Source organism: Salvelinus namaycush, chromosome 27, assembly GCF_016432855.1.
Source record: "Salvelinus namaycush isolate Seneca chromosome 27, SaNama_1.0, whole genome shotgun sequence".
Classification (NCBI taxonomy): Eukaryota; Metazoa; Chordata; class Actinopteri; order Salmoniformes; family Salmonidae; genus Salvelinus; species Salvelinus namaycush.
In genome coordinates this window covers 35,407,281-35,479,369 of record NC_052333.1, presented here as the reverse complement: position 1 = coordinate 35,479,369, position 72,089 = coordinate 35,407,281, and the positions used below count along the sequence as shown (strand labels likewise).

At 41.7% G+C, this 72,089-nt stretch overlaps 2 protein-coding genes across 5 annotated transcripts in view; one reads left to right on the top strand and one right to left on the bottom strand.

Annotated features, from left to right (window-relative positions):
- The window catches only part of olah (oleoyl-ACP hydrolase), a 6,848-nt gene extending 4,131 nt beyond the window's left edge, over window positions 1–2,717 (top strand). For all 4 annotated transcript variants that reach the window (XM_038966721.1, XM_038966722.1, XM_038966724.1 and 1 more), the window contains exons 4-7: window positions 198–297; window positions 473–642; window positions 1,586–1,668; window positions 2,014–2,717. In XM_038966721.1, coding sequence (XP_038822649.1) covers window positions 198–297; window positions 473–642; window positions 1,586–1,668; window positions 2,014–2,156 — 496 coding nt within the window. In that variant the 3' untranslated portion in view covers window positions 2,157–2,717. The remainder of the gene's footprint in view (window positions 1–197; window positions 298–472; window positions 643–1,585; window positions 1,669–2,013) is intronic.
- An 11,938-nt stretch (window positions 2,718–14,655) lies between these two features.
- Window positions 14,656–60,755, bottom strand: LOC120022386 (sodium/hydrogen exchanger 3-like). The gene is made up of 16 exons (XM_038966277.1): window positions 60,506–60,755; window positions 54,514–54,816; window positions 54,145–54,305; window positions 49,119–49,197; window positions 48,372–48,549; window positions 47,669–47,889; window positions 34,328–34,530; window positions 34,093–34,182; window positions 26,598–26,668; window positions 26,318–26,447; window positions 25,873–26,024; window positions 18,205–18,325; window positions 17,922–18,095; window positions 17,768–17,822; window positions 14,977–15,057; window positions 14,656–14,834 (listed from the first exon to the last, which is right to left on the bottom strand). Exons 1-16 carry the CDS (start codon window positions 60,753–60,755, stop codon window positions 14,656–14,658), a joined length of 2,448 nt encoding a protein of 815 aa, XP_038822205.1.
- Window positions 60,756–72,089: the final 11,334 nt, after the last annotated feature.

Sequence of the window (72,089 nt, the reverse complement as noted above, 5' to 3'; positions counted from 1 at the left end):
TGTCACTTAGGTATGAATCTCGTCACCCAGAACCAAATCAAGTTGTCACGAGTACAGTTTGTTTTTGATGGCACACTTAATTACTGAGGGCACTGTTTGATCTATAGTCATCATGGTCCTTATCTGAAGCTACATTTTATTGATCCAAAGTTGTCAGAATTGTGATGACCTTTTATAGCTCATCTGCACTGTCACAGCTTTGGCGCCATGACCAGCTTTGCTGTAGCAGATACTTTGAAAAGAGTCCACAAGCTGGAACCAATTCACATCTTCCTGTCTGGTGCCTCTGCACCCTACGTGAGTACTATAATAGCGATCATGTAAAAAACGGAACAGCATTTATACAATATAACTTTACTACGACATTTGTATGACATGTAACCATGTGGGCATTTCTGATAACTTTTGAAATGCTATCACTTAATGTACTGACCTAAAGCAGTCATCCTTTTAGTTTTTCCTTCCTTTCTAGTCTGAGATGCGTATCCAAGCCCCAAAGAGAAGTGATTTATCAGACGAGGAGTTCCTCCAGTGGATGACCAGGATTGGTGGGACTCCCCCCGAGTTACTGGCCAATCCTGAGGTTGTAAAGCTCTTCCTGCCTGCGCTGAAAGCTGACCTCCACGTGGTGGAGAACTACAGGTGGGCATCTCTAACTTTGTCACAATTCTCTCTTTCCTCCCAAAGTGTGCACTTTCACTAATTTGAAAGGAAATTGCTGGTATAAGAAATATGGTGGACAATTCCCCTAGTAGTGAACAAGTGCACACTTCAGAAGATAGGAGATATTATTGGGACGCACATTCTGTTAGCATCTCTGGCCTGAAAATGTTAATTTGCAACACATTTATTACCCCTTATACCATGGCATTGTTGAATACTCAATTCTGATTTGTCTAGAAGGGCGTGCATTATTTCCCTATAATGCACTGTATAATTCAATGGCTATGGAGTTAAAGAGCATCTGAACACGCCGATTGGCACGTGTGTTTTTCTGTTTCTCATTAGAAAAACAAGATTTCAGTCTTGGAGGTGTGTTTCCTGACCGGTTCCGCGGTTGGTTAATGTTTGTCCCCCATGAGACACTGTAGCCTATTTCACTTCCTCAAAATCTTCAGAATGAATCTAAGATAACTCACGAGATCTGTAATAAATGTTGATGTTTTTTGTCGGATGTTTTATTTGAGTAATTGTTTGGAGTATTTCTCAAGTAAAAAAAAAAAAAAAAAGTGCAAGATGTCTTAATCAGTCGGAGTTGCTGGGCAGGTCTGTTTCACTGTCTATGCTATTGGATAGAGTGCAATCACCGCAGCTGTTCACCCCATGTTAGTGGGAAAATACAGTCACATGAATTTACCCATTGTGGCGCCTGGATGTTCCAAACTCCATTTTAGATGAGACTGACTTTGTAACAAAAATAACTGTTTTTGACTTTAATCGATGCTACATAGCCCGTTTTCAAAGGGATTCGTTGCTTTTTAAAGGCAGCCGCTCTTTAATTCTAACATGGTCTATGTTTGAGCTGCTTTTGTATAAATTATTACACATGTATAAATATGTAATAAAGATTGTTCTTGTGTTCCAGGTGTGACCGGCCAGAGAGTCCTCTCCTCTCATGCCCAGTCACATGCTTCGATGGAAAGCAGGACATGCCTCATGACTTACAAGGTCAGAGCTCTGCTGTCTCGTGCATGTCTGCTTTCCATGTGATGTCTAGCGATTCTCTCCATAAGTTACACTGCTGTAACACCCTGTGATTAACACAAATTGCATGACTGTATGAGTACTGCACATGTGTAAAAAAAGAAAACATGGCCATTAAGAGTCCTAAGTGATGAGCACAGTTCAGCTGTAGGTTCCTGGCTGTTTGTGTAAGGTCTTGAGAGAAGTCTTCATCAATCCTGTGATCCTTTTGAAGTTGCTTTAGAAGTGTAGTTGCTGAAACCGAATGGTGATCTGTTTCCATCGCAACTGTAAATGTGGTATGTGTCTTTCCCTTTTCTCATTTAACAGCATGGAAAGACATATCATCTGGAGATTTTACAGTGCAAATGCTACCCGGAGCTCACTTTTATTTAAAAGATGCAGCCAATGAGACGGTCATATTGGACTACATCACGAAGTATCTGGAGATGGCGGAAATGGACTACTTGTAGCTATGAAGGGCACAGTGGCAGTAAAGGAAATGTATCATGTTATGTTTTCATTGTAGTGACACAACCAGTTTTACTTAATTTTTTTGAAGAATAGGGAGTCCAAGAAGCATTTCAACAGTAGTATCTGTGCCTTTGCGCAATAATGCAAATGATGGAAGTAGGGTTTGTTGACCATGTGAATCTAGCCAATGTGTTTAGGATTTTACGAGTGATGTAAGATGTATTTCAGCCTAAAATGGAATCCAGAGATTGCCTGACTAGTCCTCAAATCAAATCTAATTTTATTGGTCATGTACACATGATTAGCAGATGTTATCGCGAGTGTAGCAAAATGCTTGTGCTTCTAGTTCCGACATTGCAGCAATATCTAACAAGTAATATCTAACAATTCCACAACAAATACCTAATACACACAAATCTAAGTAAGGAATGGAATAACAATATATAAATATATGGATGAACAATGACAGAGTGGCATAGACTAAGATGCAATAGATAGTATAAAATACAGTATATACAAATGAGATGAGTAATGCAAGATATGTAAACATTATTAAAGTGACTAGTGTTCCATTATTAAAGTGGCCAGTGATTTCTAGTCTATATGTAGGCAGCAGCTAGTGATGGCTGTTTTAACAGTCTGATGGCCTTGAGATAGAAGCTGTTTTTCAGTCTCTCGGTCCCAGCTTTGATGCACCTGTACTGACCTCGCCTTCTGGATGATAGCGGGGTGAACAGGCAGTGGCTCAGGTGGTTGTTGTCCTTGATGATCTTTTTGGCCTTCCTGTGACATCGGGTGCTGTAGGTGTATAGGAGGGCAGGTAGTTTGCCCCCGGACGCGTTGTCTAGACCACACCACCCTCTGGAGAGCCCTGCGGTTTTGGGAGGTGCAGGCCGACAGGATGCTCTCAATTGTGCATCTGTTAAAGTTTGTGAGGGTTTTGGAAAGACAAGCCAAATTTCTTTAGCCTCCTGAGGTTGAAAAGGCGCTGTTGCGCCGCCTTCACCACACTGTGTGGGTTTGTCAGTGATTTGTACGCCGAGGAACATAACTTTCCACCTTCTCCACTGCTGTTCCGTTGATGTGGCTGGGGGGTGCTCCCTCCTGCTGTTTCCTGAAGTCCACAATCTCCTTTGTTTTGTTGATGTTGAGTGAGAGGTTATTTTCCTGACAGCACACACCCGTGTGGGCCCCCAGTGTTGAGGATCAGTGAAATGGAGATGTTGTTTCCTGCCTTCACCACCTGGGGGGCGGCCCGTCAGGATGTCCAGGACCCAATTCCACAGGGTGGGTTTGAGACCCAGGGCCTCAAGCTTAATGATAAGTGATACGCTTGGAGGGTACTATGGTGTTGAATGCTGAGCTATAGTCAATATAGTCCTCTGTATACCAATGTTTGCCTCCCAAATTACACCTTATTCACTTTTATAGTGCACTGCTTTTGACCAGTGCTATGTAGGGAGTAGGGTGCCATTTGGGACATAGTCTGTTACCATTACTGTACCAATGACGTTCTGCTGCGTCTGATGTCCGTGAGGAGGTTGGAGAATATCTGTGCCAGTTTTGGCACCATCTGTGCATCTGTCACTTTTGTGTTCTGATCAAGTGTTAGCATGCTAGCTGTTCCTGTAGACTTCTAGTCTTTGTGCTAAGCTAGTTAGAATTTTCACACAAAACGACCTCTAACTTCCATCATACTGGATGCAGATACATAAAAATGGCATTCATGAATTCATCAGACTCTGGAAACTGTGGGAGGCGCACAGTACTACGTAGAGCCATGACTACGTGGAACTTTATTCCACATCAAATAACTGATGCAAGCAGTAAAATTTGATTTCAAAAACAAATTAAAGAAAAAAGCACCTTATGGAACGGCGGGGACGGTGAAGCAACACAAACATAGGCGCATACACACATGGATTTAGTACTGTAGATATGTGGTAGGGGCCTGAGGGCACACAGTGTGTTGTGATTGTATTGTAATGTTTTTAAAACTGTATAAACTGCCTTAATTTTGCTGGACCCCAGGAAGGCAGCAGCTAATGGGGATCCATAATAAATACAAATACAAACCAACTATGGAAGTGTATTGTAGCGCATTCGGAGGTAGCCTCGACTGTGATTCTAACCTCGACCGGGGGTCAAACTTCTTGACAAACTTGCAAAAACGGATGGTTAGGGTAGTGAATGGGAATCTCAACACAATAAATGATGCAGTGGTGAACTTACCATTAGACAGAAGAGGCAATTGCCACAGGCCTCACATCAACAATTGGCCTCATGAGCTGGACATAAATAATAGTAATCATTAGCGATATGATTGTAGTTAACATCCTATCGTGCTTAGGGTCATGTATAAAAATGAAATGAATAATATATTGTGAAAGGAAACTTAAAAAATGCCAGAAAAGCTAACACGCTGACCACACCACTCGTGTTGCTTCTATTTGTGGCTGCAAGTCCTGCCTCTCCCATCTCCTCATTGGTTTATAGAAGCAGATACCCACGTGCCATCTCCTCATTGGTTTTACCCATGTGGGTGATTGAAAGATGAACTGAACTGATGTCGGTCAACCGTTTTGTGTGTGGATTAATGTACACATACACTAAGTTGACTGTGCCTTTAAACAGCTTGGAAAATTGGCTTTAGAAGCTTCTGCTATTTTGAGTCAATTGGAGGTGTACCTGTGGATGTATTTCAAGGCCTACCTTCAAACTCAGTACCTCTTTGCTTGGCATCATGGGTAAATCAAAAGAAATCAGCCCAGACCTCAGGAAAAAAATTGTAGACCTCCACAAGTCTGGTTCATCCTTGGGAGCAATTTCCAAATGCCTGAAGGTACCACGTTCATCCTTACAAAACAATAGTATGCAAGTATAAACACCATGGGACCATGCAGCTATCATACCGCTCAGGAAGGAGACGCATTCTGTCTCCTAGAGATGAACGTACTTTGGTGCGAAAAGTGCAAATCAATCCCAGAACAACAGCAAAGGACATTGTGAAGATGCTGGAGGAAACGGGTACAAAAGTATCTATATCCACAGTAAAACGAGTCCTATATTGACATAACCTGAAAGGCCGCTCGGCAAGGAAGAAGCCACTGCTCCAAATCCGGCATGAAAAAGCCAGACTACGGTTTGCAACTGTACATGGGGACAAAGTTCGCACTAATTGAAGAAATGTCCTCTGGTCTGATGAAACAAAAATAGAACTGTTCGACCATAATGACCATCGTTATGTTTGGAGGAAAAAGGGGGGCGCTTGCAAGCCAAAGAACAACATCCCAACTGTGAAGCACGGGGGTGGCAGCATATTGTGGGGGTGCTTTGCTGCAGGAGGGACTGGTGCACTTCACAAAATAGATGGCATCATGAGGAGGGAAAATTATGTGGATATATTGAAGCAACATCTCAAGACATCAGTCAGGATGTTAAAGCTTGGTCGCAAATGGGTCTTCCAAATGGACAATGTAAATGTATTTGGTTAAGGTGTATGTAAACTTCCGACTTCAACTGCATATACTGTATGTAAAGAGTTTACAATGTTTAGTGAATATTGAGACCTAATAACAGTTGAGTTTACAAGTTTTTCAAATGTTATAATACAAATATACTGAACAAAAATATAAATGCAGCAATTTCAAAGATTTTACACAGCCATAGGTGGGCCTGGGAGGGCATAGTCCCACCCACTTTTGAGCAAGGCCCACCCACTGGGGAGCCAAGCCCAGCCAATCAGAATGAGTTTTTTCCTGACGAAAGGGCTTTATTACATACAGAAATACTCCACAGTTTTATCAGCTATCCGGATGGCTAGTCTCAGACGATCCCGCAGATGAAGAAGCCAGATGTGGAGGTCCTGGGCTGTTCTGCGGTTGCGAGGCTGGTTGGACGTACTGCCAAATTCTTTAAAACAATTTTGAAGGCAGCTTATGGTAGAGAAATTAACATTTAAATTCTCTGGCAACAGCTCTGGTGGACATTCCTGCTGTCGTCATGCCAATTGCACACTCCTTCAAATCTGGAGACTGGAATTGTGTGACAAAATTGCACATTTTAGAGTGGCCTTTTATTGTCCCTGGCACAAGGTGCACCTGTGTAATGATCACGCTGTTTAATCAGATTCTTGATATGCCACACCTGCCAGGTGGATTTAAAAAAAAAAGTGTTTTACCTTTATTTAATTAGGCAAGTCAGTTAAGAACAAATTCTGATTTTCAATGATGGCCTAGTGCCTTGTTTAGGGGCAAAACGATGGATTTTTACCTTGTCAATTCGGGGATTTGATTTTGCAACCTTTCGGCTGCTAGTCCAACGCTCTAACCACTAGGCTACCTGCCGCCCCAGGTGAATTATCTTGGCAAAGGAGAAATGCTCATTAACAGGGGTGTAAACAAATGTTTGCACCAAATTTGAGAGAAATAAGCTTTTTATACATATGGAACATTTCTGGGATAATTTATTTCAGCTCATGAAACATGGGACTGACACTTTACATGTTTCTATTTTGGTTCAGTGTACATAAGTTCACATTTTTATTATCAAACTAATAAACATATATAAACCTTTTAAATAACTATCCTCTAGGTTCTAAAGTTTAATTTGTGCTATGATAATGATTTACAACCGTGATCCACTTGCTTTTGGGTTGATAGGTATGCTCAGTCCTAAATACAGACAAAATCCAGACACGTGATTGTAAAAATCTCGTGTGTTGTAAAAGAAAGAATGTTTGTGTTCCTGGCAATATGAGCTTTCAGGAATGGGGTCACAATAGATGTACCAGCCGCTAATTGTGGATATCAACGGTTACTCAATGGTTACTCATCTTATCAAGGTTCTATAAGCTAAAACTCATTCTGCTGACTGAGATTGAGAACAATTTGCACTACACATACATTTAGATTATTGTCGTGATTAGAGTAGCAATCTACCAGTGTTTTAACAAAGTTACTGTAATTTTATGTAATTTTATTTAACAATTCGTCTATCAAAAATAAGGTAATTTAATAATTGAATAACTTAAGAAATATATCATGTTAAAGATATAAAATAAGATTAATTGAATGTTAAAATAGAATGACAACTCAATGAAACATTATCCTAAATAATACAACCATCAACTAACTGAATACCTTTTGTGTTTAATATGAATGTTTCAGCATGGAAGGTCCTGTATATTTTTTTTACACGCTTTTATTTATTTTAAAGGTGCTACACAGGATTTTTTTAAACATTTTTGCGGTGATAGTGGAATGATAGTGTTTCACAGTATTACCCACTGTTAGGTTCTAATTTAGAGTAAATGACTCCACGGACACTAGAGAAGCTTAACCAAGTTTAATTCTTCCCAAAGGGTCGATACAGCTGTAATTCAGACAAACGACATTTCACACAAGCAATGATATGTAACCCTTTCTCCTAGGCTGATTCTCTTCTTCCACAAATTAACAGCCAATGCATCTCTGTTGCTAGACAGAACCTTAGTGATATCTGTTCTTCCTCACTTCATCTGACCTGACCTCTACCCCAAAGTGCTCACTCCTCCCCAACTCAAGGCTGTCATGGTGATTGGTACCAGACTGTGTCTCTTCTCCTCCCAGAGGATCCCTCCCATAAGATCCCTGATGGCTAACAGTAACATATCCTGACATAATGTAAACATTATACATTACCCTCTCTCCCTCAGTGACATTGTTAGTTTCTAAGATCTTCACCCGTCTCCCCTACACACTCTAAAGCCATCTGACTCCTACAGATAACCATTAACTTCTGATGTAAAAACCAGTCTCGTTCACTGTTAGACATTATCCTTCTGAGCATAACAATGTTCCAAGTTCAACCCAGAATCTAACGCCACCAATCACAACACTGGCGGGTAAGTAATACACTGATCACGCCGGCATCTGTTGTCAAAATGGGAAAGCTGTTTTGATTTCGTGGCTGTGGATATCGGGTCAAGCGGCCAATGTAGAAAACGCTTTGTCATTTCCTGGTTGCTAAAATTCTACACTCAATTTCAGTTTATGTGAGAAATCAAGCACTGAATAGTGTAGGGAATCATTGTACCATCTAAATCGTTCTGAAATACATTTTCAATTACAGCCGTTCTAAGCTGGTGGACCATAACCGAAAGTAAAAGGTTCGAGCGCAAGTCTCCGGCATGTTATGGGGAAATGGGATGCCAGGAGGGGGAGACTTGTTATGAATGCAACCTTGTGCTGTTACAATTCACATAACTTCCACAAGTGTTTTGGCACCAAACTGTTGGCAGTTGCAAAACAAAGTCAATAGTTGGATGAGTTGTAGAGTTAATTGCCGATGTCATTGTTGACTCGATTATTTAGACTTTTCTCTTGAACCATATGGTATACCCACTAGAAACTCGTAGATCATATAGACACGGCTAGAAAGATTAAGAAACAAATATTTTATATGAATACGAGTTATTCAAGTAAAAATTACTTTTCTATAGATCAACTGTACCAAAATGACTGAAAATGTCAGTAAATTTGTTAAAATACTGGTACATGTCGCACGTCACTACTTCACAGGAGCTCCATTTGAATGCAAACCTTTTCCTTTTTTTATCAAAATGTGTTTTTTTTGGCGGAAATGCCTTCTGGTACATGTGCCTTGATAACAAACTTGTATGCCATCTGTAAATACGAATACAATTGTTAAATTACGACCATAGTTGGTTTAGCTATGGAAAAAGTCAGCAACCTTCCCGCTAGCCATGATTGGCTGAGATAATGAGTGGGCTGGACATACCAAGAGATGAGCTCGGATTGGTCTGCCATGTAGCACGCCTCTGTCTATAATATGAGCTGGTCAGTATGTGTAGGTAATCCTTTCTAATACAGATTTTTTTAGATATCACATAGTAGAACTGAATAAGTGTTGCTCTCCACTTTCTGGAGGACCGCGTTTTGAAATCAGTGGAATTAGAGTATGATAGCTAAAGAGATGGAGAAAATACTGGCGTTTTGATTGCAAATATGCAGACGGAGTCGAAAAGAACACACAGAAGGCTCCAAATTACATCTTCAAACCATGGCATCCATAACAGAGCGGGAGAAACGTCCATCTATGTATACGGGTAAGAGAGTCTAGCTAGCTACATTTTCAGATATTACACATTTCTAATTTTGTCAGAAAGTCGTTTTCTTTTCAAGTTAGTGTACCATTGGCTGGCTAGCTAGCTAATGTTATGTGTATGATCTGTGTAGTTATATTATTCGTATCTCAGAGCCATTTGCATTGCTAGTTATAGCCTAATGTTAGCTAGCTAACATTGAACCTGATTGGTTAGCTACCTGCAGATTCATGCAGGGTAGTAACGTTATGAGTTGGGATTATGGTTAATTGTTTAGCTAACTAGCTACATGTCTAAACAAAAGACTCCGCTATGCAAGTAACTACACTGCTCAAAAAAATAAAGGGAACACTTAAACAACACAATGTAACTCCAAGTCAATCACACTTCTGTGAAATCAAACTGTCCACTTAGGAAGCAACACTGATTGACAATACATTTCACATGCTGTTGTGCAAATGGAATAGACAAAAGGTGGAAATTATAGGCAATTAGTAAGACACCCCCAATAAAGGAATGGTTCTGCAGGTGGTGACCACAGACCACTTCTCAGTTCCTATGCTTCCTGGCTGATGTTTTGGTCACTTTTGAATGATGGCGGTGCTTTCACTCTAGTGGTAGCATGAGACGGAGTCTACAACCCACACAAGTGGCTCAGGTAGTGCAGTTCATCCAGGATGGCACATCAATGCGAGCTGTGGCAAAAAGGTTTGCTGTGTCTGTCAGCGTAGTGTCCAGAGCATGGAGGTGCTACCAGGAGATAGGCCAGTACATCAGGAGACGTAGAGGAGGCCGTAGGAGGGCAACAACCCAGCAGCAGGACCGCTACCTCCGCCTTTGTGCAAGCAGGTGCACTGCCAGAGCCCTGCAAAATGACCTCCAGCAGGCCACAAATGTGCATGTGTCTACTCAAACGGTCAGAAACAGACTCCATGAGGGTGGTATGAGGGCCCGACGTCCACAGGTGGGGGTTGTGCTTACAGCCCAACACCGTGCAGGACGTTTGGCATTTGCCAGAGAACACCAAGATTGGCAAATTCGCCACTGGTGCCCTGTGCTCTTCACAGATGAAAGCAGGTTCACACTGAGCACATGAGCACATGTGATAGACGTGACAGAGTCTGGAGACGCCGTGGAGAACGTTCTGCTGCCTGCAACATCCTCCAGCATGACCGGTTTGGCGGTGGGTCAGTCATGGTGTGGGGTGGCATTTCTTTGTGGGGCCGCACAGCCCTCCATGTGCTCGCCAGAGGTAGCCTGACTGCCATTAGGTACCGAGATGAGATCCTCAGACCCCTTGTGAGACCATATGCTGACACATGCACATTTGTGGCCTGCTGGAGGTCATTTTGCAGGGCTCTGGCAGTGCACCTCCTTGCACAAAGGCGGAGGTAGCGGTCCTGCTGCTGGGTTGTTGCCCTCCTACGGCCTCCTCCACGTCTCCTGATGTACTGGCCTATCTCCTGGTAGCGCCTCCATGCTCTGGACACTACGCTGACAGACACAGCAAACCTTTTTGCCACAGCTCGCATTGATGTGCCATCCTGGATGAACTGCACTACCTGAGCCACTTGTGTGGGTTGTAGACTCCGTCTCATGCTACCACTAGAGTGAAAGCACCGCCATCATTCAAAAGTGACCAAAACATCAGCCAGGAAGCATAGGAACTGAGAAGTGGTCTGTGGTCACCACCTGCAGAACCATTCCTTTATTGGGGGTGTCTTACTAATTGCCTATAATTTCCACCTTTTGTCTATTCCATTTACACAACAGCATGTGAAATTTATTGTCAATCAGTGTTGCTTCCTAAGTGGACAGTTTGATTTCACAGAAGTGTGATTGACTTGGAGTTACATTGTGTTGTTTAAGTGTTCCCTTTATTTTTTTGAGCAGTGTATTTCAATAGAATGTTTATGTCACTGCGACAACTGTCGAAAGATGTAGCTGGTAAATTTGCTCGGGCTATCTACTCCGATTTCATAGCACTCTCGGAGTGTTTACGAATGCTCAACAGCCGTTGAATTTGGCCAGTGTCGGTAAACGTTGGCAAAAAAAACGTAATTAAATTGTTGCCAGCAGCACAGTTGCAGTCACCAACGCTCTGGATAACATAAAAACAGCCTAACCAGCTCTGCTAGTGTGAGTAAAATGGTCAGAGTGAGCTGTTCTCTCATTTGTCTGTAAGTAGCTAGCAAGCTAGCCTACGTTAGCCAGCTAGGGTGCTTGACTGCTGTTGTTAGGTCAGAACACTCGGATTAACCCTCCTTTTCGGCCAGAGTGTCCAGTGTGCCCTCTGAGAGCGAAACGCTCTGAATTTACGAATGGCCAATCTGACAAAGCTCTGAGTTTACGAACGCCCAGAGCACACCCATAGTATAAACCAGCCTTTAGTATTGAAAGCTTTGGTTGTTTAGGATATAGCCTCAAATGTGAATCCTTAGAGATAGGTGAGACTAAAGCTTAAAAGGGTGTGAACGATGCTGAATGGGTGTAGACAAAGAGCTCTCCAGTAGGTACCAAAAAATTCAAGGGCAATTTTCTCAAAAGTGAGGTTACAAGTTTATCAACTTTCAAGGCAGAATTACTTTCCCATTGTTCCTCTCTACTTTTATCCAATGTATAAAAAAAACACTTTCAAATTTTTCTACAATGTCTGCTTTTTTACCCATCTACCAATAAGTAGTTCTTCAATCTTTGCGAACCATTGGAAAACCTCCCTGGTGTTTGTGGTTGAATCTGTGCTTGAAATTCACTGCTGGACTGAGGACCTTACAGATAATTGTATATGTGGGGTACAGAGATGTTGTAGTCATTTAAAAAAATCATGTTAAACACTTTTATTGAACACATGCAACTTATGTGACTTAAGTACATTTGTACTCCTGAATTTATTTAAGCTTGCCATAACTAAAGGGTTGAATTCCTATTGACTCAAGACATTTCAGCTTTACACTTTTTTATTAATTTCTAAAAACATAATTTCACTTTGACATTATGGGTATTGTGTGAAGGTCAGTGACACATTCCCAATTTGAATACATTTTAAAGTCAGGCTGTAACACCACAAAAATATGGGAAAATTCAAGAGGTGTGAATACTTTCTGATGGTACTGTATGTGTTGTGTCATTTGTGTTCACTCGGTCAGCAGAATGTACCTTAGCTCACAGAACCTTAATAACATGAGTAACCGTCAATATCCACTATTAGTGGTTGGGACATGCATACAAGTTTATATCGCTTCTCCTTGCCCCAACCTGGGCTTGAACCAGGGACCATCTGCAAACAGACAGCAGTCACCCACAAAGCATCGTTACCTATCGCTCCACAAAAGCCTCGGCCCTTGCAGGGCAAGGGAAACAATTTTAAGGTCTCAAAGTGAGTGGTCAACAATTGAAATGTCTCACAAATTGTCTACAAACCAAGTAGTAGGCTACTGGGTAGGCAGGCAGCACTTAAAGTAGATGGCCCTAGCTAGCAAAAGGACAGTACTAGACAACGTATAGAAAAATGATACTTATCACTCCTGGAGATATCAGGAGTCCTCTAGCTACAGAATGAAGCACCAAGCTAGTCAGTGTGGTAAAACTCCTGGCTATTATGAATGACACCATCGTAAGTGAATGAGTTTTGCAGCCTCACCATCTGTGAATATGTCTCCCCTGATAAATATTCTGCTTCGATTATGTGATGGAGTGAGAGGGTGGGTGTGTGAAGGCCTGTATATTCCTGCTTGTTGGCTACATTTGTGGGCCAGGAAAGAGGATGGCCCGGAAGGGTAAGTGCCTAATTACACACACCTGAATCTAATTAGTGTGGGCGGTGGCTGTTTTAACCTGGCTTTGGCCAGATTTTTTTGTTGGTCTGGAGCAGCAAGAGCTGACATGCAGGGCCCTCCAACCCTGGGATGAATATCAAACTTTTTGTCAACGCTTGTGTTACTTCACACTCAGTCAGTTAATGCAAAGGAAAACAGGCTGATACAAGTCTCTCAAAAATAGAAAAAAAACAAAGCAATTAAGACTTTCTATTGATAAAATTGCAATATCTAAAATTGCTATATCTACAATATAAATGTAGGGTCTTTGAGGGGTGAGGTCATCCACAAAAAGGACAGTGAATACATGCATAAACTTGCTTGTTTGGTGTCATTCTATGGACTTATGGTGGTTGTGGTTTAACTTTTACTGTCAGGCAGAATGGGATCTAAGCGAGCCAGTCAAAGCCTGGGTTGTTAAAGGGATTGGTTTTGTCAGAATTGACCATGGATTTGGACTGCGAGGTCACATGTCCAATCATTCTTATTTGGTGTTGGTCTCATGATTATCTCCCTGTGTTACGATGGAGTTGCATACAGTACTGTCCTCTTTCCTTTGAAAAAACCTAACCTACAACTAAACACAGTAAGAAATGGTATATGGTGTATATATAAATGGTATATAATAAGGAAATAGTTCAGTAAATTGTGCAAAACCCAAAGCCTTATTTGGAGAGCACAAGGTTGACAGGACCTGGGATGATTTGTCTGGAATACAAGTCTATCATTACACAACTGAACAGCACAAAAACATGTCTGATGTTTGCCAACTGGGGTCAGGACCTGGACCCAGGGTTAGGGGTCAAAGGAGGTCAGTTTGTGGAACGGTTACATGTGGGTTCCCTGACCCCCGTCCATCTTGTGTGGAAGGTGGCGGTGGGGGCTCAGAAGTGTCCTCCTGTGTGGCAGGGGAGTCAGCCAGCAGGAAGGAGTAGGTGATAAGGTGCAGCGATGCCAGGCGGTGGAGGTTGCTAGTGTTAGGATTCGTTCCTTGTCAATCATTGGTGAAATTAGCATTATGACAATATCTTTAATTAAATAATTCAAAAACTATTATTCATGCAATTGCAGACAGAAGTTGACAATCAGGAACATAGCACGCATGTTTCCGAGTAAGTTCTGCATCAAAGAAAAGGTGCCAAGTTATTTGATCAAACCCGAAGTCCAACCCTCGTGATGTCACCGCCTACGTTATTACATTTTACCCATGAGACCCAAACCATGCCTACAAAGCTATAAAAATAAGGCTTTTAGTGTGTTATCTAAAAGCTTAGCAGTAAATGTCCAAGTGGATTTATAGTGGAATGTCTGACTATGTCTTATCTCCTACACTCCCCTGCAGAGTTCTGTCTCAGTCACACATTTCTCAGAGGGGTCTCTTTTATAAGGCAGAGAGAAAGAGAGAGAACTAGAAAACAACTGTGGAACAATATTAAAACCTCAATGTATATATATTGTTAATCTGTACTCTAGGACCCTATAGATGTAAAGAGGGAGGGGTCTTATAACCCCTCCCCTTCTATTAATACAACATAAGCATAATCAATTATTCTAATACATCAATCATTTGGTACAGCCTCAATCATGACCCCTAGGTGAACTTCTAACACTAGGTGTCAAGGGCAGTCTCAGCTGAGCCCTCTGAGAAGGGACCACGGCGCTGCTGTCCACCTCGGTTGCAGCCAGCCATGGCGGAATCTGCTGCATTGGTGGCATGGGGTCCATCTCTGCATTGAAGGCTGGGTTCACGATTCCAGCTAGACCAGGAAGGAGATTTCAATGAATTGAAAGATCTCTAAGAGGTGAGCTTATTGTTGTTTAGTGACTGAAGTGTTTGTGTCTGACTGACATGTTTAACTTGGTTTACTTCAGTAGTTTTGAGTAGATGTTAAGACTTACCACCTCTACAGGCTCTCATGGGGAATGAACCGTCAGCAGCCTCGCAACCAGAGGCACTGTCTCCCTCAGAAAACTCTCCATCTGAAGGCAGAGAGAAACAGCCAACCAGAAAACACTTAAGTTATGTTTATTTATGCAGAGGTATCTAAACCTGAATGGCAGAAAGCAAATGTAATCAGCCTCATCTTTTTTCGCCCTGGTAGGTCTTGGATTGTGGTGGTATTTGCGTCCCTCGCCCTTGCAACCATAAAAGTTTAAAACGATGAATATATAGTTACAACATACACTTTTGTTTATATTGAACTGTTCATCAATAATAAAACACAATATTTTACAGTATGTTAGAAGTACTTAGGGTAAGCAAATTGGCTGGACCCAGTACAGTTCTAGTGACATGTTTTGGGGATTTAGAGATCTATCTTGAATGCTAAGTAAACAAAATTATTGAATACATTGTATAGGTCAATAAAAACAAAGGCTGTATGTGTCAGTAAGTTTTGTCCTTGGAAATTACTCCAAAAACATACAAGGACCATGAGCATTCCCTCCAGTTAAACTTAGGAGGGGTTTAAATTGAAAAGAAAAGTACTAGCTAATCACACCCATTTAGTATGTTAGAAAATTGAGGATTGCATTGATAATTTGGTTTCTAAATTTAACCGGTGTGAAATGGTTAGCTAGTGTCGTGGAAAATTGCAAGATGATGTTATAATGCTTGTATTACATTATAATATTTGTTACATTCGACAGAATAGAGTATTGTGTGTGTATGTGTTCCACTGAGGATGGGCCTCTGAGATAGCACTGACAGAGGAGATTTATGATGTCTTTGGGTGATAAAACCTAAAGAGCATTCCAGATAACATGAGGTAATGGTTCTGTGCTATGAAGTACCAGGAACGAGAATTAGAACCTCGTCTGAGGGACCAAACTGAACGATAATGTATAGTGAATGTTATCTGGTTAAGGGATACTCCTTTCTCAAGTAAGAGTCCATTTGTGAAGAGTTCCTAAGATCTGTGGTTCGTCATGTAGGTTGAGAGAGGTGTATCTTGGCTATAAAAGATCTCACTTTCAATGGTTCATTAGAGATAGCGCATCATTGAAAGTCAAAGGCTATTGCAAAGCTTATTAAAGATGTAGTTTAAGTATAACTCTGACTGGTGTGTAGTTTGTAACTCTACTCATTTGGTAAAGCAGAAAGATGGCACCACACTAGATAGTAGAGCACGCTAGAGGCATTTCAATTGTTGACCACTCGCTTTGAGACCTTCAAATAGCTGCTTCCCTTGCTTTGCAAGGGCCGTGGCTTTTGTAGAGCGATAGGTAACAATGCTTTGTGGGTGACTGCTGTCTATGTTTACAGATGATCCCTGGTTCAAGCCCAGGTTGGGGCAAAGAAGAGGGACGGTAGCAATACTGTTATATTGGTGCCGTGAGTTTAACTGGTGTGTGCTAATAGCATTTAAATCTGTGACTGTTGTCGATGTGTGCAAATAGTCCCTGGTTCGAGGCAAGGAGAGGGAAGGAAGCAATACTTCTACATAAATATAAAGTGTCATTGGTGTTACTCAATTTAAAATAAGGGAAATTACATTATGAGCAAAATTATGAATCATAGCGCTTTAGTTTAAATGTATTTGGCTAAGGTGTATGTAAACTTCCGATTTCAACTGTAGGTCCTGTATGGCAGGAAGCTTGGCCCCAGTGATGTACTGGGCCATACGCACTACCCTCTCTAGCGCCTTACGGTCGGATACCAAGCAGTTGCCATACCAGGCGGTGATGCAACCGGTCAGGTTTCTCACGACTGGTGCAGCTGTATAACATTTTGAGGATCTGAGGACCCATGCCAACTCTTTTCAGTCTCCTGAGGGGGAAAAGGTGTTGTCGTGCCCTCTTCATGACTGTCTTGGTGTGTTTGGACCATGTTAGTTTGTTGGTGATGTGGACACCAAGGAACTTGAAGCTCTCAACCTGCTCTACTACAGCCCCGTCGATGAGAATGGGGGCGTGTTCAGCCCTCCTTTTCCTCTAGTCCACGATCAGCTTCTTTGTCTTGCTCACGTTGATGGAGAAATTGTTGTCCTGGCACTGCTTGGCCACGCAGTTGTGGGTGAACAGGGAGTACAGGAGGGGACTAAGCATACACCCCTGACGGGCCCCAGTGTTGAGGATCAGTGAGTCAGATGTGTTGTTGTCAGGAAGTCCAGGATCCAGTTGCAGAGGAGGGTGTTTTGTCCCAGGGTCCTTAGCTTAGTGAGTACTATGGTGTTAAATGCTGAGCTATAGTCAATGAAATTATCCTTTTGTCCAGGTGGGAAAGGGAAGTGTGGAGTGCGATTGAGATTGCGACATCTGTGGATCTGTTGGGGCGGTATGCGAATTGGAGCGGGTCTAGTGTTTCCGGGATGATGGTGATGTGAGCCATGACCAGCCTTTCAAAGCACTTCATGGCTACCGATGTGAGCGCTATGGGCGGTTGTCATTTAGGCAGGTCACCTTCGCTTTCTTGGGCACAGGGACTATGGTGGTCTGCTTGAAACATGTAGATATTACAGACTCGGTCAGGGAGAGGTTGAAAATGTCAGTGAAGACACTTGCCAGTAATAAAACAGAATGTGGAATAAGTTAAGGGGTATGAATACTTTCTGAGGGCACTGTAGTTGGTTTAGAATAGGTACCCCAAGAAAATCTAGAAAAACACACCACCATAATTCAAGAACGCCCCTTCCCTCAAGCCTCTTATATAATGCAAAAGAGAAGTGAAAAGAAAAGAGCAAAGAAGTACCTTCATCCCCATAAGCATGGCTTTTACTGTTATCCGTGGATTTTCCGTTTGGCATCTAAAAATGAAATACACAACATACTGTACATATTATCACATTGCCTCCAAGAGGTTATGAAGACAAGGGGGAAGGAGAAAACGTGTGGTCATCCCTGACCTTTTGTGGCTGGTCTTTCTTTAGATGATTGGTTATCTTCTTGGGTGGAGTGACACCTATTTTGGCTGACTTGAAGGACTCTAGACGGCTCATCATGGTTCTCTGGAAGATCTCTTGCACCTCATTCTTGTCCTTGTTGACTTCGAGGTGCTTCCGACTGTACCTGTGTCTGTGCTGTTAGGGAAAGTAATGAGAGGAAGAGGGTAAAAAACAGGTTGCTTTTTAGCGCCCCTGAGATTTTCTTTTGGGGGGGGGGGTCTAATTGTCTTCAACTAAGCAATACCTGTTTCTTGCCTTTGTACAAGTGCTGCTGCAGTAGATGGTGTGCATTAACGTCCTCTGACTCCCTCATCTTCAGGTCCTGCTCATGCATGTCCAGGCAGACAGAGGGCATACTGTCCCATCTAGAAGGGAAGAAACATAAATGTTCACTGTGGGTAATTTGCTGGCCACTGGAGGGCAGACTCTGAAAACCTATTTGGGCCCGGTTTCCCAAAAGCATCTTAAGTTTCATCGTTAGAACCCTCGTAGGAGCATCATTAAATCTCTGAGCTGTTTCCCAAAACCATCGTTACTAAAGTTGCACTTGGCAGGTAGCCTAGTGGTTAAGAGTATTGGGCCAGTAACCGAAAGGTTACTTCACAACGAAGTTGACTACAAATACAAAGTTGCCAATGTTGTCGCAATTGTTACAAATAAGCGAGGGATGAAAAGACTTCAAATGAAAACCGAGATGAATGCATTAAAAGATAAATAGCCTACAGTATAGGCCACATAGGCCTATATAATTCAATATTGAAATAAATTGTTCAATCAACTGAGTTCTATTTTTTTTGCTAAAATAGGTTTGTAATTTTAGCCTCAATATATTCCATGCACAATTATGTGCCAAGTCTTCATTTAGTGCATTATATTAGTGTAAGCATTAGAATAAGCCACCTCAATTGCAGCCATAGATGATATCTTTCTAAAAGCTGATCCGTCATCAGTATTGTGGAATAATTATAATGTTAAGGTATGATTTGACTGGATAAAGCTGATCCGAGAGCAGCACTGCCTTTCTTTCGATCCTTTCAGTATTGACACATGCCTCAACGATACACTTTAACGAACGTTTAACGAATGTTTTGGTTAATGCATGTTATATCATCGGCCGTTGTAGGAAAGACGCATCTTTTAAACACTTTAAAACACTCATAAGCCTAAGTTCCATTGCTAATAGGAAACCGGGCCCTGACCTACATATTGTACAAAGTCAAAAACTTTGTAGTGTCAGGCCCAATCCCAAATCAACACCTAAACCCTAAGCATTTGTGGAAATCTGAATCGATTCAACAGGTGTAGGCACAGGTAGGTAAGCAATGTTCAGGTAGGTAAGCAATGTTGTAATTCCTCTACCTTGCCCTCTGATAGGCTAGGTGTAAGTTGTAGTCAGTGGCAGGCACCTAGTGGCTGGTGTAAGACGAGGTGAGATTTGAGAATAAGTTAGCGAGACAGAACTCTTGACTAGCGAGCTTGTGGTTCTGCCACGGATGACAAGGGAGGGTGCACACTCCTTGTCCATACCCGTGGGCAGTGATGATAAAAATCAAACTAAATTGGTAAATGTGTCTAGTAGAGGTCGGGCTTTGAAAGCAACTTGGTATCGAAGAAAGCACTGGCAACATTTGTGGGATCTTGCATTTTGCAAAATACAGTTTAACAAAGCATGTGATCAAACAAAACTTCAGACGTCATTGATCACATGGTAACGTTACTTTGAAACTATCTATGACTATACCATCGATGCTGTTAAATGAGCAACATAGTAAAAAAATATATATGTAAATTTGCAAAATACGGTGGCTCCATTGCATGATTTAGGATGTTAAACTCGTCAATTAAAAGTTCGAAATTCAATGTAGCCAGTGTTTCAAAGAATATGTATAAAAAAATATATATAAATACAGGGATTTTATACGGTATCTCCACAAGATGAGAAACTCACCATTGCTCTACAGGCTGACCCACCTGTCAGGTAAGACGTAGGGGAGAATATCTAGACTGTCTATAACAACCCATTTAGTGTCCAGCAGAGGCACATTTTTGGGAAGTCACAGCGGGATCCACTGAGGGATCAAGTAAAGCTTTGTACGTTGATAAGGTCAACTTTGCTTTGGGTTTGAATTAAACTTTTAAGTCACTTTTAAATATATAAAAGAAACGTTGGATCCATAATTTGATAAAAACCAATAACAACTACGAGAGCTGTTTAATTTACAATAAATTTTTGAGAAATAAAAAAAACTTAAGATTCGATACTAGTGTGCTACGATTTCAAGATGGATTCCTCTGCCATGTGGTTCTACACCCTGAGTTCTTTCCACCTACTAAGCAGGTCAAATAATATCTAGATTAAAACAAAGAGGTTCCAGCAGAGGTCGGTGCGCTCGGTTAATAGTTCAACACCTGTCAGGTGGTAATATGACGTCTGAGGCTTCAAACGTCTTCACGTGGTATTGTTACTTTGATACAAGCATTGGCGCGTTGTGTCAAATCAGTAGTGCTTTGAAAATTGCATTGGAGTGTCAGAGCTCAATCATCCCATCACTAGCCGTGGGCTTTTGTTGTGGCAGTTCGTCTTACGTTTGGTAAGCTAACTTCTTATTCTGTAAATGTTTTACTGCTCGCTAAAGTAAAACACAGCCATGTAAAACAATGGTTTGTGTTGCAGTGCTGTCTTCTATGCTGTTTTTGGGGAGAAGCCGTTTGGAAGCCGGGTTGTTAGTGTAGAGGAGATTCGAATTAACACATCCACGCCAGACATAAACCAAAATGAGAATCCACAAGGACCTCTATTCAGTGGCCAGAGAACAAAGGAAGAGGGGGACCACACAGCGCAATCTCCCAGCAGGAGTCGTCCTTCCCCTCTTTTGCTCATCTCACACCTGTAGTCTACATCAAAGCTTCTACTATCAGCAACAAGGGTGGCAGGTTTGAACCAAAGTGCCAGAGAGGGAATCAGCTGGGACCCGATGAAGATTAAAAATGACTGTGGATAAGTACTGGACTTCTGAAATCCTTTGTTTTGGAAAGTTCTCTGAAGACCATTAGTTCCAGACAGTATATACACATATACACATTCATCTTAAAATAGCTAGGTGGGACACAGGCCTCTGAAAGTAAATGTTTCCTATAATCCCTGCCTTGATTCATTCTGAAATATCAAGAATAACGGTTTGAATTTAGTCCCTCTAATCCCCATTACCTGTTTGTGACTGATTCTGTAGCCTGAATCATGCCCTTACAATCTCCATGATTCGTTCATCCTGTATATCCATTGCTTCACCCTGGTTATGACTAAATAAGTCTTCTTTGTTTTTGTATAATATTTACGGTCTCCAAGAATGCATTGCCTTGTCATTTTGAGAACTTATTTACCTTCAAATTATAAGTTAACTGTAGATATAATTGTAACTATTTTATAGTTTCTTGCTGAATAATATCAAGTGGTGCCCCATTTAATAATTTCATAGTAATAAGTGTGCACACTCCCTTACATTACTGTATGAGCTGAGAGACAGGTATACATACGGTGCATTCGGAAAGTATTCAGACCACTTGACTTTTTCCACATTTTGTTACGTTACAGCCTTATTCTTTAAATGTATTTTTTCCCCTCATTAATCTACACAAAATACCCCATAATGACAAAGCAAAACAGGTTTATGATGCTGCCACCACCATGCTTCACTGTAGGGATGGTGCCAGGTTTCTTCCAGATGTGACGCTTGGCATTCAAGCCAAATAATTCAATCTAGGTTTCATCAGACCAGAGAATCTTGTTTCTCATTTGAGTCCTTTGGGTTCCTTTTGGCAAACTCCAAGCGGGCTGTCATGTGCCTTTTTACTGAGGAGTGGCTTCTATCTGGCCACCACCATAAAGGCCTGATTGGTGGAGTGCTTCAGAGATGGTTGTCATTTTGCAAGGTTCTCCCATTTCCACAGAGGAACTCTGAAGCTCTGTCGGGTTCTTGGTCACCTCCCTGATCAAAGCCCTTCTCCCCCGATTGCCCAGTTTGGCCGGGTGGCCTGCTCTAGGAAGAGTGTTGGTGGTTCTAAATGTCTTTCCATTTAAGAATGATGGAGGCCAATGTGTTCTTGGGGACCTTCAATGCTGCAGACATTTTTTGGTACCGTTCCCCAGATCTCTGCCTCGACACAATCCTGTCTCGGAGCTCTATGGAAAATGCTTTCGAGCTCATGGCTTGGTTTGGGACCTTATATAGACAGGCGTCTGCCTTTCCAAATCATGTCCAATCAATTGAATATACCACAGGTGGACTCCAAGTCCAAGAAACATCTCAAGGATAATCCATGGAAACAGGATGCACCTGAGCTCAAATGTTATTGGTCACATACACATATTTAGCAGATGTTATTGCAGGTGTAGCGAAATTCTTGTGTTCCTAGCTCCATCAGTGCGGCAATATCTAACAATTCACAACAATACACACATCTAAAAGTAAAAGAATGGAATTAAGAAATATAAATATCAAAGCTGATGCCATGAAGAAAAAAAATGTGTGTATGTGTGTATATATATATATATATTTATTTATTTGGATGAGCAATGTCGGAGTGGCATTGACTAAAATACAGTAGAATAGAATACAGTATATACATATGAAATGAGTAAAGCAGTATGTAAACATGATTAAAGTGACCAGTGATTCCATGTCTATGTATATAGGGCAGCAGCTTCTAAGGTGAAGGGTTAAGTAACCGGGTGGAAGATGGCTAGTGATGGCTGATTTAACAGTCTGATGGCCTTGAGATAGAAGCTGTTTTTCAGTCTCTCGGTCCCCGCTTTGATGCACCTGTAGTGACCTCGCCTTCTGGATGATAGCGGGGTGAACAGGCTGTGGCTCGGGTGGTTGATGTCCTTGATTATCTTTTTGGCCTTCCTGTGACATCGGGTGCTGTAGGTGTCCTGGAGGGCAGGCAGTATGCCGCCGTTGATGCGTTGGGCAGCCCGCACCACTCTCTGGAGAGCCCTGCGGTTGCGGGCTGTGCAGTTGCTGTACCAGGCAGGGACACAGCCTGACAGGATGCTCTCAATTGTGCATCTGTAAAAGTTTGTGAGAGTCTTAGGGGCCAAGCCAAATTTTTGCTATTTGCGCTTTCTTCACCACACTGTCTGTGTGGGTGGACCATTTCAGATAATCAGTGATGTGTACACCGAGGAACTTGAAGCTTTCCACCTTCACTGCGGTCCTGTCAATGTGGATAGGGGCGTGCTCCCTCTGCTTTTTCCTGAAGTCCACGATCAGCTCCTTCGTTTTGTTGACGTTGAGGATGATGTTATTTTCCTGGCACCACTCCGCCAGGGACCTCACCTCCTCCCTGTAGGCTGTCTCGTCATAGTTGGTAATCCAGCCTACTATGGTTGTGTTGTCTGCAAACTTGATGATTGAGTTGGAGACGTGTGTGGCCACACAGTCATGGGTGAACAGGGAGTACAGGAGGGGGCTGAGCACGCACCCTTGTGGGGCTCCTGTGTTGAGGATCAGTGAAGTGGAGGTGTTGTTTCCTACCTTCACCACCTGGGGGCAGCCCTTCAGGAAGTCCAGGACACAGTTGCACAGGGCCGGGTTCAGACCCAGGGCCCCGAGCTTGATGATGAGCTTGGAGAGTACTATGGTATTGAAGGCTGAGCTATAGTCAATGAACAGCATTCTTTCATAGGTATTCCCCTTGTCCAGATGGGATAGGGCAGTGTGCAGTGCAATGGCGATTGCATCGTCTGTGGATCTATTGGGGCGGTAAGCAAATATAAGTGGGTCTAGGGTGGCAGGTAAGGTAGAGGTGATATGATCCTTTTAACTAGCCTCTCAAATTTCTTCATGATGACAGGAGTGCTACTGGCGATAGTCATTTAGTTCAGTTACCATTGCTTTCTTGGGTACAGGAACAAAGGTGGACATCTTGAAGCAAGTGGGGACAGCAGACTGGGCTAGGGAGAGATTGAATATGGCCGTAAACACTCCAGCCAGCTTGTCTACGCATGCTCTGAGGACGCGGCTAGGGATGCTATCTGGGCAAAGACGTCGGTGTCCGCAACGTAGCTAGTTTACCCTTTGTAATCTATGATTGTCTGTAGACCCCGCCACGTACGTCTTGTGTCTGAGCCGTTGAATTGCGACTCCACTGTCTCTGTACTACCGTTTTGACTGTTTGATTGCCTTACGGAGGGAATAACTAACTACACTGTTGGTATTCGACCATATTCCCAGTCACCTTGCCATGGTTCGCGCTTTTAGTTTAGCGGGAATTCTGCCATCTATCCACGGTTTCTGGTTTAGGTAGATTTTAATAGTCACATTGGGAACAACATCCCCTATACACTTCCTGATGAGCTCAGTCACCGTGTCCGTGTATACATCAATGTCAATCTCCGAGGCTACCCGGAACATGTCCTAGTTCGCGTGATCAAAACAGTCTTGAAGCATGGATTCCGATTGGTTTCTAAAAACCTGTTTTCGCTTTGTCATAATGGGGTATTGTGTGTAGATTGATGAGGGGGGGAAACAATTATTTTATCAATTTTAGTATCAGGCTGTAATGCAACAAAATGTGGAAAAAGTTTAGGGGTCTGAATACTTTCCTCATGCACTGTAAATACTACAGTAATGTTTGCAAAAATACTATAGTCTGCAAAACACTGCAGTAAACAGTAAATTCTGTAGTATACTACAGTCTGCAATAACATTACTTATTACTATAGTAGTTTTAGTTTTTACTACAGTATTTATACTATAGTAAACTTTAAATACTACAGTCATGTACGCAACACTATAGGAAAAACTACAGTAAAGTCAGCAAAAATACTACAGTGAATACTATAGTATTTTTCATGTGGGTGTGGAGCACATCCGAAAAGGTTCAATCAAGGATCCACTAGGCTCGTATAGAATCTCCTCGGGCTGGTAACTAGTTTTCCATCAAACTGTCCCGCAACATCATTTCCATCCTATCACATCCTAAAAGGTTCAATCAAGGATCCACTAGGCTCGTATAGAATCTCCTCGGGCTGGTAACTAGTTTTCCATCAAACCGTCCCGCAACATCATTTCCATCCTATCACATCCTAAAAGGTTCAATCAAGGATCCACTAGGCTCGTATAGAATCTCCTCGGGCTGGTAACTAGTTTTCCATCAAACTGTCCCGCAACATCATTTCCATCCTATCCTACAATATAGGGATTTTACTACACTGACGACTCGCAACTGGCAAGGGTGCGTTTGCTCTCTTCACCAAGCAGACTGGCTCCCAGACTGTTAGACACATCAGGCACTTTTCACTTGTTCGGCTAGCTATAACTATAGACACCATTGGGCGCCTTGGGCGCCGCCGTTCGCTACATTGGTGCCAAATATGGGATGTTGACAATGGGACCATTGGAACACACCATGCTTGTGTTTTCCTAAGGTGATGCCGCTGTGACAGATCATACGCTCAGTTCTGTATTGCACTCCTGCTAGACTAATACAGACGTCTACCTTCCGTATTGAGACAATACGACAAGGGAAACCACGCTCCAGCAGGTTGCTCTGAGGAGGGATTGACTTAAAACATGCAAAATGGGTAAGTAAGCTGCACGCAATGTCAGTTTCACCATTCGTGCCTGTACTTTGCCCCAGGGTTGTCCAAGGTTACTTCAACCTAAACCTGTTTTTGTTGGCCATGTCAAATGTCCTTCCGTTCAATGAAGTTTCTAAGTGAGAATTGCCAGAACAATCTGAGATACCAAAAACATTTCCGCCTTCCCAAGTTAGTGATGCATGTGTTTAGACATGCATAAGGCTGCGTCCCAAATGGCACCCTATTCCGTATAGTGCATTACTTTTGACCTGAGCCCTATGGAATAGTTTGCCATTGAGATGCGGACTGTCAGGCAATGTTGCTTACAAGATGGAGGAGACTGGAACATGATCCGATCCCATATTTTCTGTCATGATGTAAGGCATCATCTCTGAGAAGTTGGCACCAAACTTCTTATAGAAATCCACATCAATCTTGGTTTCTTTCCGAATGAACGCCAATGAGCCTCTGCGTTCACCCTATGATGATGGGATAAAAATACTTAATCAAATCAAAGTTTATTGGTCACGTACACAGATTAGCAGATGGTAGCAGTGAAATGCTTGTGTTACTAGCTCTTAACAGTTTTAGTAACTCAAGCATTTTTTCTGCACCTGCTGTAACATATGCTATAAAAAATAAACAAAAATAGTATATTTTTTGTAATGTTAATGTAAATCAGTGATCCTGCTGGTTAATCTATTGTGTAACATCGTAATTACAGTAGTATTAAGTTGTCAGGGCTTTCTCCAACCTTGTGAGTCACTCTTACCTCTTTCACATAGCTCATGGCATCCTTGAGGTTGAGTTTGTGGAAGATGTTGAATATGTGGTCACAAGACTTCCTGGCAGAGGGCGTCATCAAGAGCCAGTACAACCACCTCTCCTCAAAGTTATTCCACCTTAGAAGGATACGAGAAGAGAGTAAAAACAAAACAATTTAGTGTTACATTTAATCTTTGAAGGTATGGTATGTAATAAATACATTTAAATAACTCATAATATGATAATAACGTATTCAAATTGATAATATGATGTTAGTGTCCACATACTTGTCCCTCATGTAGTTATGTCCTATTTGTCCAGAAATATCCTCTATGGCGACAAGAATGTGGTCAAAGGTCTGAAAAAATAAAAAGGAATGGTGATCCATGGATTTATTTTGTCAAGGTTATATTTAGGTTGACCATTTTCAGCACTGTTAGATGAGCTGGTTGATGTTTTACAGAAGAGGGGTTTAGCAACTGACACTCAGCCCTTGATAAACACCCTTAATCTTCCATACCCCCACCGTACTTAAGTCGTTTTTGTTGGGTATCTGTACTTTACTTTACTATTTATATTTTTGACAACTTTTACTTTTACTCCGCTACATTCCTAAAGAAAATAATGTACTTTTTACTCCTTACATTTTCCCTGACACACAAAAGTACTCGTTACATTTAGAATGCTCAAGCAGGACAGAATTATGGCACCTATCAATATAACACGTTGTCATCCCTACTGCCTCTGATCTGGCGGACTCACAAAACACAACTACTGTGTTTGTAAATGATCTAAGATCAGGTGTTACCCATTTCTGGAGCCTTGTGACAGACCCAGAGTATCCACTTCTGAAGCAGTGTGTGCAAAAAGTGACATTTTTTGTCAGCACATTTTCATGTGAAGCAACATTTTCAACAATGAACATTGTGAAACAAAAACAGAGAAAGAGACTGACCAATGCACACCTGGACTGCCTCACAAGGATAGTAACAAGACTATACATTTAGAATGAATTCAGTCAAAAAGGGACATTTTCGCTCATCCAACTACTGAGTTAACCCTTAATATGGGTCTTATACATGTGATGAAGCCTATTTGATGTGTGTATGTATAAACAGTGGTTCTTCCTTTAAAAGTTGTGCCACACTGCAGCACAGCTTGCGTGCAGCCCCAAATTCTATGGCTCGTTATTTACAGTTGAAGTCGGAAATTTACATACACCTTAGCCAAATACATTTAAACTCAGTTTTTCACAATTCTTGACATTTAATCCTAGTACAAATTCCCTGTCTTAGGTCAGTTAGGATCACCACTTTGTTTTAAGAATGTGAAATGTCAGAATACTAGTTGAGAGTGATTTATTTCAGCTTTTATTTCTTTCATCACATTCCCAGTGGGTCAGAAGTTTACATACACTGAATTAGTATTTGGTAGCATTGCCTTTAAATTATTTAACTTTGGGCAAACGTTTCGGGTAGCCTTCCCACAATAAGTTGGGTGAATTTTCGGCCCATTCCTCCTGACAGAGCTGGTGTAACTGAGTGAGGTTTGTAGGCCTCCATGCTCGTGTAACAGTATAACTTTAAACCGTCCCCTCGCCCTGACACGGGCGCGAACCAGGGACCCTCTGCACACATCAACAACTGACACCCACGAAGCGTCGTTACCCATCGCTCCACAAAAGCCGCGGCCCTTGCAGAGCAAGGGGAAACCCTACATCTAGGTTTCAGAGCAAGTGACGTAACTGATTAAAACGCTACTAGCGCGTACCCGCTAACTAGCTAGCCATTTCACATCCGTTACACTCGCACACGCTTTTTCAGTTCTGGCCACAAATTTTCTGTGGGATTGAGGTCAGGACTTTGTGATGGCCACTCCAATACCTTGACTTTGTTGTCTTTAAGCCATTTTGCCACAACTTTGGAAGTATGCTTGGGGTCATTGTCCATTTGGAAGACCCATTTGTGACCAAGCTTTAACTTCCTGACTGATGTCTTGAGATGTTGCTTCAATATATCCACATCATTTTCCTCCCTCGTGATGCCATCTATTTTGTGAAGTGCACCAGTCCCTCCTACAGCAAAGCACCCCCACAGCATGATGCTGCCACCCCCGTGCTTCACGGTTGGGATGGTGTTCTTCGACTTGCAAGCCTCCCCCTTTTTCCTCCAAACATAATTATGGCTAAACAGTTCTATTTTTGTTTCATCAGACCAGAGGACATTTCTCCAAAAAGTATGATCTTTGTCCCCATGTGCAGTTGCAAACTGTAGTCTGGCATTTTTATGGTGGTTTTGGAGCAGTGGCTTCTTCCTTGCTGAGCGGCCTTTCAGGTTATGTCGATATAGGACTCGTTTTACTGTGGATATAGATACTTTTGCACCTGTTTCCTCCAGCATCTTCACAAGGTCCTTTGCTGTTGTTCTGGGATTTATTTGCACTTTTTGCACCAAAGTATGTTCATCTCTAGGAGAGAGAACTCATCTCCTTCCTGAGTGGTATGACGGCTGCGTGGTTCCATGGTGTTTATACTTGTGTACTATTGTTTTGTAAGGATGAACGTGGTACCTTCAGGCATTTGGAAATTGCTCCCAAGGATGAACCAGACTTGTGGAGGTCTAAAAAAAAAAATCTGAGGTCTTGGCTGATTTCTTTAGATTTTCCCATGATGTCAAGCAAGGAGGCACTGAGTTTGAAGGTAGGCCTTAAAATACATCCACAGGTACACCTCCAATTGACTCAAATGTTGTCAATTAGGCTAACAGAAGCTTCTAAAGCCATAACATAATTTTCTGGAATTTTCCAAGCTGTTTAAAGTCAACATAAGTGTATGTAAACTTCTGACCCACTGGAACTGTGATACAGTGAATTATAAGTGAGATAATCTGTCTGTAAAAAATTGTTGGAAAAATGACTTGTGTCATGCACAAAGTAGATGTCCTAACCGACTTGCCAAAACTATAGTTTGTTTACAAGAATTTGTGGAGTGGTTGAAAAACGAGTTTTAATGACTCCAACCTAAGTGTATGTAAACTTCCGACTTCAGGTGTAAGTGTCAGCTATTGTTGCCATTAATAGTAGTTAGTGCTAGTTTTCCCACCAGAGGGCATCTTTTAGAAGCTAATTATTGAAGTGACATGGAGCTGTAGGCCTAAGAGTCAAAGGGAGCCTTGCCTCCCGAGTGGCGCAGTGGTCTAAGGCACTGCATAGCAGTTACTAGCTGTGCCCCTAGAGATCCTGGTTCGAGTCCAGGCTCTGTCGCAGCCGGCCACAACCGGGAGACCCATGTGGCGTCGAACAATTGGCCCAGCGTCGTCCGGGTTTGGGGAGGATTTGGCCGACAGGGATGTCCTTGTCCCATCGCGCTCTAGCGACTCCTGTGGCAGGCCGGGCGCATGCACGTTAACACGGTCATCAGCTGTACGGTGTTTCTTCCTACACATTGGTGTGGCTGGCTTCTGGGTTAAGCGGGCATTGTGTCCAGAAGTAGTGCGGCTTGGTTGGCTCGTGTTTCGGAGGACACATTGCTCTCGACCTTCGCCTCTCCCGAGTCCATACAGGAGTTGCAGCGATGAGATAAGACTAACTACCAATTGGGGAGAAAAATGGGGTAAAAAGTTTTTTTAAATTATAAATAAAAGGGAGCTTTGAATAGAACAAACTATATGGGATAGATTTTTAGAAATTAAGCTTAATTCATTTGATGAATATTATGGTTTTTGGGCCTAAGGGTTTTTGTAGGCCTAAGGGTTTCCGTCAGGAAAATATGGCCCTGTACAACATATTTCTATTCCAAGAAAACAAAAATGCATTTCTTACTGTAACCGATGTACTGTAGGCCTAAAGGTTTCCGTTAGGAACATATGGCACTGTACAACATGTTTCTATTCCAAGAGAATTAAAATGTGATTTGTTAGTGTAGCTGTTTTAGCGTAACTTACTTTTTGGCATAAAGGCCAACTTAAATATACAGTACATCAATCAATCGCTCATGAATTTATGCATGTCATCACACAGCATACACGTCTTCCATGTCTTTAAATACAGTCAAGCATTTTAGATATAAAACTAAACAATAAAGGGAGCCTTGATTAATTTTACGGCTAAAGCGATTTAATTAAGGGTTTCAGTTTGGAAAATATGATGCTGTACAACGTGACCGGTCGGGAGTAGGCCTAAGCTACTGCAAGTGAAGAGCAAAATAATCCTAACATTTCCAAATAAAAATCTGATTTATCAAGACCAGTCCCCATGCTCTGTCATTCAGTGATATTTATTCCCTATTGTCCTGCTGATAGTTGAAATAAACATCTACATTTTGAAAGATATTTTTATCATTATTTTATTAACAAAAGCATAAATACTGTACAGTGTATATGCTTGATCCGACATTTTGCGGTTGTATGAGGTTTGGAGTTAGGAATGTAAAACATTAGAGTACTTAATACATTGTAAGTTGGGGGGATTTTTTTTCTCACACCTACAGTACATGAGCTATTAGACTATCCTTTTGTAAAGGTTGAAGAGTCTATTGTTCTGCTAATAGCCCATCCTGGAAACGTTGTTTGCAGAATTCACAGCCTGCTACGCTTGTGAAAAACAAAATGCCTCCAGGTGTCCATCACTACTGTAAATACAAAAACAGAATATCTAAGGGGCTTTATATAATTATAATGCAGGGTTAATAATAATAACAATAATTGTTGGATAACAGATAACTCTCGGAACTCATTAAGAGGCGGTTTCTATCTTCAATATAATCATTAATTCAGAAGGTTAAACCCATATGTTTTAGGCCTGCAGTAGGTTATAATAAACAGAACATTGCGTGTCAATTCATGTGCCATGGAATCGGTACATTGAACATTTCTTTAACTATTTTGCAATCTATATGGCACAGTTGTCAATATTTTGGTCCTTAAATTAAACTGGTATTATATATTTATCACAATTTTCTTTAACCAATTTCGGTCTTTAATGCAGGGCTGACAGAAAAGTTCCTTACTTTTTCCCCCTTCCACTTGATAAAGGTTCCAACTGATCATTTTTTTGGATCAATTAGTATATTTGAGTTTAACCACAATATTTGTTGTATTATTTGTTCTGTCTTTTCTGATGGTTTTAACTGAAATTGCAACCAACTTTCTATGGCTTGATATTTTGGAGATGATTTTGTTTTCAAATAACCGAAAGTGAGCTGTTGTAATCTGAATAAAGGGAAAAGGGCCATTCTTGAACATGGGGTGAGACATTCTTACTCATTTGTAAATAAATCCAGTTTGTTATTTAGAATTATTTATTTCTGTTTTTAGTGGGAGAGAAACCAAAAGCCCACCATGCCCATTTTATCGAAAATCGTCAGTCCACATGTTAAGTATAAATCCCCCATTGTATTCTCCCAAGATCTCTCTTAACTCCAGGACCAACGACAGTTTTTTTTTGTTGTTACCTGATGCAGGACTCTAGTGCCAGAGAAGAGAGACTCTCAGACTGAAAACACCTCCATTAATTTACAAAAAGATAGTCAATTTGTGCCACAGTTTAGACTACCGATAGATCAGCCTTCTAACTCCCCCTTGTGATAGTGTGGTGCAATAACAGAATGCCACCATCTACCACTAACAATCGTGACATAAGCTCGTGACTTTTAAAGGAAGAACCACTGTATTTGTGATGTGCTGTACATCAAATCAATTGCATGTGCTCGATTGCTCTGAATTTGCTCTCAATTGATAATTGATCATATTGGAAGAAGAAGTACAACAAATTAAAGATCTGTGCAGCCCTCTGAATGACTGTCTCAACCCAAAGTGGCCCCCTTACAAAAAATAGTGAGTAACACTGCTCTAGCGCCATCATAAAATACCAAATGCCAAAAATACCAAAAGTCATGTGGGGGGCTCATGGGGAAAGTATGGGGGAGGAGTTGCCCCTAGTTCAGATAGCTGATAGGCCACTCGTTTTGGGGGTTGAGTGTGTCTGAGAAGCTGAATGGGACACAATAACATCTCCTCTGAGTTATTTGACAGCCAGATGCATTTGTTTTGGGCAACCCTTCTAACCCTCTTTTAGTCTGTATTTTGAGGACATTAATACCTGGTTCACCGGTTCAACTTCAGCTACAGTCTCCTCGTTCTTCTAGTTTGTCAGCTAGCTAAGGAGTGGGTCCGCTAACGCCACAATATAGCCAATTTTGACTTTGTGACTGTTTTATCTAGGGAAAAACATACCCATGGGCTGTGGGTTGTGCCAGCAGAGATGGTAGAGAAAGCGAGACAACCCACTCCCATTTCACATTCCCTCACTTTTTCTAATTTGGAGAAGCGGCTTGGAAGACAGTAGTGAGTGTATGAGCTGGGAGACAGGTGTAGCTCATTCATTTGAATGGTATTCACTTTTAACATTGTAATGTGAATCAAGTCTATTTAATAATGCTGTTTATTTAACCTTTTACTGCAGTGGGCTAAATCAGGGTCACAGAGTGTTTCTTGGTAGTCTTAAACAAATTACTTTGAATCCAAAGTATACACCTCACACACATGGTTATTGGCTTAAAAAAGTTGAAATGTTTTCAATTTTGAGTTTACATCCCAATATTAAACTTGATAATATACATCACAAAAGACTGCAATATTACAAAAATGTTTATTAATGAAATTATATTAAATCACATTCCACCCATGAGGCCACGAGGTCATTTGACTGCAGGAAAGGGCTACTAAAATATAAAATGTTTGATACTGCTATGGTGTAAATGAGCCAGGGTTATAATTATGTTTTTATTTTTCAGAGTTTTTGGAGCGCGCGCTATTCTTACTGTTGAGTTCGTTTGTGTTCCGGTAGATTTGAGGTTTTTCTGTGTAGTCTGCCCTGGCAAATGATCTGGTATCCAGGCAAATGATTTGGGGTTGCCTAGGTGGGCAGATTAGCACAATTTTCTTTGTCATATAAATGTTTGTTTGTATGTTGTGTCACCACTTCCCTAGAGACCTTCTGGGCTGGCTGTTCTTAAGAGGGAGCTATTTAATTCAAAAGCAGTGTGCATACATGCCAATTACCACCAGTGTGTTATTACACTATAAGAATATTATACCATGAGTGCTATCTCACAAAGAGTTTTTTCATCACGACTGTACTAGCTTACAAAGAGTATTTCATCACGACTGTACTAGCTTACAAATAGTTTTTCATCACGACTGTACTAGCTTACAAAGAGTTTTTCATCACGACTGTACTAGCTTACAAAAAGTTTTTCATCACGACTGTACTAGCTTACAAAGAGTATTTCATCACGACTGTACTAGCTTACAAAGAGTTTTTCATCACGACTGTACTAGCTTACAAAGAGTATTTCATCACGACTGTACTAGCTTACAAAGAGTTTTTCATCACGACTGTACTAGCTTACAAAGAGTATTTCCTCACGACTGTACTAGCTTACAAAGAGTTTTTCATCACGACTGTACTAGCTTACAAAGAGTATTTCCTCACGACTGTACTAGCTTACAAAGAGTTTTTCATCACGAATGTGCTTTAAAGTCTGCATGAAACTTGCCCTGCTGCTAATTTATTTGTGTGTTCTCCGCTTAATATACCTTGTCATTCATTTGACAGACCTGTGATTAACTTGTCCCGAGGACCTCCCCTTGTGTATAAAAAAGGTGGTGTAGTACAGTTTACAAAAAGTAAACCCTTTACTTTGGGTATTTATTAGAGATGTAAGGTTTGTTGTCTGATTCTTTGGGGTTGATGAACAACAAAGACTTCTGACCAAATAGTTACCCTATTCTGTATTTTTTCAGCTAGTGTGCGTTCTGTCTGTGCTGCCCTCTTCACTTTTAGCCAGTTGACCAGTGCTTTCATGGTTATTCCCTGCAACAAATAAGAAAACATAGTAAACCGGCGACAAATTAAAATACACCAGTCTGTTCAAGTGAAGACATATTACACTGAAAGAAAACAACAAATAGTGAAATATCTATGGACTGAAGTTTGAAATGTAAATGAGCTATTTTACCTGCAGCATGACAGTGAAGTACACCACTAGGAGGGTGGTGCTGATCATCATATTCTTCTCCTTGTACTTTTTCTCATCCAGCGAGACCACAAGGCCATAGGCTACTGCCCCTCGTAGGCCACCATAGCCCATCACTACCTGATCAATAAACTCCAAGGGAACCAGTCGGAATTGGTTGAGAATCCAGGTGAGAAAAAAGACCCCTGTGATATAAACACAGAGAAAGGCAGTGTGTCTGTTACATGTGCCTTGTAGTCTTCACATTTTGCTGCCATAAAAAAGGATACAATTAGATTTTTTCCCTACAGATACACAACCTACTTCACATTTTCAAAGTTAAATAAAATTATAGAAAATGTTCCTAATTAAATAAATAAAAAATGTCTTGATGGTGTGTGTCTTCACACCTCAGAGTTATGCCAAGTTTACATGCTATCGTAGTTATCGGAAACTCCTAGTTGTCAGTGGGAAATGAATGACCATCCAAGTTGGAATTCAAGTGGGAAACTCAGAGAAAATGTTACCCGAGTTGTGATGTTTCTCCACTGACCTTTTACCTTTTCAACCAAAAGATGACAACAAATCCCTTATCAATATGGATAATGTAGCTACTCTGACCATATTGTCAATGTTAAAGAGATTATCTGGTACTTTTGTATATTTTTTTAGCCAGTAATTCTGAAAGTAGTGCATACGAGCAAAAGTGGTCCCCGGAAATTGTGTACTATGTCACATATGTGTATATGTGACCGACCGCCTTGATTCGGTCAAATGTAGATACATTTGAAATGGTGTTTTTTACATTGGATAAAAGCAGACACACAGAGCTACAAAATGGTATATCATACACTGCATTTGAGCAACAATGGGAAGTAATTCTGTTTTGAAAGTTGATAAACTTTTAACTTCACTTTTGAGAAAATGGACTTTGAATGTTTTGGGTACCTACTGGAGACCTCTTTGTCTACACCCATTCAGTATCGTTCACACCCTCTTAAGCTTTATCACTACCCATCTCTTTAAGGGTTGATCCGAGTTCTGTCCTAACAACAACAGTCAAGCACTCAAACTAACTGGCTAACATGACAGAACCGTTCACTGACCATTTTACTCGCCCTAGCAGAGCTGGTTAGGCTGTTTTTATGTTATCCAAAGTGTTGGTGATTGCAACTGTGCTGCTGGCAACAATTTGCGCTTTTTTGCCAACGTTTACTAACACCGGCCATATTCAACAGGTGTTGAGTGTTCGTAAATTCGTCAGTTATTCTGCGCTCTGGCACACTCTGACGAGAGTGCTCTGAAATCGGAGTAGATAGCTAGAGCGAATTTACCAACTACGCCTGTCAACAGTTGTCACAGTGACAATCTATTGAAATGATTACTTGCATAGTGGAGTCTTTTGTTAAGACATAGCTAGCTAGCTAAACAAGGAACCATAATCCCAATTCGTGATATTACTACCCTGCATGAATCTGCAACCAGGTTCAATGTTAGCTAGCTAAATTAGGCTATAACTAGCAAAGCAAATGGCTCAGATACGAATAATAAGATCATACACGTAACGTGAGTGAGCCAGTTAGCTAACGTTAGCTAGCTAGCTAACACTACACTTTGAAATGAAAACGACTGTCAAAATTAGAAACGTGTAATATGTAGCTAGCTAGACCATCTTATCTTAGCAATGTTAGACAGGATTACCTACACATACTGACCAGCTCATATAGACAGAAGCGTGGTATATGACCTCCTGGGTGGCGCAGTGGTCTAAGGCACTGCATCGCAGTGCTAGCTGCGCCACCAGAGTCTCTGGGTTCGCGCCCAGGCTGGGCTGGGTTCGCGCCCAGGCTCTGTCGCAGCCGGCCGCAACCGGGAGGTCCGTGGGGCGACGCACAATTGGCATAGCGTCGTCCGGGTTAGGGAAGGTTTGGCCGGTAGGGATATCCTTGTCTCAGTATGTAAAATGTAATAAAATGTATGCACTCTACTGTAAGTCGCTCTGGATAAGAGCGTCTGCTAAATGACTAAAATGTAAAATGTAATATGGCAGACCAATCTGAACTCATCTCTCAGCATGTCGAGCCCACTCATTATCTCAGCCAATCATGGCTAGCGGGAAGGTTGCTGTCTTTCTGTAGCTAAACCAACTAGGCTTGTAATTTAACACATTTTATTTGTATTTACAGATGGCATACAAGTTTCTGCTATTAAGGCACATGCAGGTTCACATGTTCCAGAGGGCATTTCTTAAAAATAAAAAATAAACGCTTTTTAATTTAAAACAACGTTTACGTTCAAATGGGGGCTCTCTTGTGAAGTGGTGACCCGCGACATATGCCTAGTTTCCTGAAACGAGTCAAATATGTGCACCACGTCATTCATTGCTCTTTCTCGCTTTGCTGTGGGTGCCTGATGTGCCTCTTTCTAGCATTCACTCATATGGTGAGGGACTGAATCTCATTGGTTCAACTCAAATTGCTTGGGGCCTGGCCCACGTGGGCGAAAATGTATGGAAAATGGAGCTGTACAGCTTCCATAAAAACAGTACTTTTCAAACTAGGGATTTCGTGGCTAATTGAGGTTAAACATTAATTCTGCTCATAGATTATGCATATATGAACTACACATTGACACATCCAGCCCAAAGCACGAGGTTTAAAAAATACCTAGTAGTCGCCAAAGTTCCAGAGCATAAAGCAAGCTAGCTAACTTTATTATGAGCAATGTTAGCGAGCTTATCAAGCTAGCTAAAATATTATTGGTTGAAGAATTGTTCCAACTTCAAAAGCACTTGAACACAATCATGTCGGACTTCCCACTTCCCAGTTTCCCATTTTCCACTTGAAGCAAGCATTAAAGCTTGATGGAAGCACCGTTGGAAGCCATTACAACTATGAAGCATTTTTAATACGATTATTTTAGGGCAACTTTTAGGGCAACATATATCTGTTGTTTTTGTCCAAAATGCTCAAGCTCAGTAAATTAGTTTAAGAATCATTGATGGACAGCAATATTAAAATCTCTGATTTCGAAGCAAATATAAGTCAGGACTGAGACTAGACCACTCAGGATCACTCAATACCTCTTGGAAACCCATTCTGGTGTGTCTTTGGTATTAAAATGTGTGTAATCATCCAGCAAAAAATAACTACATCCCAGTGTTAAGGTTTCATTAAACTGAGGCTGGCTTTCCTCTAACTTTTTACCCAGGCTTTGCTTCTTTCATATTTCTTTAGATCCTAACAAACTCCCCAGTCCCTGCCGGTGACAAGCATACTCATAACATGATGCTGCCACCACAATAATTGAATTGACAGTGGGTTCTCTTTCAAATTACATTTTGTATTTCACAATGGGATTTCATTCCCGGAATTCCCATAACTTGAAGTAACCAAATCACAAAACATCTTTTGCAAAACAGACCGGAAAAACAGTGAATAGGGTGCGCCCTCATCCTGCCTGAAAAAGCCACTCTCCCGCACACTGACAATTTTAGTTTCTCTTTCTCATTGAAGACAATTCTTGCTCTTCTACTGTGACTGGTTCTCTGTTTTTCCACTTAAAAGTTCACAGGGCTTATCGCTGCCAAACGTGAAACTTCGGACCCAGTTGTGAGGCAGAGTAGTAACCGTATTACTTGTAGAAATGTACTTTTCTACCTTTGCTAGCTGGCTTCACCACTAGCTATTGGGACTCAGTTAGCCCACACTGCGTTGTTCATGCTAACTTGGCTAGCATGCTGCAAGGCTAGATAACCAGGTTATTCTACCTGCAACACGGTAGTACTGTGTAAATCTCTTTACCTCGGTCCCCCCTCCTGCTAGGTAGCTACATTGCGAGCTAGTGTGACTCGGTTAGCCCAACCTGCAAGTTAAGCTAACTCGGCTAGCTCGCTGCAAGCCAAGCTAACCTTGCAACTCTACCTGCAACATGACAGCATTGGTGATGTAGAAGTCTTCTTTCTGCCTCTGTCAACCTCTGGCTAGCTAGCTAGTGTGACTCAGCTAGCCCACGCTGCAAGGCCCAGGCTAACTCAGCTAGCTAGCTGCAAGGCAAGCGAACCACGCAATTCTACCTGCAACACTGTAGCATTGCTAGCTTTCCCCTCGCCTAGTTTTAACCTGTGTTAAATCACTGGTACTAACTAGACCATCGACCCAGCCACACAGATCTTCAAGTCGTGGGAGTAGGCTAACCTGAAGGCTAATGCTATCCTAGCTCAACCCCTTCAGCTAGCACTGAGCTAGCTACAGTACATCTCCAAGTAGCTGCTAGCTAGCTAACACGTTTCAGCCTCATTGCTATAGCATTCTCTACTGTGCAAATCACTACTAGCCCTCAGCCGCAAAGCTTTTTTCTTCACACTGGCTACCGCTACCCCTACCCAAAACGAGCTTAGCTCAGGACATGAATTACCACGTTATTGTGCTTTCGGTTCTACAATTGCTAGGAAGGATTATCACCTTCTGTGCATCATGTGCTTGGGAGGGAAACATGCCAAGGTGGCACTCAAGGACTGAGTCCTACAAGTGCTGCAAGTCACTAACTGAGGCAAAACGGGCCTCTCTCTCGGTAGCCTGGTTCGCCTCTGAGCCACTAGCGGGAGCTGTAGCTCTGCCCCCCACAACCAGCTGGGACGAGATCATGGATAGCCTCAATTCCTCCCTCTATCAGTCTGACGATCCCCTCTCGGGGAAGGCAAACTAGGGGAAAATGAGGAAGATGGCGAGATTAACCTCGCCAGTCTCTTTGAGGCGGCACCTGACATGGAGGTCGACCAGGTCCCACCCTCTCAGTCTTTTAGATGGGACAGCCTCGAAGACAGAAGATGCCATTCCTCCACTGGAGTTTGGGTTCTTTGATGTCTGTAGGCGAGCCGCGACCAGATCGAGTGGCCGGATCCCCTGGGGAACAGAAACCGAGAAAGGAATCTGTACGATGGGAGGAGACTTTCCACTAGTGCAGACCCAGTAAAGCAACTGCTACCTGCAGTTGCAGGTTGCCTACGGTAAGCTAAGAGCTTGTGGGATAAGCCCCTTACTGAAAAAGTGCTGGCTAAGCGCTCCCGAGCTTAGACATGCACAACATGGAGGAATCCAGGCTCTCTTAAAAGCCGATTGACGCAATGTGACGCAGTTGCTGAGCCTCCGGAGGCCAAATCAAGCTCTGTATGTCGATGCCATGAGCCTCCCAAATTTTCTCACAATACGGAGGGCGCCGTATAGCTCCGCATTGACATGATCGGTTGACGGTAGATGCTGGAGGTACGTCCTGTATAAACACAAACTCACTTCCTTGACAACAAACACGGAGAACTTTGACAAAAGGCTATCAGAGCAAGTTTGCAAATATAGACATCTCCTTGAAAGAGATCAGGGAGGTAATGGGAATGGAAGGGGAATCTTGCCACAAGAAGTGGAGGCAGTCGCGAGCAAGCCCGTAAAGCAAAAATATATATATTTACGGTCGAAGTGGAGATACAGGTGGGAAAACGGTGCTGCCTTTTTATTTCATGCTATCTTGGCTGAACTCCTATGTCAAGCACCGAGAATCCGACTCCAACCGAGAAACCGACTCCAACATCTCAGAAGAGGTATTGTCTTTTTGTTTAGCCAGCTGCTCTAATAGCTGACTGGCTATAGAGATTAGTCCTAAATCACTATGAGTGGTGCACTTTAAGTTGTGCAGACCAAGTGACACTCCACTCTGTGAAGCACAAGAAGTACGAATGCCCTGATTTCTGCGGAGGACGCATCACCATAAATGCTGTATGGCCACTGCGATTGCCGGAATCTCCATGAATCAGCTTTAAAGTGGCACCATCTCTGGCTAACCACCTCTACCCCTCACGCCTTATAGGTACCACTACCGACGCCTCCCTCCCTGATAAGATGGATCGCTTTACCGCCTCCATTTTCCAGAAACCATACAAAGCCTCAGCCCAGTCTGTCAGAAGAGCTCTCAACGAGACCTTTTATTTGATGGCTTACCTGACTGAACTATTGGAGGAGGTGGGGAGATGGCTGCATTCAGATTCCCTAAACCCAGAGGATTGGGAAGAGATCTGGAATATCACAGACCTCACCCTCCGTGTCTCCCGCATTGCTATCCAAAGCTGTGGTCATACCATGACCTTAGCAGTAGTAGGCGAAAGGGCCCTTTGGTTAAGCCTATTCAACTTAACAGACAAAGAAAAGGTAGACCTCCTCTTCGAGCCCACTGTCACGACATACGGCAGAAGTGTGAAATGCGTAAACCAGAAGGCGAAGACTTTAACTTCTGCCTGCCCCACAAACCCGGGCCTCATGGCAGCCTGTTGATCAATGCATCTCGTCCCTGCCACCCGGCTGGCCTTAGGGGATCTAGGGCGCAGTCCTTACACCAGTGGAAGATAATGCGCAAAGCAGACTGCTCCCTGCCCTATCCTCTCTCTTCAGGTTTTAACGTCCCTCCCCACTACACGTTTTGCAACACTGGGTAGGCACGGGGACATTAGGTTATGACTATTCTCTGTGCTGCATCCCACTTCACGTCCTTGCTGACTCGAGAAAAGGAGGAGACACATTTTTCCCCAGAGTGTCTCTCCTCCCTCAGGCTCTCCCCCCCCCCCCCCAGTGCCTTTTTGGGTTCCCAGCCAGGGGCAGCTGTCATCATGTCTGCCCTCCCTCCGGTCTCTTTGACCTGGTTTAGGAAGTCAACCTGCCATTAGCCATCTTCCTGTGAACCCTTTTTCTCCTCTTGCCATAGGGATGTTTTTTTGCCTCTTTTCGCACAGAAACAATCTCAGCCATGCTAATCCAGAACCGCGCCGCCCCGGCTTCACTGCTAGGGGCACCGTCTCTCCGTATGTTCTAGCAGAGGAACCTTAAACCCTGACCCCCTCTAATCGGGATTAGGGTTCAAATCAAATCTTATTTGTCACATGCACCAAATACAACAGTTGTTGACTTTACCGCGAAATGCTAACTTACAAGCCCTTTCCCAACAATGCAGAGTTAAAAAGTAAGAACAAAACAAATTTCTCAATAGAAAAACAGTTACAATAATGAGGCTATACACTGGTACCAAGGCAATGTGCAAGGGTACTAGGTAGTTGAGGTAATATGTGCATGTAGGTAGGGGTAAAAGTTACTAGGCAATCAGGATACATAAGAGCAGCACATGTAAAGAGTGTCAGTGTAGTATGTGTGGTTAGAGTTTTCATAGAACCTGTGCAAGAAAGTCAGTGCAAAAAACGAAAGAAAGGGTGGGTCAAAGTAAATAGTCAAGGTAGCCATTTGATGAACTGTTCAGCAGTCTTATGGCTTGGAGGTAGAAGCTGTTGAGGAGCCTTTTAGTCCAAGACTTGGCGCTCCGGTACCGCATGCTGTGTGGTAGCAGGGAGAACAGTCTTTGACTTGGGTGGCAGGAGTTCTTGACAATTTTGAGGGCCTTCCTCTGACCGCCTGGTATAAAGGTCCTGGATGGCAGGGAGCTTGGCCCCAGGGATGTACTAGGACGTACGCACTACCATCTGTAGCGCCATGCGGTCGGATGCCGAGCAGTTGCTATACCAAGCGGTGATGCAGCTAGTCAAGATGCTCTTAAGGGTGCAGCTGTAGAACTTTGAGGATTTGAAACCCCATGCCAAATCTTTTCAGCCTCCTAAAGGGGGAAGAGGCGATATAGTGCCCTCTTCATGACTGTGTTGGTGTGTTTGAACCATGATAGGTCCTTAGTGATGTGGACACTGAGGAACTTCTCAGAAGTTCTCGATCTGCTCCACTACAGCCACATCGATGTGAATGGGGGCGTGCTCAGCCCTCCATATCCTGTAGTCCACGATTAGCTCCTTTGTCTTGCGCACGTTGAGGGAGAGGATGTTGTTCTGGCACCACACTGCAAGGTCTCTGACCTCCTCCCATAGGCTGTCTCATCGTAGTCAGTGATCAAGCCTACCACTGTTGTGTCATAGGCAAACTTAATGATGGTGTTGGAGTCGTGCCTGGCCACGCAGTGATGGGTTAACAGGGAGTACAGGAAGGGACTAAGCACACACCCCTGAGGGGCCCCCGTGTTGACAGTCAGCGTGGCAGACATGTTGTTGCCTACTCTTATCACCTGGGGGCAGCCCGCCAGGAAGTCCAGGATCCAGTTGCAGAGGGAGGTCGTCTGTCATCTGGAACAGCTGGTGCTCTTCCACATGGTTCGGTGTTGCATCTAAGGCTTTTAGCTCGTCTGGTAGGCTCGTGTCACTAGGCAGCTCGTGGCTGAGTTTTCCTTTGTAATTCGTGAGAGTTTGTAAGCCCTGCCACATCCGACGAATTTCAGAGGCGGTGTAGTAGGATTCAATCTTAGTCCTGTATTGATGCTTTGCCCGTTTGATAGGGTTAGGTTTAGGGGATTTCGTGGGATTTCATATAAGTGTCTGAATTAGTGTCCCGCTCCTTGAAAGCGGCAGCTCTAGCCACTAGCTCAGTGCAGATGTTGCCTATTATCCATGGCTTCTGGTTGGGATAATGTATATCTCACTGTGGGGTAAGACGTCATCGAAGCACTCATCAATGCGCTCGGATGAATCCCAGGAACATATTCCGGTCTGTGCTAGCAAAACAGTCCTGTAGCTTAGCATCCGCTTCATTGGATCACTTCACTATTGAGCACATCACTGGTACTTCCGTACTGAGTTTTTGCTTGTAAGCAAGAATCAGGAGGGTAGAGTTATGGTCATATTTCCCGAATGGAGGGCGAGGGAGAGCTTTGTATGCATCTCTGTATGTGGAGTAAATGTGATATAGTTTTTTCCCCCTCTAGTTGCACAGGTGACATTAAGTAAACTGAATATCAGTTTTCCTCCATTAAAATCACCGGCCGCTAGGAGCACCGCCTCTGGATGAACATTTCTTGTTTGCTTATGACCCTATACAGCTCATTGAGTGTGGTCTTAGTGCCAGCATCAGTTTGTGTTGTCATGACTGTCCTGTGTGTATCACAATGGGTCAGATCAGCTTGGCAATGGCTGACAATAACCAGACCCTATTCCACCTGTAAAGGGTGGGGTTGACACCTCCACACCCGGTCGTAAATTAAGCAGGAGAAGACTCTCTCTCTACCCTCCAGTATTGGCTAAAGGAATGTCCAATTGTCTCCAGAGACTTTTGCCCGCCCAAAAGTCTAACAACCAAAAAGTGGATAATGGAACAATAATTATAACATAAAGAATGTGGGGAAAGGTCAGTGGGGAGATATAGAACACTAATGTCATATTGTATTTCATTTTGTGATGTCTTTAAAAACTGTATGGACGAAAAACTAACTTAGAAAGGAAACCCCCTTTATCTGTCAAGTTTCCATCCAATATGTTGTGCATAGGATATGTAAATTGAAAAAAATATTTTTGTTAAGATAGGAATGTAAATTTAGGAGTCAAAAGAGAAGTTCTAATCATATCCTTTGCACATTAAGTAGCCACTCCCTGAGTGAGGTCACAAGAGCGTGTCAGTGTGATGGAACCGTCCTTTTTGACCAAAGTGCTTGAAAGGACTGGCTAAGAAGTAACATATCAGACCAGGAAACATGAGGTGTTAGCTACATGTTAGAACTGGTTGAAACTGAACCTCAATATGAGGTGAAGAAATTAACTCACCTTCCGTTAGACCAGATAGACGAAGAACTGCAGCTCATGTCCATCGTGCTGGCAACACTAGCTGCAGTAACCCATGGGGCGGGGTTCACACTCGAACAATCAGAGAGAGAGCATATTATTTTGGCCCTGATGGCACAAAATAATCAAAGGTCTGACTGCACAGAGATGCTTGGGAAAAGGGTCACAACGGGGGACCAGTGTGTGTGTGTTTCAGGGGGAGGGAGTGTATCTGATCTCCATCACATATGACTTGATGGTCAATCAAATCTCCCCATTTATGCAAGCCTTCTCGAACAGTTGCAACTGTATATGCATTCGTAAATCAAGTCATTTCTTGAGTTGGGCTTAGGATGGAACAACTGCCTAGCATCTAACCTTAGGGTTCTTTGTGGGGGAAAGTGTGTGTGCGTGTGCGTGTGCGCGCGTCACAATTCCAGTGGGTCAGAAGTTTATATACACTTAAATTGACTGTGCCTTTAAACAGCTTGGAAAATTCCAGAAAATTATGTCATGCTTTAGAAGCTTCTGATAGGCTAAATGACATCATGAGTCAATTGGAGGTGTACCTGTGGATATATTTCAAGGCCTACCTTCAAACTCAGTGCCTCATTGCTTGACATCATAGGAAAATCAAGAGAAATCAGCCACTGCCTCGGAAAAAAATTGTGAATCTCCACAAGTCTGGTTCATCCTTGGGAGCAATTTCCAAATGCCTGAAGGTACCACGTTCATCTGTACAAACAATAGTACGCAAGTATAAACACAATGGGACCACACAGCTGTCATAATGCTCAGGAAGGAGACGCATTCTGTCTCCTAGAGATGAACGTACTTTGGTGCGAAAAGTGCTATTGAATCCCAGAACAACAGCAACGGACCTTGTGAAGATGCTGGAGGACACAGGTACAAAGTATCTATATCCACAGTAAAAACGAGTCCTATATCGACATAACCTGAAAGGCCGCTCAGCAAGGAAGAAGCCAATGCTCCAAAACCGCCATAAAAAAGCCAGACTACGGTTTGCAACTGCACATGGGGACAAAGATTGTACTTTTTGGAGAAATGTCCTCTGGTCTGATGAAACACAAATAGAACTATTTGGCCATAATTACCATCGTTATGTTCGGAGGAAAAAGGGGGATGCTTGCAAGCCGAAGAACACCATCCCAACCGTGAAGCACGGGGGTGGCAGCATCATGTTGTGGGGGTGCTTTGCTGTAGGAGGGACTGGTGCACTTCACAAAATAGATGGCATCATGAGGAGGAAAAATATGTGGATATATTGAAGCAACATCTCAAGACATCAGTCAGGAAGTTAAAGCTTGGTCGCAAATGGGTCTTCCAAATGGACAATGACCCCAAGCATACCTCCAAAGTTGTGGCAAAATGGCTTAAGGACAACAAAGTCAAGGTATTGGAGTGGCCATCACAAAGCCCTGACGTTAATCTTTTAGAAAATTTGTGGGTAGAACTGAAAAGGCGTGTGCGAGCAATGAGGCCTACAAACCTCACTCAGTTACATCAGCTCTGTCAGGAGGAATGGGACAAAATTCACCCAACTTCTTGTGGAAGGCTACCCGGAACGTTTGACCAGAGTTAAACAATTTAAAGGCAATGCTACCAAATACTTATTGAGTGTATGTAAACTTCTGACCCACTGGGAATGTGATGAAAGAAATAAAAGCTGAAATAAATAATTCTCTCTACTATTATTCTGACATTTCACATTCTTAAAATAAAGTGGTGATCCTAACTGACCTAAGACAGGGCATTTTTACTAGGATTAAATGTCAGGAATTGTGAAAAACTGAGTTTAAATGTATTTGGCTAAGGTGTATGTAAACTTCCGACTTCAACTGTACACCATCACAATAAAGATCATATTTCACCCATCAGACTATTCTCAATTTCATCTTGTCTTTACTAATATGTAAAATTAGTTTAGATTTAGAATGGCCCATTATTAAATGGGCAAGAACAGGGGAAAGACAAAAACAGACGTCATCTGTATGCACTGGAATAGCAAATAGAGGCCACCTTCCCGCCAGTACGTTTTTCATTCATGCCAGGAAGGCTACTCCGGTAATTTCGCTAAGCAACAGGTGATATGCCGCCTAACTCCGTATGCCATGGGCTCACCAACCCTGTTCCTGCAGCTACCCAGTGCTTAATTTGGGAAACCAAGTGAAGTATGTTCGGGAACATCCATAGTAATATGATTTCACAACAAAGCATATTTAACTGTTGACAGCCCATCTTTCTGCGCGCTGGAAACTCATGGTGATGAGATATTCGGTAGCTAAAGGCAATGTTTCAGCCTATTAATTATGAGGGGGAAAAATGCACTATTATTAGGCTACTCAAAATCTAATACAAATTCAATATAATTGTAGGCTAAATTTGTTTAATTTTAGGATGACCAATTATTTACCAAAGATATCTTAAATCAGTATTTTTGGGGGTTTTCTGCCATGTGCAATATTCAGTAGGCTATGTATTGTATAACTGTGAAATCATTATTGTAATTCTGGGATTTCTTTCAGCTTGGGCTCATATATAGGCCAATGCTTATTCTCTAATATGCATATGGTGTTTTTAATTAATCATCACCTTTGAAAGCGCTGTCCATTTTGTTGTGTTAGGCTTTGAAACAACATCCACAATGACCATGTTTTCCACGTTGACATTTTTTATACCCCTTTTTCTCCGCATTTTCGTGGTTTCCAATTGGTAGTTACAGTCTTGTCTCATCGCTGCAACTTCCGTACGGACTCGGGAGAGGCGAAGGTCGAGAGCCGTGTGTCCTCCGAAACACAACCCAACCAAGCCGCACTGCTTCTTAACACAATGCCCACTTAACCCGGAAGCCAGCCGCACCAATGTGTCAGAGGAAACACCGTACACCTGGCTACTGTGTCAGCGTGCACTGCGCCCGGCCCACCACAGGAGTCGCTAGTGCGCGACGGGACAAGGAAATCTCTGCCGACCATGCCCTCCCCTAACACGGACAATGCTGGGCCAATTGTGCGCCGCCCCATTGGTCTCCCGGTCACGGCCGGCTGTGACAGAGCCTGGACTCGAACTCAGAACCTCTAGTGGCACAGCTAGCAACTGCCATGCAGTGCCTTAGACCACTGTGACTTCCACTCGGTTTCAACCGGTTGTTGAACTTCTTTCTTCAAACTGATCAATCACAGTGATGTGAGTTAAGTGTTTCATGTGATTTTCGATTGCATTTTGTTAGAGGGACAATAGAGCCCTGAGTATCAGGCCATTAGCGACCTAATGATCGTTAGCGAGTTGGGTACTACCAACGCATTTCCAGAGTGCATAAGAGGAGATTACTGTGACTCAACGGTCACGTAGAATTTTACTGAGGTCATGACTCATGACTGCCGGTGTGGCGGTAATATGGTCACCGCAACTGCCCTAGCCAGGCACATCGGTTTGTGTGTGTCAAGAACTGCAACGCTGCTGGGTTTTTCATGCTCAACAGTTTCCCGCGTGTATCAAGAATGGTCCACCACACAAAGGACATCCAGCCAACTTGATATGACTGTGGGAAGCATTGGAGTCAACATGGGCCAGCATCCCTATGGAACGCTTTTGACACCTTTTAGAGTCCGTGCCTCGACGAATTTAAGCTGTTCTGAGGGAAAAGAATCTCCATTGATTCCTCCGCTCACAAAATAATACTAAAGATTATGACCCAAACTCACCTATGAACCTGAACACAAAGATGAAGAGGAGTGTGAGGAAGATAAAGGCTGTGTTCCACACCCATATAGACGGATCTATGGCCGTGATGCCGAGGAAGACGAAGATGATGGTCTCTGAGCCATTTGCGAACACCTTCATTACGTATCGTACCGTGCTGACTGACCTCTCGTCCATGTTGGCATTGATATACTTCTGACAGCAGACGCCATAGAACGTACACCTATGGCACAGCAAGAAAAGGGTCATGTCACTTAGAATAGACTAAAACGCAGTAGGTACTGTATATAATGGTATGTAGAGAGCTCCTCCATAGTCGACCAGAGTCAACCTCAAGGGTCATACATGGCTCAAACATACATTCTTAGAAAAAAGGTTTCTTCGGCTCTCTCCAAAGTAGAACCCTTTTCGGTTCCAGGGAGAACCCTTTTTGCTTCCACGTAGAATATTTTTTGGGTTCTATGTAGAACCTTCTGTGAAAGGGTTCTACCTGGAACCCAAAAGGGTTATACTATGGGGACAGCTGAAGAACTCTTAGGTTCTAGGTAGTACACAGCTATGGAGCTATGTAACTGAAATACATATTGTATCTAAAAACTAAGCCAAGGTAAGTGGAAATATCATGTTAGGATTTCAATGGAAACACCCTTAATGGAAAGGTTGTAAAAGTCCTAATAAATCGACATAACACTCAGAAGGACTTACGAAAGGATAGAAGACAACGAGAGCATCTCGGCTGTGAGGTAACAGAGGTAGCCCAGGACGAAGACGAAGCCTGGCTCGATAATCTGGATGTTCTTGGTGCATCTGGTCAAGAGCGAGATCAGCAGACCAAAGATAACGCCAACCAGGGAGCCTCCGAACGCCACCACCAAGAACGAGACTACACAGGGCGGAGGAGGAAGCGAGAGGAGGGTGATGAGAGAGAAAGGGGAAACAGGGTGAAAGAAGAGGACGAAGTGAGACAGAATGACATATGGAGAGGCAAACAGGGAACAAAGATACTTGTTTCATGAATAAATACAAGACATACAACCTGTTCCTGGAGAGCCGCAGGTGCTGCAGGATTTTGTCCCAACTAGGCACCCCTACCTGACCAACTGAGCTAATTGATCAGTTCAGTGACTGCCTAACTTCAACAAACCTGGTCTTTCAGGTCGGTTAAATCAAAAACAGCTCTCCAGGACCAGGGCTGCCTACCCTTGGGTTAGATAGATTACATACTCAATTACTTGTTGCATTATCCTAGCAGTTTGCTTCAAGTTGGCACAAGAAGCTGTCGCTGTTGACTACGTGACAGGGCTCTATTTGTTGGCCTGAAAATCAAACACTGCGTCCCAAATGGGGCTCTCGTAAAAAGTACTGCACAATGGGCCATGGTCAAAAGAAGTGAACTACATAAGGAATAGGGTGCCATTTGGGGCTTAGCCAAGGTGTGACGCTCTTACGTACTTATGCCTTTGATGATCTCTACAGCGTTGATTTTTGCCCCTCCAAGCGACACAAATGCATTAAACACATTGAACAGCACCTGAGGGAACATGGAAATAAAGATGACCGGTCTGTGGTGGGGAGGTTAAGCAACCAAATCCATTGAACATTACGTTATTTAATGTTACAATTCATTTAATAAATTGTGTAGTGTAATCCATTAGATTACAGCTGTATTATTGGTCTATTTGTATGTGATTGATGTTGTTATGTCGACCTACAGACAGACAGCATTCCCAGAAGTAAATCATGTGACTGACTGGTGCACTTCAGTAAAGGTGCCGTGTCTTGTGTATAGCTTTTGCACTTCATTTGTCAGGTTTAGGTTTCCCCTGATGAATAGCACTACATTTGGAACTCATCATAATTCTTATTTAACACATTACAAAAAGTGATGTAAATGTTTTTGCCAAAAAAACTGGAGTGTAAACATTAAGCCTGTGTCCCAAATGGCACCCCTATTCCATGTGAAAGGCATTATCAGACTTACCCTATGCACGTGCGTAACAGGATTTGCGTGTGTGACTTTAATCTCAAATTTAAATCTCAGAAAATACACCCACTGGGTGGCCTACCAATTTGATCAGTGAGTATTTAAAGCAATCCCTTTAAATACGGAATGTGATCTGAACAACATTAGAATTTAGCCTATGGAGAAGGCGTTCAGAATGGAGATCAATGAAAGATAGCCATCAAAACATGTATATCTTTAGTTTCAGAATCCATGCATAGATTTAAAAGCAGTGATATGTAACTGTATGCTGAGGGAAGTTTTCATGAACCCCGCACATGGAAAAATCTGGTTTTCCACAACAACAAAAAAAGTAAAATATTAATATAGAAAATTGCCATATTCAGGTCTTCAACCCATGGTAATGTTGGACAATTAGCATATAATTATAATAGGGAGAATAGTGTACAATAGTATACCCTGGCCTATTGGTTGCCCTGACCATGGATCTGTGTGAATGTTGAATCAACATTGTTTCAATATAAATTTGTCACATGTATTGTGACGTGGAATCTACGTGTAAAACACATGGATTTGCAAAAAGTCAACCAGTACTTTTTCATCATTCAACATAGACAAACAGATCTTTGATGTTATATCCACTATCAGAAAAAATACGCTGGGCAGAACCTCCTACTGGAAAGTTGATCTACAGCTATCCCTATGGTCTACCACCCAGGGTTTTAACCTAGCCCTGCTCTGCCCTGCTTAGCTTTGACATTTGTCACTGACTACTACCAATGTGCTATTGTGAGAATGATTGAGAGATCTCCACTAAATAGATTCACTGTTGCTATCAAAGTCATTCTAAAGGGTTGGTTTAGCAGAGCAAATAATAATAATAAATGTAACTTTAATAGCGCTTTTCATAAAAAAACGCAAAATATCAGAAACTGGCAGCCAGGTGAAATATAAAAGCTGGTACTGTGTCCAGATGCATAAACAAAAACATTAGCCAGCTAACTAGCCAAGCCAAAAAGGGTTGACCTGTCAGTCAATCTGCAATATACAGTATATGCAATAAAAACTCATCAAAAATGTAAATGTTGGTTCCAAAAACAATGGATAAAAACATTTGAAAATAACTAAATATGTACACATTTACAAGAGCTCTGTCTCGGCTGCTACCAAAGCAGCATGCCAACTCCTTCAAATGAAATGTATCCATACTTTATACACTGAGTGTACAAAACATTAGAAACACCAGTTCTTTCCATGACATAGACTGACCAGGTGAAAGATATGATCCCATATTGATGTCACCTGTTAAATTCACTTCAATCAGTGTAGATGAAGTGGAGGAGACGGGTTGAAGAAGGATGTTTAAGCCTTGAGACATGGATTGTGTATGTGTGCCATTCAGAGGGTGAATGGATAAGACACCATATTTCAGTGCCTTTGAACAGGGCATGGTAGTACACGCTTAGAAAAGGTAGGACATGGAACCCATAAGGGTTCTATCTGGAACCAATAGGGTTATACCTGGAACCAAAAATGGTTCCCCAAAGAGTTCTCCTATGGGGACAGCCAAATAACGCTTTTAGGTTCTAAATAGCACCTTTTTTTCGAAGAGTGTAGGTGCCAGGCACACCGGTTTGAGTGTGTCAAGAACTGCAATGCTGCTGGGTTTTTCACGCTCAACCGTTTCTGTGTATCAAGAATGGTCCACCACCCAAAGGGAACGCTTTTGACACCTTGTAGAATTGATGATAAAAAGATTGTGGGGGCTGTTTTGTTAGACTTCAATGTGGCTTTTGACATGATGGATCATAGTCTGCTGCTGTGGAAATCCTTTCCCTCTCTCCCTCTCCCTCTGCCTCCCTCACCTTGGCAGCAGTTAATGGGATCCATAATAAATACAAATTATATTTCAACCCACGATAAATAAAGAAATTTAAAAAAAGACAATACATACAGGCCTAGGCTTTCAAGCTTTGGTTGATTTCAAGTTTAATCTGCAGGTTAATCATTAATATGTCTCCATCTCAATAAAAATATCTAAGTTAAAGAATAGGACTAACTTAATTTAAAGTTTGATTTCTTTTAGTGCAATTTAGTGCAATTCTTTAACGTCAATTTTTGGTTGAGATGGAGACATGAATCCTGCATATCATTTATTAATTTGTAGACAAACTGGATTATTTAATTGTTTTTGATTATCAACGCAACCAAATATCAACATTTGAAGGAGATGGCTTAATCCTTTAACTTTGGTTTTTGGTTTAGTTGGAGACGTAAATCTGACATATTATTTGTTAACTTGTCGACAACTTAGGCTATTTACTGCATTGCAAAAGTGAAATTGAATTTTGTTTGTTGTCAACACAACCAAACACCAACATTTGAAGGAGATGCATCTTCTGTGCCACTGACTTAGCCTGCCTTTAATTCCAGTTTTTCTACAAATTAATAATTGATATGTTGGATTCACATCTTCATCTCAAATTATCCAAGCATTAGAGACATCTCCTTTAGATTTTAGTACTTGTTTGCGTTGTCAACAAAACACATTTCAATATTACTTTTGTAATACAGTAAATAGGGTAAAGTTAAAGCTAAATAATGTAACAGCATTTATTCAACCTTAAAGTGGTTAACATCCATGGCCACATTGAGGTTACTGTAACTAAATGTCCTCGTGTTATCATAGAACGCATTCGTGTTCAAGATAGCATGAAAAGGTTGCAGGTCTGTATTGATCTTCACAATTGCTATAATAATCTGAGCAAAATCTCGAAGAGCATTGATGACTTGCACTATGTACTTTTAATGTACACTGCATTCGGAAAGTACTCAGACCCCTTGACTTTTTCCACATTTTGTTAGGTTACAGACTTATTTTAAAATGAATAAAAAAATATAAAAAAATCTCAATCTACACACAATACCCTCATAGTGACAAAGCAAAAACAGGTTTATATAGACAGGTGTGTGCCTTTCCAAATCATGTCCAATCAATTTAATTGACCACAGGTGGACTCCAAGTTGTAGAAACATCTCAAGGATGATCAATGGAAACAGGATGCACCTGAGCTCAATTTCGAGTCTCATAGTAAAGGGTCTGAATACTTATGTAAATATGATATCATTTTTAAAATTTGTAATACATTTGCAAACATTTCTAAAAACCTGTTTTCGCTTTGTCATTATGGGTATTGTGTGTAGATTGCTGAGGATTTGTATTTTTTATTTAATCCATTTTAGACTAAGGCTGTAACGTAACAAAATGTGGAAAAGTCAAGGGGTCTGAATACTTTCGGAATGCACTAATCTCAACTGCAATCCAGGTCATTTGATTGTTTCTAGATGAAGCACATTGATAACACATTAAGCTGTTGTATAAATAAAAACTATTCAGACATTGTATTCCCATTTGAACGTTGTTGTGCTTTTAAAATGGTTGAAAGCACAGTGATGACACATTTAGATGATACCTAAACCAAAAAAACGGACAGTTTTTCCATTGGAACTAAGTTGTACACATTAGGAATTCAACAAACTTATTTTGGAGTTGGGTGAATAAAGGTTTAAATCTCATTGATGAACGTCTCAACCAAATGTCCACCTTGAAATGAAGTGATGTTCCCAGTGGGATTGCGCGGCCGAGTATTGCGCCATGCCTCAGGTTCAAACTGTTACGGCTTGGTCTGCGCTCCATAATGATTTAATTAGCCTACATGTCATTGTTTCCCCATGAAATATGATGAACTACTACTAGTGATCCTCAGCAACAACAACACAGATGTTGCGTTTACAGATTTAGCAAATGGAATGAAAGGGAATGACACAAACTGGAGGCTACCAACTGAAGGGAACCTGATCAAAAGTAGTGCACTGTATACAGTAGGACAGGGATATTCAAATAGTATTTGAGAAAGTCCAATCACACAAATTTCCTAGGACGGCAAAGGTCCGGATGGATATTGTCATTATCAGCGTAGTAACAAACCCCCACTTCTCATTTTGCCATTGGGTGGAAGGAAAATGTGTATGTTTTAAAGCAAATTCCTTCCAATTCTATACATTTTTCCATGGGGTGGAGAGAACATATTTCAGTTTTACAGCTAATTTCCTGCAATTGTACACATTTTGCCATGTCTTATGTGTGTTCATGTGATATCTGAGTGACTCAAACATTACAACAAAACCAATGGGGTGAAAAACGTTAGCTAACATGGGCTAGTTGATCAACTGTCATAAATAGCTCTTTAAGGTCAGCAATGACTGACATAAGAGTAAAACTTTTGAAGCACTGCCAAATTACAAAATTGCAGCTTGTGTATTCTACTATTACACTTTTCAAGAAGAGTAAGTTGAAAGCCCTACTGAGTTCCCCCCCCAAAAATAAAAAAATAAAATGTAGGCTTCATTCCGTATTGACACAGTTCTTGGTCAGCATGGCTGACATAGGGAAAAGGGTACAATTTGTGACGCAGCCTAATAATGATAAATGCGGATGAAGATAGTGAGACTGACCACTGTGACGCCGTCGTTGAGAAGGGACTCCCCAAACACCAGGATGTACAGGACCTCGTTGACATGGACCTCCTCAAACACGGCAATCACAGCCACGGGGTCCACAGCAGCAATCAGACTCCCAAACAACAGCAACTGCAGAAGGCCAATGTCAATACCACCTACAGAGGCCCAGGGTAAAAAGTGTTATGATCTCAGACCTTTCATCTACCTTACACATTAACTCTGATTGAGGACCTCAGAAATGCCTGTTTCAATCATCGGAAAACTATAGAAGAACCCATATTTTATGTTGATCTGCTCTACGGCCCCCCTGGTCAAAAGTAGTGCACTATAATAGGAATTTGGGACACACGTTGGCTGCCTTACCTATGGCCCCGCCCAACCAGCACCCCCAAAGGGCGAGTCCCAAAGTGGCAGCGTTCCAGCAGGTGCCAATAACTGCGTAAACCAGGATGGAGCCCAAGTTGCTGAAAAACAGCTTGTTGGGCATTGAGTAGCCCGAGTCCAGGACGATCTGAGGCAGCAGGTAGTAGAAGAAGATGAAGGGCTGCAGCCTGAAGGTCTGCACCTTGTCTGCCCAGTAGATGATGCCGCCCAGGACCCAACCGATGCAAATGAGGAGGCCGCTCTCCGGGATCACACTGGTCAGGCTGGGGTTCAGCTGGAGCACTGTTGGTGAAGAGAGAGCGAGACAAGGACAAAAGAGACAAATTCAGAGATACATAGAGTGAATGAAAGATAAAGAGGGTCAGAAAGTTGAATGATAACAGGGACAAAGCACTTTCAGACTCATATGTGCACTACTTTACCATCTTAAGATGTCTGTGTTCCGTCTTACCTATGTTATTCTGTCTATCCATTGATAATTTATATTCTGTGTGTTTCTCTTATAATTAAACTATATTTGTAAGGTTGTGCATGCATGCTATGTTTAGTCATCCACTGTAGGCAATCTACTTGTGTGCTATAACTGCTGGTACATTGGTTATTGCATGGAAAAAGCTATTGTTACGGTGTTACCCACTGTTTAGACAAATATGGTGATGCATTTGCTCTGGATAGTAAGTGACTTTGAAAATCGGCAAAAGAAAGCAAAGGAAATATATTAGCTACAAAACAACGCAGCATGTCAGAAGGCTCCGCAACATCAGGTAGAGAACGGTCTGGAATTGACCAATGGGAACACTTAATGGCATAGACAACACCGTTCAATCAAGAGCGTCTAACCTATAGCAGAGCGCTTTGGACACACCCACTCCTTTCGAGACATCCACTACTCTGAGACCAGTCCAGGACGCAGCTACTTATACTTGTTGACAACACTGACGAGGGCTATAGTTGCCAGACAGTAGTAGAATTATGTTGAGCCTATTTATGGCCCAAATGCGATACAAAACACAGCTTTCATTCTCACTGGATGATATTGCCTGCTCCCTTCGATCTGTCTGATGTTTACAACCTCAAATCCTATTATTCCCCTCTTTTTCCTGCACTCCTACATCTTTCCTCCCATGAACATTGAATTGAATTATGAAAGTTTCTCGTTTGAAATGAGACCCAAAGTATACATCAAATAAGAATTTGTTCTTAACTGACTTGCCTAGATAAATAAAGGTAAAATAAAAACGTAAAAATTTAAAAAACACATGAAAGGTCAGAATCTAAGAACAAATTCTCGATTATGTTTTATGATCATGAAAGAGTAATCTTTGAGTTCAGAGAAAGTCATTACAACTTTCATAGCCTTATCTGTCTGCCAGCATCATTGTGAATACTACCAACTCTGCGATATATTCACTGACATAGTTTGTGTCTGTAGCATTACTTTAAACTGCGGCAGAAGTGGACCCTGGATTTAGTCTGAGTAGTATTGTTTCCTCTTTGTAAGCTTTTATTTGATCACAACTGCTCTGCCCAAAAGTTCAGAACACTCAATTCAAACAATTTATCAATCATCATTGTCTAACAGTGAATCTGCAGCTGTGTCATCTGATCCTCAAGACCCCTAAAGCTGACTGCATCTCCCTGTATACATACCCATTTTGGATACCCCCAGCCACCAGTATTCGTAAGACAATGAGGTAGGGGGCTTCCACATGGTACCACATAAAAGTCACAATTTGTATCCCTGACAGGCTGGACCCATGGTCCATTCCAGCCTGGCGGTGGTTCGATCCCACCACCCCTGACTCTGGATGCGACCCATGGGGTGTTCCCACCTCCATACCCTCAACCACCAGGCCCATGGTGCAAGTCAGCAACGCTGCCCCCAGCAGCAAGTTCTGCTTGGCATTTCACTAAATAAATAATGCAGCAAAAAATCTCTACTGTACTCAAATCAAGGGCAGAGACTCTCTCTCTCTGTGTGTTTCTCAGTCTCTACTGTACTCAATCAAGGGGAGAGACTCTCGCTCTCTGTGTGTTTCTCAGTCTCTACTGTACTCAATCAAGGGCAGAGACTCTCTCTCTCTGTGTTTCTCAGTCTCTACTGTACTCAATCAAGGGAAGAGACTCTCTGTGTGTTTCTCAGTCTCTACTGTACTCAATCAAGGGAAGAGACTCTCTCTCTCTGTGTTTCTCAGTCTCTACTGTACTCAATCAAGGGCAGAGACTCTCTCTCTCTGTGTTTCTCAGTCTCTACTGTACTCAATCAAGGGCAGAGACTCTCTCTCTCTGTGTTTCTCAGTCTCTACTGTACTCAATCAAGGGCAGAGACTCTCTCTGTGTTTCTCAGTCTCTACTGTACTCATTCAAGGGCAGAGATGACTATGCCACTCTCAAGGAGGAAACTTCATACTAATCTGTGCTTTCAAACCAGATGAAAAGTTTTTACATTTGGTGTGTAATTTCAGTTCATTGTTTGCCTGGCCTCAGAGAGGTGTTTCATGCCCACATTCTCACACAGGTGTGTGTACATGGGACAAGAAATCTGTGGATACGTATTTGTATGTTAACGTAATTGATATAGCGCACAACAGAAACGTGTCAAGTAGGATACAATGGCATGTATTTATTCTGGTGAACTCCATAGTGACGATGTCAGGAGCTTGGTCCGGAGGCATCATGACATATTATTTAGGATATGTGTTTTATTTCCTTAAAACGACACTGTCACTGGATATGTACTGTACTCAATCAGCATAATAAATAATACTCCTTACACAGGTGATCCAACTGAAATGTTATTTGTTTTAACTTGGAACTGTTTGTTATCATAGCTTGTAATATATGTATAAGTGAATAAGTCATAAGTCAGTACGAAGTATGTGTCAGTATACTATGTGTACATATAATGACTTGTTCAGCAGTCAACGTAACACAGTGCTCACATAAGCCTTTTGGACTTAGTAAGGCCTAACAGCTGGAAGTGTTTTGAAACTGAAGCCATTAACATGAAGATGCATTTGCATAGCAGAGTAATGTGAGTAATCTAATTTGCACACATTATAAATAAGTCAAATGTTATTTTAACATACATTAGAGGCGGGTTTATTATTATCTACTTGATTTACAGCCAAATGTTTAACTCCGTGGCTAAATAGGGTGGAAAAATATGGCATGCATCCATTCACATTATTAACCATATAAATGAACTAATGTCCCAATGTATCATTTTATCCAGCTGTTTTAGCCTTTAAAATGTTAAACATGATTATGGCCTTGAGTCCCATGTTCCTCCAAGCATGTAAAAATATGCCATTTTTAACACCTGATTAGAAAGGTTCAGTCTTGGAAAGGTTAAACAAATGGCGTTATTGGGCCTGAAGTTGTAGACACAGTACATATTCTTGTGGAATACAAAATTGTATCTTTGCAGTGTATATTTGGGGCGGCAGGTAGCCTAGTGGTTAGAGCGTTGGACTAGTAACCGAAAGGTTGCAAGATCGAATCCCCGAGCTGACAAGGTAAAAAATCTGTTGTTCTGCCCCTGAACAAGGCAGTTAACCCACTGTTCCCAGACCATCATTGAAAATAAGAATTTGTTCTTAACTAACTTGCCCAGTTAAATAAAGGTAAAATAATTTTTTACTTAAAAAAAAAAAACATTTGCGAAGTTCATACCAGTTGCAATTGAGTCACACAGAAGGTGTTCTTTTAACCCTTCTGCTTTTCTGCTACTAATGACCTAAAGGCAAACTACAGGTTGCTGAAGGCGACCTACAGCAACCTCAGAATACTCATGTGCTTTGTAATGTTCTTTACATTTTCATCATTGTGCAAAATGACGTCACGCCTGCAATGAAATGCTTCTATAGCACATTTCCATAAGTAAACACTGCCAAATATGTTTTGATGTTCTACCCATGGGAAAACCCTCTTTCTAAGGTCTCTTTACAGATTACTAATCAGGACTGCCAACCTTCCAGTTTGGACTGGAGTTACCAGAAATGGGCTTTTACCTCCTGTCAAATAGTGAAGCCAGCCTAGGAGATTTTTGTGATGATTGAATTAGATGAATACAAGAAATCAGTCCATTACAAGTTGTCAACCCTAGGTTATGTCACGTCCTGATCTGTTTCACCTGCCATTGTGCTTGTCTCCACCCCCCTCCAGGTGTTGCCCATCTTCCCCATTATCCCCTGTGTACTTATACCTATGTTTTCTGTTTGTCTATTGCCAGTTTGTCTTGTTTGTCAAGCTTACCAGCGTTCGTCCTGTCTTTTCCCAGCCTCTCTTTATCTCGTCCTCCTGGTATTTGACCCTTGCTTGTCTTGACCGTGTACCTGACCACTCTGCCCGTCCCTGAGCCTGCCTGCCGCCCTGTACCTTTGCTCCTACTCTGGATTGTGAACCCCTGCCTGCCTTGACCTGTTGTTTGCCTGCCCCTGTGGTTACAATAAACATTGTTACTTCACACAGACTGCACTTGGGTCTTACCTTGATTCCTTATAGGTTAGGCTAATCAGCCATTCCTATTCTATCCATTCCTACCAAAACTAGGCCAATAGGCTGGGAATTAATTTCAGAAGCCCTGTTTATACCTGCCACTAGCATGCGTCCTTCGTCCTGATCTTGACCTAATCTTATCCGTTTACACTTATAAGATCTGATCACAATGTGTCTTTTAATCATAAACACCAATCCTGTCTAGAAATGTAGGCACAATCAGAATGTGGACCAGATCAAGACAAAGGTTGCACATTAGAACCAGGTATAAACGTGGCTATAGCCTGGTTGTGTTTTGATTAGACTGGTGACAGAGGATGAGGGCACAATACAGTCAACAATTTATTAGTTGATCATGTTCTTGCATGTAGATCTTAAGGGAAGGGATCACTACTACCTCACTCTCCAACCAAGGAGCATGAATTGTAAAGAGGAGATTCAGCATCTGTTGCATGGCAATGAAAGTAAATGAAATATTTATTGTTAAAGGTCAAATCATGTTTTTTTACTCACTTCCATTGTCCTCCAAGAGTTGCTGAATCTCCTCTCTACTTCATGTGGATGTTCACAGGAGGTATAGTGAAGTACGCAACAGGTTCAAAAGTTCTACAGTCCAAACAGGTCATTTCACAGTGCATATTTTAAACTGATTGGAGAGAAGGTATGACTCCATCCTGGCCCCCTGTACTAAGGACTCATTAACAGACAACCCATTATTCATGTAGACAAATGAAATGGAAAGGGACCTGACACAACCCATCCAGGGGTCTATCCGAGACTTTTACGTTATCGCGGTTTGATAAGCACTCCTCAGTCACCAGTGTAAATGCTGTGGTTACGTTTTGAGGGGCTGCGTCACAGACGTCAGCGTAGGGTCATTTGAAGGGAATAATGACCTGCTACATTTCAGTTGATCTGCAAGCAGAGCCATACCTAAATCTATATGGAAGTCTATATCTGCCAGCAACACATCAAGACTGTACACTTCCACCATCATACGCGTGGGAAACACACTCCCACATGTGCGTGTACCTATACACAGAGTGTAACCAACGTCACATCTCAAGTGTGCCTGTTGTGTACACTCACAACGCTAATGACCAACGCGTCAACACAACTGTGAATACCTCCATTACCTTTAACCGTTCACCTTCAAAAGCTGAAACTCCATAACTCACATCTGTACCGACATACACATCAGCACAAATTACATTATCACTTGCCAGACTCTACCAAAGTTTTCCTCAGCTTTCCAGTCGAAACACAAATAAATCCTGTACAATTTTACACCAACACACAGTTAATTGGCTGTGTCATGACAGTGTAAAGTCAGCGGTCGTGAACTGACATCAGCTTGGTTTATAACATCTGTTAAAACTCTGAGAGTGAATAGGGGACGCGATCTATGGTACGATGAAGTGCTGTGAAGATAAGTAGCCTGGGGAAGGGGATGTACATGTATGGTACTCACTGAGTTTGCAGAGCCAGCTGACCAGGATCCAGAGTGCTACCAGGTACGGGAATTGAATTTCTTGCCAGTTCCAGGTGACGATGGGCAGGGTGGTGATAAGGTTCGTTGTTCCATTTTCTGTGCCCTTGTAAGTCCTGTGCTCTGTGCCCATCTGAAGGTCATCATTACCTGCCTGAGATGCCAGGCTGGGCCTACTGATGGCAAGCAGCACAATCACTAGGAAGAACGTGGAGTGCCATAGAGCTGGCATCTTGGAGCTGGATTCTTTTCAAATCTTTTGCTCTTTGATCGATCTTGGTGTCTGTCTCTCATTCCCTCCCTCTCTGTCCTCTCTCACCGTCTCTGGATTTTCAGTGCTGGCCCTAAGTATGTTTGCTCCTCTCTGTCCTCGCTCAGGCTAGAGTGCACCTTTTCACTACAGGTGAAAGCTCCTCCCACTCTTTAGTCGGACCAGCTAGTTGGGCCACTTCTTCAATGGCAGGGATGGACGTTTTGCCCCACCTTGCCACCCTCTTGGTAATCACTGGCTCAGGACAGCAGAGGCTTTTCTAAAGTCGACCACCCTTGCCAGCAGGCACGCCAGCTAAGCTAGTTAGACAAGCTAGCTACTCTAACTTGATTGATAGCCTGAAATGGCTTCTTGGTAACTAGTTATGAGATTGGGAAGCTATCTGGGATAGCTAAAGCCAACTTCATAAAATTGCTAGTTGGCTAGAAGGTGTTAGAGATTCAACAAAAATCTGAGGGGGCCCAATATTTATTTTGGGGTTGGCACAGGGACATGTGGCTCCTCAGATTTTTGTTTCTCTAACACTTCTTGCCACCTACCAATTTTATGAAGTTGGCTTTAGCTAGCCCAGGTAAGTTTCCAATCTCCCAGCCTCATAACTAGCTACCAAGAAGCCATTTCAGGCTATCAAACAAGTTAGAGTAGTTAAGTAGCTTGTCTAACTATCTTAGCCAGGCATGCCTGCTGGCAAGGTTGGTCGACTTTAGAAAAGCATGCAATTACTAAATAAAATTCACATTCCTTCAAATCTTTTTCCCAGATAAATGTAGTATCTTTATAAAAAAGAATGCTTATATATATATATATATATATATATATATAAGCATATATATGTGTAGAAAAATAAACATGATTTTACATAGAATAAGGCATAATGATTATGGCTCTCAATTGCAGGTGTTTGAAAAATTCTCCAACTTACGCATTGGGGGACCTAGCCCCCCTCTGGACCTCCGCCCCCCAGCCATCCTCGCGTACTTTCCAGGGTGCACGACGCCCCTGCAGGAAGGACACTTACAGCTCTGGCCTAGTTTTTCAAAGTTAATGATAGAATTCCATGGAAGCTTGTTCCCATCACCCAAAACAAATATGACTACGAGTTATGAGATAGTAAGTCATGAGATATGCAAGTAATGACATATGTACGTCATAATTATAAGACAGTAAGCCATTATTATGAGATCCGTTTAGGTGATCAGTATCACATGAATCCAATGTGCACCTTGCATCAGGCCATCCTCTACTTTCAAGGATAACCTTCTGTATATTCTATTGTCAATCACACGGTGTGTGTGAGAGAGCGAGAGAGAGAGAGAGTTTGTGGTGATATCATTCCATATTAATGGATTGGAGAGTTGTTGATGTGAGCTTCTGGCTGTCTGATGTATTCATTAATTCAATTCAATCCACTAAAGGGGAAATATGGGATTGGTACATCCATTTTTGGAGTTTAAAATTATAAATACATTTGAAGATCTTAAGTTTACATACACTTAGGTTGGAGTCATTAAATCTCATTTTTCAACCACTCCACAAAATTCTTGTTAACAAACTATAATTTTGTCAAGTCAGTTAGGACATCTACTTTGTGCATGACACAAGGAACTTTTCCAACAATTCTTTACAGACAGATTATTTCACTTATAATTCACGGTATCACAATTCCAGTGGGTCAGAAGTTTACATACACTAAGTTGACTGTACCTATAAACAGCTTGGGAAATTCCAGAAAAAAATGTAATGGCTTTAGAAGCTTCTGATAGGCTAATTGACATCATTTGAGTCAACTGGAGGTGTACCTGTGGATGTATTTCAAGGCCTACCTTCAAACTCAGTGCCTCTTTGCTTGACATCATAGGAAAATCAAAAGAAATCAGCCAAGACCTCAGAAAAAAAATTGTAGACCTCCAAAAGTCTGGTTCATCATTGGGAGCAATTTCCAAATGCCTGAAGGTACCACGTTCATCTGTACAAACAAAAGTACGCAAGTATTAACACCGTGGGACCACGCAGCCATCACACCGCTCAGGAAGGAGACGCGTTCTGTCTCCTAGAGATGAACGTACTTTGGTGCGAAAAGTGCAAATCAATCCTAGAACAGCAGCAAAGGACCTTGTGAAGATGCTGGAGGAAACGGGTGCAAAAGTATCTATATCCACAGTAAAACGAGTCCTATATCGACATAACCTGAAAGGCCGCTCAGCAAAGAAGAAGCCACTGCTCCATAAAAAAGCCAGACTATGGTTTGCAACTGCACATGGGGACAAAGATCGTACTTTTTGGAGAAATATCTTCTGGTCTGATGAAACAAAAATAGAAATGTTTGGTCATAATGACCATCGTTATGTTTGGAGGAAAAAGGGGGAGACTTGCAAGCTGAAGAACACCATCTCAACCATGAAGCACGGTGGTGGCAGCATCATGTTGTGGGGGTGCTTTGCTGCAGGAAGGACTGGTGCACTTCACAAAATAGATGGCATCATGAGGAAAGAAAATGATGTGGATATATTGAAGCAACATCTCAAGACATCAGTCAGGAAGTTAAAGCTTGGTCGCAAATGGGTCTTCCAAATGGACAATGACCCCAAGCATACCTCCAAAGTTGTGGCAAAATGGCTTTAGGACAACAAAGTCAAGGTATTGGAGTGGCCATCACAACGCCCTGACCTCAATCGTACAGAAAATTTGTGGGCAGAACTGAAAAGCATGTGCGAGCAAGGAGACCTACAAACCTGACTCAGTTACACCAGCTCTGTCAGGAGGAATGGGCCGAAAATTCACCCAACTTATTGTTGTAGGAGTACATGAGATACATATATAACATATATACGTATAGGACAGCACATAGATGTATAAGCTAGCTGAACATTAAAAATAGGCAACTGAACAAGAGACACATAGTCTGCTGATTCCATTAAGTGCAACTGACCAGACACATAGGCGCCTAAGGCAATTGGACACTAGACATATAGTCTGACCATTCCATTAAGTACATACATACCAGACACATGGGCGCCTAAAGTAATTGGACACACTGGGATAGAGGGTCCGGCCACCATTATAAACTAATTGAAAGCAGATGGTGGTGAATGACTTCAGAAAGGAAACTTCATTTGCATAAGGGATGGACATAATACTATGTGTGTATAAAAGAGCGAACCAGTGCTCTGGGAAGGTGTGTGTTCCGCGGGACATTCGAGATTGCTATACAATTGTATTAAAAAAGCATGTTTGGTTTTACAAGTTCTTGTCAGCGTTATATTTGAACCGATTGTCCACGACAGAATTTGGCGAGCTTGCCAGGAGGGACAGGGACTGAGGAATGGCGTTCAGGGCTGGAGATAGTTTCTTTGGACAATCTTGCAAACACTATGGCCACAACTATGAAAAAGGTAAGCTTGTTCTTACATAGTTGAAATGTTTGTATGGATTGCTTCAGAGATCCTGTCTCAGCGAGAGGGGCGCCATGTAAGTCTCTCTTTCAAATTTCCTAAAAAGAAACCAGTAAATACTAAAGAACTTTTGAATTCAATGAATTTGCATGTATGTGTAATTTGGGGAATTGTATTAAATAGAAATGTATGCGCATGTAGTATAGAGACTGAGTGAATAGGCGCTGTGAACTTTGCTTGTGTTAGGTGTTTAGCGGAGTGGGTATGCATGCGCTCGTTCTGATCAGACCGTTCGAATGTGTAGCTTAAATGATGCGGTTGTTTGCGAATCTGGCTGAGATGGCTGGCTATAATAAGGGACAGATAATGTAGGTAGAAAATCCTGTGATACCTCTTCAATAAAATTAGTAGAAGGAATGCTTGGACAGGTTACTTATGGAAAACGGCTCTAAAGATAACAGAGAACTGCATAAATAAGTAGTTAGGAAGCCACGATACCGCTCTTTAAAAAAGGAACATTTTTAAAGAGGTCTGCTTGGGTGGGATATTCACGGCAGAAGGGTCTGTTGGTGAATATTTAGTAGTTAAATAAATATTTCATGGCTACCGCCCCAGAACGGGGGACTGAACGGATGAATATTTAGGACACAGGAAAAACGTTTGCCCGATTGTGCGGCGTTCAAACTGCAAAAGTAGCTTATACGGTCAAAACATAAATCAGTAATTAAATAAATATTTCATGGTTACCGCTCTGAAAGGGGGACTGTACGGGTGAAATATTAGGTTGCAGGAAAACGTTGGCCCGATTGTGCGGCGTTCAACTGCAAAAGTAGCTTATACGGTCAAAACATAAATCAGTAGTTAAATAAATATTCATAGTTACCGCTCTGAAAGGAGGACTGTACGGGTGAATTATTTAGGTTGCAGGAAAAACGTTGGCCCGATTGTGCGGCGTTCAAATGCAAAAGAAATCCTGCGAATAAAAAACCGCTCTGTCTAGCTAACAGGGTTTTGTAATTCAGTAGGTCACGCCACAATACTACTCTAATAATAGAAGAAAAGATCAGTATTGGGGGGGTGAATAGGATATGAAGACAAGCTGATCCGATTAGACAGTAGTCTCGTCATATTGTAGAAATCCTAGTAGTCTAGGCTTATGTAGGAGGAAGTGAATTAAGTCAATAAAGAAAGACTAAGTTGTTTTGAGGTAAAAACAAAGAGATTGAATGAACAGATGAAAAATAAAAAGGATGAATGAAAATGTTGTAAGAAATGAGTGGATCTGTGTAAAGATAGAACATTAGGAAGAAAGATAGGACAGGTTGTGTGTGTGTAGGCAGAACGTCCAGAAGAGGGAGCGCGCAGCCCTCCTGTGAATAGAGAATAGAGTTGTAGAAAGGTGCAGTTAACTGCTATTAGGCAGATGGAACGGAATTAAGAAACATCGAAGTAAAATAAGTTGTAATCAAGGATAAAAACACTGATGTGATAAAGTGGTAAGAGACCGCGGTAAAAATAACAAAAAGGTGTCAAAACAAATAATAAATAAAAATACTTAAAAAGGCGTTAACCGAATAGTATAAATACGGATAGAACAGTGGGTAACAAAAGAGAAAACAGAATCGCCGATAAATTGAAATTATACTATAAAGTTAAAAACTAATCTAGGTTAGTTAAGATAAATAGTGGAATCCAGGACACTATTACCTGATAAACAGGATGAATAGAATAAGGGAGGCACAGTCGCATGGGACCAAAATGTGAAGCTCGATTTGCAGGCGTTCTGATGTCAACATTCTATCATCAGAAAATACATTGCGATGAGGTACAAATGTGGTTCCTCTAGTCCTCGCAGACGTGCGGGTGATTAGCAGAACTATTGACAATATTTAAGAACGAATAAGAAAATAGCTCTCTGTTTTGAATATGGGTATAGCCGGTATGGGGAAAATTAGTGTAATGTGACACTAGAACTTAGTGCGGTAGCAGGAAATGCCGCTATACAAGAGTTTATATCCTTGTCAAAATAACAAACAACTAATTGGTTTGAGGTTAGTGAGAATGGAATTTTTTACTTGGCGGTGTGTAGTCTCTGAGCGAACAATGAGTGTTTCATAGAGATTACAGTTTATATGTGGTCAAGAAGAAGTATTAGATCACGTTTGACTTGACATCTAGTAGAGTACAGATGGAATTTTAATTGTTAGGCATTCTATACCGTCATTCTCTGAAAACTGTTAAGACGTTTATGGAATAAAAACTATTTGCTGATTAAAAGGTAACATTGTGAATATTAACGATATGTATACTTTCTTTTCCAGAAAAAAAGGGTTTAATCTTCTCTGGTCAAAATGTCATTGGAGACTGCATTACTGTGGAAAGCAGTTCTTAAAGTCAGTTGCTTTAAAAATAAAAATATCTGGATAAGGCTAAAAAATGGAGTTCTGGATGAGTGAGTCCAGTCCCTTTGCGATATTGGCTTATGGTTCACTAGTAAGTACACCATGTACTGGGAATGAATATGCATTAGTAGATTTATTGGAAGGGTTTTTTCCAATTCAGTTTCAAATTGGGTATGCAAAAGGATGGAAATGTTTTTGAAAAATGTATTTAAGTTGTTCCTAAAGAAAGGGGGAGTGGAAACATATTAATGGTGTCAAAATGCCCTGAATCCTAAGAATTTCCTGTGAAAGACTGATCACCTTTTACTAGAAATTGTTGGAACAGGTGGGATTTAATTATAAAATGAGTAAAAGACCCCAGACTCTGTTCAAAATGTATAATTACTTTGAAAATCTATTATGTCCCTGGGAAAATTATGAAGAGTTGTACCCTTAAATTGAATTACTTATTCAAATAGGTTGAATTTTAATTTTAATTTTGATATAACATGAGTTCATAGGTAAAATTATCAGTTCCTTGGGGTTATGGTCTTTGGGTAAATACACAAATGTGCTTTGTTCATTCTGCATATAAAAAGTGATGAAAGTTACTCCAAAGGGTTTATTGGAGTGTGGGTTTCTGTGAGGGTTTTGTTGATAAATACATCATCTGTAATTCATCTGAGAGATCACCAGTAGAATAAGGGAGTTATCATAAAAGGTGACGACAGAATGCTTTAAGGCATGGGAGAGAATATCACCACAAGTGGGTGTGGAGCTCAAACCCACCCTGACCGACTGAATGGTGAGGGACAACTGTGTCTGATGACCTGTGAACTGTGTTTAAAAATAGACATGCTGAAATATATTTGTTGTGTGAATAATGACTTAAAGGAATTGGGGTACTGACCTTTTATTATCAGGCCACTCATGAGAGAAAAACTGAGACTAAAGGGATATTGTACAATAGATAATACTGGTATTTAAAGTGTTTAGTATAAATGTTAATTATTAAAGGGATGTTGTGTATTGAATAGATAAGGTCAAATTTGAGTTAAAGTAAACACTAAGGACTGTTATCCTGAATATTGGGTTGGAAAATGTATTTAAAAAATAACTGTTTAGTTATTTAGATATAGAACTGTTTAAATTTAATAGGCCTAGGGAAGCTCTGGAAACTAATCCTGAGACAAGGAGGTTGACAAAACTTACAGAATATTAGATTACAGGTTTTTTGTTTCTTTTGTTTTATAATGTCATTGGAATTGTAATGATAAAATGTAATGTTTAATTGAATAAAAAGGTAGTCTGTTGTGCGATGATACCCATGAATGAAGAAGAAAGAGACCAATAATAACATGGGCATAGAATGAAACAGATGGACGTTTTCTCCAGGTTTAATTACATTACAAATAGTGGTAATTTATTGCAAATGAGTAATTATTATAATTTTTTTTCTCTTTTTCTCGTTTGGTTAATTTATTTTTGGTTTGAGGAACATAAGGTTGTGTATATGTTCCTGAGGAGGGACTGATACTGATATAAATGATATATAAATTGACTTAAGGATGTTTTAAGTATGTATCAAACAATGGCTGTTATGGGTTAGGGATCTCATAAATGAAGGTAATGGTAGTGAAGGGGTGTTATTTCTAGAAACTATGTATAGTAATAGAGATAATTCACAGAAAAGGAAAGACAGCTGGCTGTGTAAAATATAGGGACAATTCTAAAGTGAATAGAACAATTCACATATGGTAAAATGGTAAAAAGGTAAAAATAATAAGTGGTGGCATTTTGAACATTAGAGCAAAAGTTTAAGAAACTTATGACTTAGTTTTGTTAGGATTGGATATTAATCCAACTGGAAGACGCTTGAATGATTATATGTTATTTTACAGCAGTTGCTGTAGGGACAATCATTTGACTATCATTATGAATATTTCTGTGGCAGGAGGCCAGGTATTTGAGGCAGAATGGTTACATAGGGCTGTTATTAAAAATTAAGATTTAGTGATCTTGCTAATGTTGTCAGGAAATAACCCATGTGTTAGTGTGTATGTCCTCAGGAAAAAACAGCCAGAAATGGAAGGGCTTGGGCTGCATTCTGGAGACTGAGTGTACATCAAGATACACCAGGCTGGTGGTATACTTCTTACAACACTGCAGTGGTAAAGTTCTTCATGTTTCTCTTTGGTGGGTACATAAGTCTCACGAGAAGTGAGGTCCAGCTGAATAAGGGGTGAGCTTGAAAACACCATGACAGAGGACGTGGAATCAGAGAGAGAGAGAGAGAGAGAGAGAGACTAGATTCCACTATAGACATACTGGGTTGAGTTTGGGGCTACTTGTTTCATTTTTTAATGCATCATGTGAAAAAGAATAGATGATAGGATATTATACTCTAAACAAACATGTTAAAGGAATTGATGTGAAAGCATATATAGTGTTGAATTACGTCAAGAAGAGATAATGTTGATTAAGGTTATGCACATGATTATCAGTTAAAATGGAGCAGATGGGAAACTAAGTAAAAAATGACATGATTTGGGAACACCTCTCAGAACCTGGGGCCGAAAGGGGAAGACTGGGTGGAAGCATGAGGAAGCTTTTTAGGGCTTTTATTTTTGTGGAGTCCAGCAGAAAAGTATCCTGGAGGCATAGAGTCAGGTGAAGAGAGAGTGGGAATTGTCATGGTCTCAGATTTCAGTTTGCATGAATATATTTATGCATAACACATAACATTGTCAATGCTGTTATGTTTTGTCTGTTGTTTTCCAAGTCTTATGTTTAGGAAAACAGAAGGAGAAGGGTTCGCCTGCTTAAGCTGGAATGTCAGTTTGTTGTGTGATGAGTGATGGAAGTAAGAGGATGTATGGTGCAATCATAGAACAGAGGCCATAAGTCTCTAAGTATGAATGCCTTACAGAAAGTAGGCAGAAACCTGAACCAGGACGAGAGGTTCTGCGTCTGATGATCCAAGGGGACCAGAAGGACCTCTCCCAGTGATACCAGGAGATCTAGTCCACGTTCGAGGGATCCGGAGGAAGTGGGATCAACCGAGGAGAGATGGACCCTATGAGGTGGCCAAAGCAACAAGAACGGCCGTCCAAGTGAAAAGAAGCCAGACGTGGTACCATCTGAACCACTGCAGCTGAGTCCCAACAGAGAGAAGGATACAACCACATAGAGATGAGGACACAGAGGATGCTGATTCACCAGGAGGGAGCCCGGAGGGAGCAGGAGCAGCGGAAACGATTGAGACGCCAGGGAGGAGCCAAGAAAACAGCAAATCAAGTGAAAGCCAAAATACGACACGTGCACCGACTAATGCACCCAGAAGAGGAGGAGAGGCCTCACAAGGAACAGAATGAGAACATCTTTTCCCTAAAAATTGAAACCCTTCCAGATGGAAGCTAAGTCCGGCCTGAGGAGGGAGCCTCAGGTGAAGAAAGAGGAGGAAAAGTCCCGCAAGCTGAAGAAAATGGGGATTACCCCACAATTGACTTTTAAACTTTTGAATGGCCTCCTTTACAGACAATTGATGTTAGAACAACAAAAGAATAATGACATTGACATAACAGAAGTAACAGTGAATGCTAGTATAGAAACAACAGACTAATGCACAATCAAGATGTATGGTGGGAGCAGGAAGAGAAGAAAGGAATCAGCCAAACAATCCAAAAAGACTGACAAGGTTAGAATCTCTGTTCCACCTCAACTTATAACAGGAGCAGGAGAACTGAAGTCTATCTCAATCATAAGGATCAAACCCTTACCGGAGACGGCACTCTGTGGATGGACACATCACCAAACAAAGGGACAAGTCGTTTGGGACCCGAAAGGATGTGACCTGACATTAATCAAAGAAAAGGACGAGAGGGTGCTCATCATGAATCAGATTGAACCAGTTGAAGGTGAAGAATTAATAGTTGAAATAACAAGAACAACAGTGACCGAAGGGAGTAGCACCACGGTCATTAAGATTGATCCTACCCCTGCACCTGAACAGGAAGAACCTGTGACAACAACAAGAGTGGCGGTTGCTGTGATGACCACAGTAGCTACCACTAAGATGACATCGACTGCCCTTACCAAGCAGACCACCGTATCCACAAAGCAACCTGAGACATCAGAGTCAGGAGAGTTTTTTACTGACATTTGGAACTTTCTGATAAACTCTGATCTACCTCAAGATAAGAACATTGAAAAAGCGACAATTAGATATCAGAATCAGAAGCACTCAAGGACAACACGAGAAGGAGTGAAGAAGGAGTGATACGAATGAGCTAAGTATATGGCAAACAAACACAAAATGGACAATTGTATTTTGTGTAGAAAATCAACTTTGTCTGATCTTTTAATAGTCTCTGAACCAGCATCATTTAAAAACTGTGTAAGTTGGAAAAATGACCATTGTAACAATAGAAAGTATTCTATTCCCTTGTGTGACATAGAATGTAGGATTGCTCTGGGTAAGCACTAGGGGTAAAACTATGTTTAATGAGACCATGCTGGGAGATAATGATTGTGCTGCCTATAACATTAGAACTGAATCAAATGGACCTCAATTAGACAGAAGTACCGTGGTTAAAGGAAAATATGAATGTTTTTACAGACACCACACCTAAGGAATGAATGTAGGAAACACCACTGTAGAATGTGATACTATTTGGGTGTTAGAGAATGTGGGAGTACGTAGAAATAATGATAAAGGGTTGATAATGAATAGAGAAGGGTTGTGTGGTAAAATAACTCAGGTTGCGCCATCTCTTACTATGTTGAAAAATCAAGACCGAGGTATTGCTGATTGTTCTTTCCACATATCCAGAAACTAACTGTTGAATGTATTGTCTGATGGATGGATTGGTTTTTGTGCCTTAGTTAGAGCAATTAAATAGGTTACTATTATTAAATCACCCCATGATGACTATGTTAAATCTAGAGTTAAAAGGGCTTATGAGAAGGATCCTGAGGTATACCTTAATGCAATTGAACTGCTTAGAGGTGTACCTAGGGAGTTCAAGGCAAGAGATGAAGTTAAATCAGGATTTGAATCTATATTTTTGTGGATAACACCAAATAAAAACTTAGAGTGGATTAATTATATATATTATAACCAACAGATTCATTAACTATACTGACTAGGCTCTTACGGCGTTGGGGGAACAGGTACAGGCTACCAGTAAAATGACTTGGCAAAATAGACAGGCTCTCAATTGGCTCTTAGCGGAGAAGGGTGGAGTTTGTGTTATGTTTGGGGATGATTGTTGCACATTTATTCCCAATAACACTGCGCCTAATGGATCCTTTGCAATCGCTATGGCTAAACTTAAAGGTTTACGAGCAGAGGTTAAGGCAAATGCTGGGTTTGACTCTCATGTTTGGGATTGGTTGGATCTAGCATTAGGAAAGTGGGGAGCTATGTTTGCTAGGATGGCTATTATGTTGGGAGGAGGGTTATTGGCTCTGGGTATAGTATTTTGTTGTGTTTTACCCTTGATAAAATCACTTGTGGTTCA

Coding starts and splice junctions, on each gene's coding strand:
- LOC120022386 (XM_038966277.1), bottom strand. CDS start 60,755: ATGCCAGCTCTATGGCACTCCACGTTCTTCCTAGTGATTGTGCTGCTT. Junction 26,669..34,092: donor CTGAAAAAATACAGAATAGG/GTAACTATTTGG, acceptor TTATTTTTTCAG/ACCTTTGACCACATTCTTGT. Junction 17,823..17,921: donor AGAAAGACCAGCCACAAAAG/GTCAGGGATGAC, acceptor TTTCATTTTTAG/ATGCCAAACGGAAAATCCAC.